The sequence below is a fragment of the Poromitra crassiceps genome (genome assembly GCF_964638095.1).
Source record: "Poromitra crassiceps genome assembly, chromosome: 22".
Taxonomy (NCBI): domain Eukaryota; kingdom Metazoa; phylum Chordata; class Actinopteri; order Beryciformes; family Melamphaidae; genus Poromitra; species Poromitra crassiceps.
In genome coordinates this window covers 24243503-24303502 of record NC_139647.1, presented here as the reverse complement: position 1 = coordinate 24303502, position 60000 = coordinate 24243503, and the positions used below count along the sequence as shown (strand labels likewise).

At 42.2% G+C, this 60000-nt stretch overlaps 1 protein-coding gene across 1 annotated transcript; it reads left to right on the top strand.

The window, feature by feature from the left end:
• The first annotated feature begins 2111 nt into the window (after window positions 1-2111).
• Window positions 2112-8787, top strand: LOC310796031 (ras association domain-containing protein 4-like). Its single transcript, XM_083658182.1, has 8 exons — window positions 2112-2222; window positions 2648-2727; window positions 3583-3752; window positions 4850-4951; window positions 5868-5919; window positions 6017-6138; window positions 7744-7841; window positions 8208-8787. The coding sequence occupies exons 1-8, from the start codon at window positions 2116-2118 to the stop codon at window positions 8269-8271; spliced, it is 795 nt and encodes a 264-aa protein (XP_083514308.1). The 5' UTR covers window positions 2112-2115; the 3' UTR covers window positions 8272-8787.
• Window positions 8788-60000: the final 51213 nt, after the last annotated feature.

Genomic DNA, 60000 nt, shown 5'->3' with positions numbered 1-60000 from the left:
ACATTTTATTAATTGTATTATATATACAGTGGGTTCGGAAAGTATTCAGACCCCCTTAAATTTTTCACTCTTTGTCATATTGCAGCCATTTGCTAAAAGCAATTAATTTCATTTTTTTCCTCGTTCATGCATACACAGCACCCAATATTGTCAGAAAAACACAGACTTGTAGACATTTTTGCAGATTTATTACAAAAAAACACTGAAATATCACATGGCCATAAGTATTCAGACCCTTTGCTCAGTATTGAGTAGAAGCACCTTTTTGAGCCAATACAGCCATGAGTCTTCTTGGGAATGATCCAACAAGTCTTTCACACCTGGATTTGGGAATTTTTTGCAAATCCTCCTTGCAGATCCTCTCCAGTTCAAGATTCAAGATTCAAGATTTTTATTGTCACTCCATGGTACAAGTACCACGTGTGAAATTCTTGTGCAGTGGACTCCGTTTACGACATAGTACAAATAGGCAACAAGCAATAAGTTTGTTCTTATCAGTTCTGTCAGGTTGGATGGTGAACGTTGGTGGACAGCCATCTTCAGGTCTCTCCAGAGATGCTCAATTGGATTTAAGTCAGGACTCTGGCTCGGCCATTCAAGAACATTCACAGAGTTGTTCTGAAACCACTCCTTCGTTATTTTAGCTGTGTGCTTGGGATCATTGTCTTGTTGGAAGGTGAACCTTCGGCCCATTCTGAGGTCGTGAACACCCTGGAAAAGGTTTTTGTCCAGGATATCAATGTACTTGGCTGCATTCATCTTTCCTTCAATTGCAACCAGTCGTCCTGTCCCTGCAGCTGAAAAACACCCCCACAGCATGATGCTGCCACCACCATGCTTCACTGTAGGGATGGTATTAGGCAGATGATAAGCAGTGCCAGGTGTTCTCCACAAATACCGCTTAGAATTAAGACCAAAAAGTTCGATTTTGGTCTCATCAGACCAGAGAATTTTATTTCTCAGAGTCTGGGAGTCCTTCAGGTGTTTTTTGGCAAACCCGATGCGGGCTTTCATGTGTTCTGCACTGAGGAGAGGCTTCCGTCTTTCTAGAACTTTGTCCCATCCCCCCGCTGCATCTCTGGAGCTCAGCCAGAGTGATCTTTGGGTTCTTCTTTACCTCTCTCACCAAGGCTCTTCTCCCCCAGATGCTCAGTTTGGCCGGACGGCCAGTTCGAGGAAGAGTCCTGGTCGTCCCAAACTTCTTCCATTTAAGGATTATGGAGGCCACTGTGCTCTTAGGAACCTTAAGTGCAACAGAATTTTTTTTGTAGCCTTGGCCAGATCTGTGCCTTACAATTCTGTCTCTCAGCTCTTCAGTCAGTTCCTTCGACCTCATGATTCTCATTTGCTCTGACTTTACACTGTGAGCTGTAAGGTCTTATATTGACAGGTGTGTGCTTTTCCCAATCAAGTCCAATCTATATAATTAAGCACAATGAAGGTGTAGGCCCATCTCAAGGATGATCAGAAGAATTGGACAGCACCTGAGTTAAATATACAAGTGTCACAGCAAAGGGTCTGAATACTTATGGCCATGTGATATTTCAGTGTTTTTTTGTAATAAATCTGCAAAAATGTCTACAAGTCTGTGTTTTTCTGACAATATTGGGTGCTGTGTGTGCATGAACGAGGAAAAAAATGAAATTAATTGCTTTTAGCAAATGGCTGCAATATGACAAAGAGTGAAAAATTTAAGGGCGTCTGAATACTTTCCGAACCCACTGTATATATATATATATATATATATATATATATATGCTACCCTGCTGTTTTCATAGTGTGGTGTGCAAAACAAAAATCTGAATTTATTCGTTTACTCAGTGTACATTTAAAAGTATTCAAGTAGAATATCTATTATTACAATTACTCTAGTAAGAGTAAAAGTATAGCAAAAAAAAGTACTACTCAAGTAGTACTTGTACTTGAGTACTTTCCACCTCTGCTGTGAGCGTCTGCTCTGGCACGTACACCTCACATCAGACACTATATGGCCGCCTGCCAGCAGGATGTCCACTCTGACCTGTGTGCTGATTATTATGACTGTGTGTGTGTGTGTGTGTGTGTGTGTGTGTGTGTGTTGTGTGTTGTGTGTGTGTGTAGGACGATGGAGAGCTCATGCTCGAGGGGTTGCTGAATATCTACTGGGGTCTGCGTCGACCAATCAGACTCCAGATGCACGACGACAACGCGAGATTGCGTTACTCTGCCACAGGACTCAACCGGTACATATGCCTTTGTACGCTTTACACACACACACACACGCACACACACACACACACACTCACACACACACACGCACACACGCACACACACACACACACGCACAGGGCACCACATGCACAAGCTAACATCGACGCTTTCCCACGCCGGCCATATGCTAGGTTTTGACCTAGCTTTGTTCCATAGAATCTGAGGTGGAAAAGACATTTCAATGTCTGCATTATGTCATGTTAAACTTGTTGTCAGCTGTTGCATGATGTTGTCATGTTAAACTTGTTGTCAGCTGTTGCATGATGTTGTCATGTTAAACTTGTTGTCAGCTGTTGCATGATGTTGTCATGTTAAACTTGTTGTCAGCTGTTGCATGATGTTGTCATGTTAAACTTGTTGTCAGCTGTTGCAGTCTAACCACTGTGTTTGTGTACAGGAACGACAGAGCTGATGTTGCAAATCAGGTAGCAGCAGAGTCTAACAATAACTCGCTGGGTCGAGAAACTGGACCAAGTAGTGAGTAAACATGCACACACATACACAAACCCACACACACACACAGAGACACACACACACACACACACACACACACACACACACACACACACACACACACACACACACACACACACACACACACACACACACACGTGTTGGATTATAGCAGATTAACACACACACACACAGACACCCAGACAGACACACACACACACACGCACACACGCACACACACACACACACACACACACACACACACACACACACATGCACGTGTTGGATTATAGCAGATTAACACACACACACACACACACACACACACACACAATGAAACAGATTATAGTTTGGTGCTGCACACTCAACATTTTCAATGGAAAGCTCGAGCTGCCACCCGGATCAGATTAGCAAACCAACTCTCTAATGCAGTGATTCTCAAAGTGGGGTCCGGGGACCCCCGAGAGTCCTTGAGGGGGTTCCAGGGGGTCCCCAGCAAAAAAGGGGAATCATCTATTTTCACTATAATAGAGTACCGCAGGGATGACGTATTTTTGTAGGCTTAACCAGAAATTGCCGCCATTTTGGTTCGTCAGGGGAAAAGTCTATGGGGTTTTAGAATGGGGATTTCACTTAAATGCATAAAATAAGGTCTGTGGTTAACAAAGGTTTATGGGAACGGATAATCTTCACCAATGTTAATCACTATACGTATTTACGTATTTATTTAAAAGTCGTAAAAGTTATTCACGTTTGTGAAGATTATCCTGCTGAACCCAAATTCACGTTCCCATCAAGTTGAAAAGGCAATATGAAAAGGCAGCATAGGACACTGACGCACCTGAGCAGGTGTGTTTGTGTTTGTTGTGTGCATCCCAGCAGGCGGTGACAGGGGCAGCCTGGAGGAGGAGGAGGAGGCTCCTCAGCTGCTGAGGACCAGGAGCGACGCCTCCTTCATGACAGTCCAGAGGAGGTCAAAGACACACAGAGACCTGCAGCGCCTCCACACACACAGGTTCTCCATCAACGGACACTTCTACAACCACAAGGTCAGAACTAGGGACGCACCATATTGGATTTTCTGCTGATAACGCTGATATTTTCCAACTGTTTTGGCAGATTGTCGATATATGCACAAATCCCACCTAATTTCAGAGAACATCAACTCTCTCCTGTAGAGGAATGAACAATGGCTACCGTAAAACTTCAAATAAACTATTTGGGACTCTGCGTTTATTTGAAGTTATAGCCTACGGTACTCTTATCATGATGGCCCACTGGCAGATGCAGACATAAATACAATGCTTTTCAAAATGTACACATTCACTGGGTAAAATAAGAAAACTACTTCAACTTTTCGTAAAGCATTTATGTAAGCGTCAAACATTTGTGCATAATTAAAAGCATAATTTTATCGGCCTGTCTGTCACATCGGCTGAAACGTTCTTTTTCAGCTTGAGACTGAGATTTCATTTTAAAACCTTTATTGGCCCGATACCGATGACGTGCCGATATCATCGTGCATCCGTAGTAATAAGCACACACACACACGCAGACACACACGCACATGCAGACACACACACACACACACACACACACACACACACACACACACACACACACACACACACACACACACACACATGCAGACACACACACACACACACACACACACACACACACACACACACACACACACATGCAGACACACACACACACACACACACACACACACACACACACGCACACACACACACATTATTGCATCCCTCTGTTGACCCATGTCCAGGTGCAGAGAGGCGGTCATTTCCCGTGCGGGTGTGTCCATGCTAGCGCTGAGTGCTTCACAATAGCCCGCTGTACGCTGGCTTCACGAAGGCGCCCCGGGAATGTGGGGTTACACGGAGGTCCTTCATCAACCTCTCCAGAAGTTTCACACACACCCTAAGCTGTGATTGAACACATTCCAGCTGCAGGCCCAGGGATTTCCTTTCTGTTTGAGATTTCCTGTTCAAAATGGTCAAGGTGTTCAAGCTGGAAAAGTCCAGGAATCGCCACTGTTGAGGAAGGAAATTTCCTCTGAACATGAACTGTTCCTTTCCTTAGAAGTTGTGGGTAATGGATTTCTCCACACTCGTCTCCTCAGACATCTGTGTTCACTCCGGCGTACGGCTCGGTGACCAACGTGCGGGTCAACAGCTCCATGACCACTGCACAAGTCCTCAACCTGCTGCTGCACAAGTTCAGGGTGAGCTATAACACTCATTCATCGTCTTTCTCTTATCAACGACCCTGATTTTTAGATGTGATTTTGTGGAGAATTCCACGACTATCTGTATTGTAGGTAGAGATGATAGCAGAGAAACTATGATCAAAACAGTCATTCTGCTACCTTCTCTAATTGCGTTCCGTTCACTTCAGTTTTCTTTTCGATGGCAGCCTTTCTTGCAGATTCCAGATCTCCTCTCCATTTTCCCATCTGTCTTTCTTCTCCCCCGTCCTATTTGGCGCACACGTCTCCCTCTATTGGTGCCAACACTAAGCTGTCGCCTCGTCTTCTCCACTGGTCCTATGTTCTCAGCTTCCTCTTCTTTACTTCCTCCAGCATTTGTGTCAACTTCTCATAAAGGAAATAATGGTGAAATTTAACAATTCATCAATTTGCTGGGGACTTCCTGGAACCCTCTCAGGGACTCCTGGTGGCCCCCGGACCCCACATTGAGAACCACTGAGCTATAGAGACACTATAGAGACAGTCGGTCTGTGTGGGAACGCCCACGAAATGTTACTAAGGCTGGCGCGCGAGTGGGGTAAAAAACAACAACATCTCAATGGGCTGACTCACCAAAGGACAGTGCTGCAGCTCTACACTACAGGATTGGGGATTCTAGAGCAGGTACATAGTCTGTTCAGATGTGTGTTTACTGCGGTGGTTGAATCACTGATCCTGTCTGCCTGGGCTGGGCTAGCAGCTAAATGCTAACTATGCTGAATGGGGAGGATTTATCCCACCCTGACCACACCCCCAGCCAGCTACCCCAGCGTCTATGACGAGACATTGACTGTATTTATAAGACACACAGCTCACAGACCCGAGCGGTGCTTCAGTAGCGCTGGTGAAACTTAAAACCCAAAATATAATCAGTATTTTGTGTCTTTTTAAGGTGGAGAATAAATCTGACGACTTTGTTCTGTACATGGTGCACGAGTCTGGTGGTAAGTCTGAACTTCCAGTCTGGTTTTTACACAGCATGTCCGTTTATGTGAGTGAGTGTGTGTCGTCAGTTTGGATTTTGTTTTTCTCGTCCTGCAGAGAGGGCCAGGCTGCGGGATGCTGAGTATCCTCTGGTGGCCCGTGTGCTTTATGGACCCTGTGAGAAGATCTCCAAGATCTTCATCACAGAGGCCGACCTGGGAGAGGAGGTCACGTATGATGTGAGTCTGGGCCTCCTGCCACCACTCCCTCTATCGCTATCCCCATCTCATTCACACCAAGTGACCTCGTTTTTTATTTTTGTCCTCTCTCCAACGCAGACACACAATGACACAATGGCCCAAGGATAGACACTTGGGTTAATTTTAGCAAGCAGGGGAAATAGGTCCTGTTTTTAGACTGATGTGACAATGGACTGAGATGCCTGTCTGTTAACGGTATGCAAGTCGGGGGAAAGTAAAACAGTATTGTTGATGAGGAAAGCATTCTTCTAGGTTTCTCACAGGGAGAATCTCACTGTATATAGAGATATTTCACACCAACTGTTTCGAGGTGGTGAAGTAGGAAGTAAAGCGGGTGTGACCAATACCATTCCATGTAGGTCTTCCAGGGCCAGGGCCCTCATTAATGTTATTGGTTACACCGGCTTTATTTCCTGCTTTACCACCTCAAAGTGGATGCTGTGAAAAGGGCCTATTACTGTAACACACTAATTAGAGTTCAGATATGGTAGCAGGTAGAGCTATTCCATTCTATATTTATACTCCACTGGGATGGTGTCATTCTTTTGTTGAAGGCTGTTTACGAGGGTTGGGTATCGTTTGGATTCTGATTCTGATTCCGCTTATCGATTGTGGTTCTCAACGATTCTCAATACCGATTCTTTGAGGGGCAGGGTCAAAACAGGTCACATGCTTATTTCACAGGCAGGGGGGGGGGATGTTTTTTTGATAAACTATTACCCAAGCCATATTCAGTCATATTCATATTATCATAACATTGCTTGTCATTTTTTTTTTTTTTAAACCAACAGTTTATATTTTTTTGTATACAACATACTAGGGCTGTGAATCTTCACTGGCCTCACGATTCGATTTGATTACGATTCAGAGGGCTACGATTCAATTCCATTATCGATGCATCTCGATGCATCTTAAATCGATGCATCACTTTTTTCCCCAATACATGATTTATTTTTTCTCACTTTCTTTTTTCTCACTGTGTGGCTTCTTTTAAAATAAAAAGTGCATTTAGAATTGCATTGTATTATGATCCATAATTAAAATAAACAACTGCATGTACTTCCATTATATTTTATTTTATTATTATTATTATTATTATTATTATTATTATTATTATTATTATTATTATTATTATTATTATTATTATTATTATTTTAAATAATCGATTTTTGACATTTGTGAATCGATGCAGAATCGTGCAGGTCCGCATCGCGATGCATCTTATAATCGATTATTTTTGACACCCCTACAACATACCGCTTGATATGTTTGGGTGGGAACTCAGTTTTCAAATATGTTCTGCACCCAGAATTTGTTTAGGAATCAATAAGCAGAATCGATTCCTTGGAACCGGTTCTCGATGCCCGACCCGTGTTGACTGTTTTGATTTTGTGCTTAGGGGGGAAAGCTGACAGTGACTGACTATTATAGACTAGTTTGATTTGGAGGCATTGATGTGCTTCCAGAAGTCATTAATAGAGGTCATTATAATAAAATAAATCATAATAATCATGTAATCAGGTATCATAATCAGTGCCAGTGTCGGCTTCTCATGCTCGTACGTTTCCGTCCTTTTCTCCTCAGGTTGCCCAGTACATCAAGTTTGAGATTCCTGTCTTGGACAGCTTCGTGGAGAAGCTCAAGGAGGAAGAGGAGCGTGAGATCACCAAACTGACCAAAAAGTAGTCTCACTCTGCTCTATAGACTGCAGATGCAGAAATCTCACAGACCTCCCAGCCGAACTTCTGTAACAACACATAGGATTTGTAGAATGTGAAGCCAGTGTCTTGCCTTTGGCCTTCAGCTGATCCAAACGGGGGAAGAGTTCACTGCAGGACACTGTTGTTGTTCAACTGTAATCGTCACTGTGTGCCAAGTTGTCTCGTTCTTTAACTCACATGACTGAGATTGCAACCCTCTAACCATGAGTTAGAGGGTTATTTTCTGTTATCTACTGTTTTTCCTTCATTTTGACTACACACATTTATTTGTGTCGTGTTAAATCGAGAGAGACTTAATAGCATTATTGTCGTTCTCTTTCTTCGCAGGTACAGCGCCCTGAAGTCCATGATTCGACATCAACTTCAGGGCATAACTCACACCAGTGACTGAGTCTGAGTGTGTGTGTGTCTCTGTGTATGTGTGTGTGTGCGTGTGTATGTGTGTGTGTGTGTGTGTCTGTCTCTGTGTATGTGTGTGTGTGTGTGTGTGCGTGTGTGCGTGCACGTTAGGGGTGGGAATCACCAGATGCCCACGATACGATACTAAAACGATACTTGAGTCACGATACGATAGTGTTGCGATATGCTAGTATTGCGATATATTGAATATTAAAACTTTGTCAACATCTGGTTTATATAAGATCAATTTTCCAGTCTGTTCATCTGACTTCAACCATTTTATTGCAGCAACATTGTCAAGTAGACGGAATCAATTGAAAAAGCAATTGATTCTATTAGTCTAGTACTGTAATAGCAAACAGTTTATTTGCACATTATATAATAAAATATCGATACTTGGCGTCCAAATATCGATACAATATCATCAGGCAAAATATCGCGATACTATGGTGTATCGATTGTTTCCCCTAGCGCGCGCGTGTGTGTGTGTGTCTGTGCGTGTGTATGTATGTGAGTGAGTGTGTGTGTGTGTGTGTGTGTGTGTGAGAGAGAGAGAGAGAGAGAGAGAGAGAGAGAGAGAGAGAGAGAGAGAGAGAGAGAGAGAGAGAGAGAGAGAGAGAGAGAGAGAGAGAGAGAGAGAGAGAGAGAGAGAAGGTTGAAGGACACTGGCAGCACGGCATGCTGACTGTTGATTGTACAGTTAGTGAATGTAGAGGTAGAATTAAAGGCTGCAATGGAACCATATCATAGATACACCAATGTGCTTCTACTTTTAGAATATCTCTTTACAATTTGTATAATGTTGCATTTAGTTGATGTTATTGCTTGTTTTTAGATCAATATATATTGATATACTGTATTCACATTTTTTTTACGAAAGATCTTTCATAACAGGTTGGACTCTGCAAATATGTATAACTACAAGATGATTTCGGCAATGTTTTTCTGACACGGATGTAATACGGACGACATGATGTAATAAATCAATTTGAGCCGTGCCTTTCTAAATGCTTTTGGATCTGACAGAAAAACACGATAACCTATTACAGCTCTGATTGATCCCACGAACAAACAGCCATCTTTATGATTTCCTCTACTTCCACAGAAACTAGTACAGCATGGTTTAGCATTGTTCCATCTAAGTGACCCTCTTTGCCAGCGAGTTCCCATGAGCTGTGTGTTTGTTTGTGTGTGTGTGTGTGTGTGCGTGTGTGTGTGTGTGTGTGTGTGTGTGTGTGTGTGTGTGTGTGTGTGCGCGAGCGTGTCTTTGTGTGTGTGTGTGCATGTCTGTGTGCATGTGTGTGCGCTTGTCAGTCCATCAAGACAACACAATAGAGGTATGCAGAGGGCTGGTCCTTTTTCCCACAGCAGCAGCAGCAACAACAACAGCTGATGTTGCATCAACCTTAAAGATTATTCTAGAATAATTTGCCATTATTGACGAATCAGATTAAGACTAATCAACACTAGCTATGCCCCCCTCCCTCCCCCTCTCTCCAGCTCCAGCAGTGGCTCCCAAACTGATGTCTGGGGGGCTCCAGGGGCCTCAAATCTCAAATCATTCATTCCCAAATTGTGTTTTATTAGATTCAGCAAATTGTCAACTGACAATTTTTTCTGAACAAATTCTCACTACAAAATAATCACAACTAACAAATGAGAGCTGCTGTAAAATGTTTATTCTGATCTGATCAATTTGGGTATTTTCAGTGCAGTCAATCAATACATAATAATATAGTAGACTAATAAAATATATGACTGGCTATATTTGGCACATTGGTATACATTGGTATGTAGCAATTTATTTCTTGATACTTTTGCAAATAGTTACAGGTAACTTGTCTATTTTCCTGCAATATCACTTGAGTACCTCAAATCCCCATTGTGGTGTTTCTCACAGTCTTCAAAAGTGTGGCTTGCCACCACAGGGCCAACCTGATGTTCTACCCAAGTGTATTAGATCAAATAGATTCATATTAGATCATATATATATATATTGATTGATTGATAGCTTTATTGCAGACTCATGGTCCATAAAAAAAACATACATAAATACATAGATACACACAAATAACATATAAAAAATATACATTTCGCTTTAAAAACTGGTCAAATAAAGAAACATTAAAATAAATTCATATAGCCTACAGGCTTTTATGCCAGTGTGCCCTGAGACTGGACGTGTAGCGAGTGCAGCTCTTCCCTGGGTTAGTGAGAGCCACAATGACGCTATAGGCCTATATATATATATATATATATATAGCCTATATATAGGCCTATAGCGTCATTGTTAGTGAGAGCCACAATGACGCTATAGGCCTATATATATATATATATAGGCCTATAGCGTCATTGTGGCTCTCACTAACCCAGGGAAGGCTACACGTCCAGTGTAGCCTATATATATATATATATATATATATAGCCTATATACTGTATATAGCCCATGGACATATTATTGGAGATAGGCCTCATAGGGTACCGTTGATTGATTCACTTGATAGCCTATTTTTCAATGCATCTTCACGTTTAAAGCTAATTAACAGAGCTTATCATTGAATTGAAATTGTTATAAGAAAATGAAGTAGGCATAGCTTAGTAGCCTATGTATTTTCCAATAAACATAATTAAAAAGCAGATGGGGGTGTGCAGTCGTGGGTGTCCAGCTGGTTGGTGATGCCTCGCCTCAGGCGAGTCGCCTGCTTGCTTCGCTGGAGCTCGGCACGGCTCTGGTCATCTTTGGTCATCTCCGTTTCAGACGAGGCATGCAAGCAGACGGACCCATTTATTGCAACGGGTCCTGCCCTGCACTACACAACCCCCCTCTACTGAAATACCAACGTCAACGTGACATATTTATAGCTAGACATATGGATATACATCTGTATCATGGTGCCACTTACGTGACATATTTCATTCATTCACCAAATAAATAACAATACAATGACATAAAACTAACCTGTTTTACGGACTCATATATCCATATTTCATTTTAAAATTCAGTTTTAATGAGGATTAATCGGCGATTCCATGTGCTAAAGTACGCCCCTGGAATTATGGGTAATGGCGGCGTCCACTAGACAGCCAATCACAGCAAGCAAAGTGGAGAGAAAGTGGATGACGTCAGCACGTCATAACGTGGATGGCAGGAGGAGGAGTATGAGCGTGAGCCGGGTCTGTGTTGAAGTTGTCGCCCAGTCTAATTCAACGAGACATTGCCAATTCAGTTAACAGGTAAAACATATTACATTATGACTTCAGTGGTTGATAATGTAAACATAATTATGACGGTAATAATAGGCGGTTGGTTTAGCCAATATGGAATAAAAGTTACGCAAAACAACTAGCGTTAGCGTTATGTTATGCTACCTAACGTTACCTGCGGCTTGATGTCAACAAGCTAACGCCTCGCCAGAAGTGTCTGCAGCATAACCGGAAGTGGCCGGAGGATTTCTCTCAACTTTTCTTCCTCTCTGCTGACCCGAACTACTGTAGGCGATACTTTATTTCCTAGGATGGCGAAGGCATGACCCACGCTTGACCCGCCCTTCTGTACCTCTTATTGGCCTAGTGTACGGCTCTGGCCTAGTGTCCAACGTTCATCCAATCACATTCGCTTGGCTATCCTGCGTCTCTCAGTCAGCCTACAGTCAGCCAATCAAAGGCAGATATGGGCGGGTCATATCTTCGCCATCCTGGGAAGAAATATCTTCTACTGTACCAGCAGCCAGGCAATCAGCTAGAAAGAAACAACTTAGCTAGCTATCATCCAGGTGCACTAGTCTGACACGGTTACAGCCACATTTTAATCAACGTATCTTCGTGCGTGCCAGGTAAGTGGTAAAAAAAAGTCCGCTATTTAACGACCTGTCAAGTTCACCATAGCTTTATTGACTTTAGCTTGCTAGCTGCTAACGCCGTTGTCATGCCGAGTTTTGCACCCCCTTCTCACGAGTCAACGTTAGCTACGTTCGCTTCTGATATATGTTCTAAAACACCCGAATAAGTTTCTAGTTTATATGCTCATATCACTAACTTGAATGTGGTTTGTTGAAAGAATGCAACTATTACTGGCTAGTTTTCGGTTTAGTTCACGTTAGCTATCAAGTTGCAACTGGTTGCAACGTTAGCCCAGCTTGTTTTGAGTGACTGGCGCGGCCATGTTACTTTGTTTACGTCAGATAATGAGTGGAATAGCGTTAGATTATTTAGCTATTACATAGATACTTTTCACTTAAATATTTATATTAATGAGTGTTTTTGTGGATTGACGTTTTACGTTAGCTGAAATTACAGGTGCTTACCCTCCCTACTGCTATAGCCACAGTTAAAAAGGGAAAGTCAAGTTTATTTGTATAGTTTAGCTCTAATTCACAAGCATGTCTCAGGGGACTTTACAGAGAATGTTTCTATTTTAGCACAATCAACAGGATCGATAGACTTATATAGCATATAAAACACAAGCATAGAAGAGAGGGATGGGAATAGACAAAGAGAGAGAGGTGAGAGTCAGAGGAGAGATACGTGATAGAGAGGAGAGAGATAAAGAAATAATGGAACAAGTCAACACAAACACTCTTAACTACTCTAACCTTAAATTGAACTACCTACTAGCCAGTAACAACCATAGAATCTAACTAATCTACAGCCTAACCTAAACCTGCCATATACTACCCTAACCTACTCTGATCTAATATAATCTAACCTTCACCTGAACTGCCTGCCTAACACAAGAATCTAGCAAATCTAACCTACACTATCCTAACCTAACCTGCAGCCCCCAGTTTTAACCCTTCATGCCTCACCCCAGGCTGGGGTGAGCCATTGTGTATCTTGGTTATGTATGGGCAAATGGGCAAAAGTTGGCGTGTCCCTAAGTATTAACATAAAATGCTTTTTGGCTCCTCAGAGGGGTGTACCACGAATGTTGTATAAGAAGATCCAGGATCTGTCCCTTGATCTGGTTTGTCTAAACCAGATAATTGGCATCTAGCTGGATTTTAGTTAACTCGTACCATGAAGGTAGACTCGTTAAGTGGAACCAGGTTTTTCTAATCAAGCTGAGAGCTCCTGCACATGAAAATGCCCGTGCACAGGAGCTCGTGCAAAAGAGGCGTTGTTTTATAACAACTGCCAATCACAATGCAATATGGACTGCTCCAACTTCTACAGCGCCAGACACACCTATTTCCTCATTCATTGAAACAGCAAATCGTGAAGCTTTACTACTGTGTGTCAGAATAAAAATCTGCGTGGGATATTATTAGTCTGTTCCAGAATGACTGTCTAAAGTTACCACTTTTATCCACATCAGTAATTTCTTTGAAGAGCGGTTTCTGCCTCCACGTAGGCTATCTACAGCAGCTCAATTCACCCTCTCAATAAACTCAATAAAACCGGCATGTCTTTTTTGTGAGTGGAAGCAATGTGTAATCTATCTCAGTATGTATAGACCATTTAGGCTCAATGAATAATAATGATCTCATGATGTGTTTAGTCACACTGATTGAATAATTCCTATAGGCTAATCAATAAAAAAAAGAATAATAGTAAAATTAAAAAAGGCTTCTGAACTGAATCGACACGGTACGTGCGGGCATAGATTTCATTTATAAAGAAATAGTCTATATTGTTGTCACATATATAGGCTATTGTCAGCAGAGTCGCATATCTCCATATTTCATATAATGATGCTGGAAATATGAAGTTCAATCACATCATACAGGCCAAAAGCAACACAGTTGCAGCTGCAAAATGCAGGAGTAGCCTAGATATGAATAATCTGTGTGCAGTCGATCCCATATTAAATTGCTTAGATGTAGTAGGCTATTCTAGCATACATGACCATTTCCAACCCAACATCAGCCTCAGCTCTGTTGCGTACACGGCACTGTGCGCTTTGGAGACGTTTATGTAACCTTTTTATGCTGGTTTAGTGATATTTCTCCATTCACTATTCAGCTGCAATCGATCGGCGGGGTCAAACAACATATCTAGGCTACTTGAGAGCACTAAAATGAATATATAAAAACATATTCCAAAGTGGTAAGTAGGGCTTACCGTAATTTAAATGTAGCCTGCAACAGGTGCAAGGCTTTAGTCCTTGATTAATTCAACAGGAGCCATATGTTTTTTTTTCTTTTCTTTTTCTTTTTCATTTGAATGCAATGTATTTTTCATATGGGGACCATATGAATAGTGACTCGCTGTTTCCAGAGAGCTGATTGGTAAGCAGGTGGGTCTTTCATGTTTTTTTTTTTTTTATACTTTATTTTTACATCCTTTTTTCAAGAGAAAATACACACAGGACAAACAATAACAAAAACAAAACAACAACAACAGGAGGTCAGGAGAGGTCACAAACTATGATGTGATGCAACAGTTACACAATACAATGTTACCGTGGGCCAACCAATGTAGTTGTATCAGCTAGGATATTTGCAAAAGTCACTCCCTATGGATCAGGAAAAGTGTCCATTTACTCCAAAGAGTTTCCCCTTTTTCTTTTTGTAGCCTCAGACTATAAGTCAGCTGCTCCATTCGATGTAACTGATTTACAATATTTATAAACATCTCCACCGGGGGGTCATGTTTCTGGAGCCAACATTTTGTGATGGCTTTCTTTCCAGCTGCCATAAAGATCTTCAGGAGGTATAAGTCACTTCTGGTCTTTCATGGGTTTTGATCTTATCCTCTGAACTTAACCTGCTACAAAGCAGGTTAGCCGTAGAGCATAAGTTGCTATGGTGATCTATCTCGATAAGAAGTTAACTAGCGTCGTGTTACGGCAAAACTAGGGTTAAACCTGAAGTTACTTTGCTAAGCCACTAATCTTGTTTCGTGGTACACCCCTCAGGTAACCACATCCACATCCACATGGCTCGACCCATTTCAATTTGCGTATAAAAGGGGCCGCAGTACTGGAGACGCAACGCTGACACTAAAGAACACTATCAGCAAGCATCTACAGCAGCCTAACAGTTTTGCCAGACTTTTATTTATAGATTTCAGTTCTGCATTCAGCTGTATGCAGAAACACATTTTGATTAGAAGGCTTTGTGACATCAACACAAACTGCCACATCACACAGTGGAGTAAAGAGTTCCTCTCAGATCGACCACAGAGAGTGAGGTTCAGTGGCATCACTTCTGAGACAGTTATCCTGAATACAGGAGCACCACAAGGCTGCGTCCTTTCTGCTATTTTATTTTCCTTGTACACAAATGCAATACAAATTATGAATGCAATCTGCCAATTGTATAAATATGCTGATGATATGGTGTTAGTTGGCATTATGAAGACAGGGGACACAGTTAATGAATCTACATACTTCCACCACATTGAATAACTTATTAAATGGTGTGAAGACAGTGCCCTTTATATTAATGGAGCTAAAACTAGGGAGCTGGTCATTGCAAGTCACCGCAACGCAGGTCAAGATTTGACATCTGTTTTGATTGATGACCAGCCTGTTGAAACATTAGAGGAGTTTAAATACTTAGGAACCTTTTTTGACTCCAATCTAAGTTTCACATCAGGAATCATATTCGGAATCAGCAAAGCTATTCTGGAGACTGTCTACAGGAGCCTTATTGAAAGTATTTTGACCTTTGACATGTGTACATGGTATGGGAATCTAGGAGCTAAGAACAGAAATAGACTGTCCCGAATTACAAACATGGCAAGTAAAATTATTGGGAAAGAACAAAAACAACTTGGATGTATGTAAAACACGGGCGGCACGAAAAGCCAGACAAATTGTGTGTGACCCTGTACATCCCCTTTTTAATGAGTTCACAAAACTGCCCTCGGGAAGACGCTATAGAGTTCCTGCAGCAACCAAGAACATCTACAAACAATCTTTCATACCAAACACAATAAATGTGCTAAATTCATAAACGTCAGACTCATCCACATCAGAACCATGTCCGTTATCACTGTCTGTAATGTGCTGTTGTCCTGTTGTCTTGTTATATGTTGTATTATGTACCCTATCATTTCCTGTGCTGTGTACTGTGTCTGTGTACTGTGTCTGTGTGCTGTACTTTTCATGTGTGCAGGCAAACCTGTGAAGCCAAAGACAAATTTCCACATTGTGGACAACAATACATTGAATTGAATTGAATCCATAGAGCCTACGTGGACGTGTGAAAGTCATAGGCAATATTGCCCCTCCCTTTCCCCATTCAAAACGTCCATGATGTTTCGTGATCACTGGGATCCCTCCCTGACATTGTGTTTGTGTTTTGTCCTCTCCTCTCTTAGAAGGAGGGATGTGGAAGTAGAGAAATAGTACGTCTAGGGTTCTATCTTTATACTGTCTGGAGGTTTAATCAAATTAACTACCGTAAATTCCGGACTATAAGCCGCGGCTTTTTCCCCGTTTTTTGGCCCCTGCGGCTTATATAACGGTGCGGCTTATCTATGGATTTTTTCAGCAAACGGCCACTCGGTGACCTCCAAAATCGATGGATTTTACAGGTTACACAGCTTCATCAGCACATTTTATGTGCATTGCTTTGCTGCTTGTTTTTTCGATTATTTTTTTGTAAAGCACCTTGAATTGCCTTTGTGTATGAAAGGTGCTATATAAATAAAATTTGACTTGACTTGACTTGACATCATTTGGCGGAAATCAACCGGCATCACGGTGAACATGGCGCTCAGCTAGACAGCTGCTACACCAGACCAAACAATATGTTTTAGCGATCTGATCTAAAATGAATAAGGTGACCAGAACCAACTGAATAACTTTAAAGAGTGGGGCGAATGTCTGCTGGAAGAAGCACAAGACTGAAAACCAGTAAGCAGAAAGAAAAGAGACGAAGCAATCACCGCCATGAATGAGGAAATGACTCACCTGCTGGAGGCTGGAGATACACGGCTTGGGCTTAACTTTTACTCCGTGAAACACTATCGATTAAGTCCGACATCGCTCAGAGGTTTTGAGCAGCTTGAAAACAAGTTTGAAAACGTGCAGAAGTCCATCCACTCACTCACTAAAGAAAATAAGGCAACCGTGAACAGAGTTTCTAATGCGGAAAAGCGCATCAGCGCACTGGAGGACAAAAACAACACAGTGAGTCCGAAAATGGATAAAATGCAAAAACAAATCGAAAGTCAATGGATATCGCTTTGGCGTACTGTACCCAGCGAGACTCGTCATAACCATTGATGGACAGCGGCGGAACAAGAGCTCAAAGTGAAACTGCCGAATATTTTTTGAGTTGGACTGGTCAATAGTACTGTGAGTAACTAAAATAAAAAAATAAAAAACGGAATTCTCTCTTCTTTAGCACTCTTTCTAACTATAAATCCACTTCTGTTTTAATTTCCTCTCTTGCCCTCTTTTCACCACACCGCGGACACTGTGTGCACTGTAAAAAAAAACACAGGTGGTGTTGTGTTATGTTGTTTTGTTGAAATGTTAATAAATGGGAGCTTCCTCAAACAGCCATCTCTTTCCCGACAATCCCCTCTGTGCACGAACCCTTACATATGGTAATTAAACATTAAAACACAATAAAAAAAACAAAAAAAAAACATTAAAACACCTGCGGCTTATAGTCCGGTGCGGCTTATATATGTAACAAACAGGCAATTTTGCTGCTGCGGCTTATACTCCGGTGCGGCTTATAGTGCGGAAATTACGGTAGTTATGGCTATGAACAGGCGACATTCTTATACCCCCCGCCCGGGTGAGTAGCATGGACATTACATTTTAAGTATTATGCTATTAAAAATGGAATCAACTGTCAAACACGGAATATTGCAGAATTTTCCATATTTTGGCTGAAATTCATAAAAGTAGGCCTAATTATCAAAATAAAAAGTAGATCTAATTATCGTAGTAACCTAAATGATTTCATAATTGTAAAATAGGCCTAGAGAAATGATTCAGTTTTAGATTGGGGTGTTTTGAGAGGGCGGTTGGTCTTGCGTGGGACCCTTACTGCACCTCACAACTTAGTTTTCACCTTGAGAAACATGTCTGAGAGAGCCAAGTCGTCAAAAAAAGAAAAAATATCGCTCCTAACCCCTAAATTAAAATTAAAATGGAAAAAACGGAATTTGTGAAAAAAGAAAATGGAATTTGAAAAAAAGAAAAACAGATTTCATATGGCTCTAGCAGCATCTAGCCATATGACAGTCTGTGTGAGTGTGTTTATGTGCTCTGTGTGTGGCTGTGGCCTGAGGGCTCATCCTACTATCATTTATTATCATTGACTCCTTTCTTGTTCCATGACAATAGATAGAGCGGGGGGATTATGGAACGTGCCATGTTCACTGATGTCATGTCACTCTGTGGTGTACACTCTGTTAAAACAAATCACAGGTCTCACAGGTTGTCATGTAAAACTCAACTGGGCCTGGTAGTCATTTCTGAAAATATTTTATAATCATAACACTTGATTAGTTAAGTCTAGTGAAATGTCTAGTGACCAAGATCAACATATCAAGCAGATACCAAGAATGAAGAATGTTTGCTGTCAAAACTGCATTTTCTTTGGCATTCCATGACCTATTTCTCTCTCTCTCTCACCCCATCTCTCTCCCCCGTTTCCCCACATCCTCATCACCTATCTCCTATCCCTTTTCACCCCCCCCTCTCTCTCTCTCTCACTCTCTCTCTCTCCATCTGTATCCTGTCCACCCCCACCCCTGACCAGCCCATTGATCAGCAAAATGAGCAGTGGAGGGGCAGTGGAGAGCATGAAGCCTGCCAAGGTAGGGCACCTTTTCAATACAGGTACAAGTTTTGATGCGTTGGATGGCTTAATTCCTGACAATCTCCCGTCCTCTCCTCTCCAAGGTTGGCTCTGTAGTGAAGGTGATAGGGAAGGGGCAGCGCGGCACCGTTGCCTTCGTTGGTGCCACCCTCTTTGCCACGGGCAAATGGGTGGGCATCATCCTGGACGAGGCCAAGGGCAAGAATGACGGCTCCATGCAGGGCCGACGCTACTTCACCTGCGAGGAGAACCACGGGATCTTTGTCAGACAGTCCCAGGCAAGTGAAGTGAATGTGTTGTGGCATAAAGAAAACGCTTTATATGGATACACACACACTATGGTTGGGCCACATAGTATACATCCCCCATCATATATATATATATCACTGATCCCCAGTGTTTCACATTAATGATAAGTTTGATGATTTCAATTGAAAAGTACCTAAATTAAATTAGTTTGCATTGTGTTTGAGAAGTGGCATATTTATAAGCTTATGTAGGTTATCAAACCACTAAGTACAGAGAAGAAGAAATCTCATTACTATAATAAGGCGAGGGCTCCACAATTGCGCATGCGGGGAGTGGGCGATGTGAGCGGGCGATGTGAGCGGGCGCGAGCGAGGCACGCTATAAGCGCTATAAGCTCAGGAGAGTGCGATATTTCTAGTAAGAATGACTTGTCCTGACTTACTTATTGGACTTAACAGAGCTAAACTATCAACATTTTAGAGCCCGGTGTGCTGATAATGTCTTTAACTCATTGAGTGCCAGCCACTTTTGGAGAACGGACGCTCCCAGTGCCAGAGTTTCAGAGCGTTTTCAGTGATTTCTCGAGGCCCACAGAATATTGTGTGATATTACTATGTAAACACTGAACACGCACAAAGAACGATGAGACTCTCTTCTATCATCTGCAAAAAAAAGTTTATTGATCCCATTTTCCGTTCTTTAGTTATGAGCCGGAGAAGATAGGCTGTTTTGAGCAAAACGACACTTTTCAAATTAGAAGCTGAGTTATTCCGCCTTTTGTGAAATGCAGCATTTCAAGCACATTCACTGAGTCTGAAGATAATATTTTCTGATGTAGTGACGTGGTGTAGTTGTGTGGTGCCTGCGTGCCCCACCCCCCTCAGCTGCAAACTCCTCCCCACACTAACACACAGCCTAAACCAGTCTATTTTCGGAGCGCTCCGTTTTTTTGCGCCGGCTCCCAGCGGGTCACGGAAATGCCAAACCGGACTGCAGGGAAAGGTTTGGCCCTTCGGCGTCGGGTGCTGCCTTTCTGGCGGCTAATCGTGTGAAGAAACTATGCAGACAGACAGACAGAGGCAGAGGGGCTCAGTTGTGTGCGCGGATTGACTGCTGTTCGCAGCCAACGTCAGCTGCAGTCAGAGCCATCTATATGGCTCTGGCTGCAGCATGAGCGGTTTCTCTTTGATCACGGGGGTTTTTCCTGCTGTTTTCCGGACCTTTCTGTAATCTGGAGAGCACTGTCGCCACCTAATGGGTCTGTAAAATAGGTTATACAGATTCAACATGCCCCAAAATTTTACAGGAGATGGATCTGGCTCTCCACGTCCCACCGTCAAAAAACGCAATTGACGAACATACTCGTCCTTGGCACTCTACGTTACTAAACCAATTGACGAACATACTCGTCCTTGGCACTCAATGAGTTAATGTTAGTTTAAGTTCTAACAGTTGGTTAACTTTTGTCGCATGATTTGGAGCTTACTCGCAAAATATTGTGATCCACATTGTTGGCAATGTTGCTTTGTAGATGATGCAGTTCCACCCTGTGATCAAAGCAGGACTTTTTAGGGCTTTATACAGTAGTGGGTGTTCTTTTACCAGGGCAGCTATCTATACTTGTCCTACACCACAGTAAAAACCCTTAGGCTACGTTCACACAGCCATCCTTAGTGCTTGAATCTAATCTTTTCCCCCCTAAGTGACTCGGATCAGTCTTTTTCATGACTGTGTGAACAGTACAAGTCACATTGAAAGTGACTTTTTTAAAGACGACCTGGGCTACTTTGGCTACGTTCACACAGCCATCCTTAGTGCTTGAATCTGACTTGTTACTCACATCTGATTTTTTGTGTGGCTGTTCACACAGACTTTTTAAAAGTGGCCCATATCAGACCCCAGTGTGAACAGGTCGCGGACCTGAAGTGACCGGCATACACAGAAGAACAACTATAACGTCACACGCAGCACACTGCTGTTCTACGTAAACCCGGAAGAAGACAGCAGTAAACATGGCGGTAGCTGACGATGTTGTTTCATCTGTTGTTTACGGTTTAATTTACAAGTTATCGTGCAGTAGAAGCCAGCGAATACGGGAGCAGATGATAGGAGGAGGAGGAGAAAGAGAGCCAACATTTTAATGATGGCTTTCTGTGGAGCAATAGCTGCTACTTCTTGCTAATACTTATAAGGTCTAAAACCTCACTGTCCCTCCACTGATTAGCTCCCTCACAGCTGTCCTCCATGTTTGTAATCACAATCTGCCTGCTTGGTCCTCCCTCCTCCCGCCAGCGCAGAATAGTGATGAATGTCACTCTGGAATGATGTAAAAGTCACATTGAAGCATTAAGTCAGATATGGGCCAGATGTCCGTTCACACCGGAGTCACATTCCAAAACATCAGATTCGAATCTGATGTTTTTCCACATTTGGAAGTAGCCCAGGTCGTCTTTAAAAAAGTCACTTTCAATGTGACTTGTACTGTTCACACAGTCATGAAAAAGACTGACCCGAGTCACTTAGGTGGGAAAAGATTAGATTCAAGCGCTAAGGATGGCTGTGTGAACGTAGCCTTTCAAACGTGGTAAAACATCAGATTCGAATCTGATGTTTTTGAAAGTGACTCCGGTGTGAACAGACATCTGGCCCATATCTGACTTAATGCGTCAATGTGACTTCTTCTTCTTCTGTTGAGTTTTATGGCAGTTGGCATCCTTACATGGTGCATTACCGCCACCTACTGTATTGCTAAAACTATAGTGCAAATACAATATCAATAAAAACTGTCCACCCAAAATGCGCCCATTCACACCAATATCCATACTGTGGCCCAGACCAGTCGTCTAGGCCGAAGCGAACGCTTCCTTCAGCGTTTTCGTCAAGTCATCTCCCGAAATGTCTTCAATATCCAAAGATTTCCTGGCAGCGTCCACCACTTCAATGTGACTTTTACGTCATTCCAGAGCGACATTCGTCACTATTCTGCACTGGCGGGAGGAGGGAGGGGGAGGACCAACACGCGGGCATTGAAATTAAACCGTGAACAACAGATGAAACAACATCGTCAGCTACCGCCATGTTTACTGCTGTCTTCTTCCGGGTTTATGTAGAACAGCAGTGCGCTGCGTGTGACGTTATTGTTGTTGTTCTGTGCATGCGGGTCACTTCATGTCCGTGATCTGTTCACACTGGAGTCTGATATGGGCCACTTTTAAAAAGTCTGTGTGAACAGCCACACATAAAAATCACATGTGAGCATCAAGTCAGATTCAAGCACTAAGGATGGCTGTAGCCATAGTGTCTTGCAGTAGCCTACATTTTAAATCACCCAATATCAAGGCAATTTAAATCTGCAAAAAAAATGGCAAGGGAATTTCCACCAGCAAAGGATGGAATGGTCACCTCCTTTCTGTTTGTCCAGTCACCAATAATCAAACATACATACTGTCATTCTTATGAAAAAAGTGAATGCTGTTGTAGCATGTCATGTCAGACCATGTTGTTTTCTGTCCCCTGACAGCACAGTCAGTTCAACTGCTCCAAACAAATAGAATCACATGATGAATATTTCCTTGTTCCTGCTAAGTTCCATGTTTTCTCCTCTTGTCTGTGTGTTGTCCTGACCACACCCTGCCTCTCTCTGTCTCTACACATCCAGGTGGTGGGAGAAGGCTCCAGTGCCACCTCACCAGACACTCCTGACTCCACCACATCCAAGATACCCAAGCAGAAAGGTGGGCAAAGAACACACAGCTGTGGGGCAGATTGGATCAAACAGATTGGATTTTGTTCTGATTGTCTGGAACTCCTGCTTTTGAACTAGGGGTGCACCGATCACGTTTTTTGCCACCGATCACCGATTGCCGATCGCCTATGGGAAATATCTGCCCAACCGATCATCGACCGATGACCGATTACCGATCACCGATATATAAACTCCTCAAAAAAAGTTTGGAAACGTTATTTTAGGTGGATTATTTCTCCCTTTTAATAATACCAATTGACATTGTATTTTATATCGTTGGAAAGCCTGATTAGTGATAGGGCTTTAAAAAAAAAAAAAAAGTAATGAAAAAATTGCCGATCGCATATTTGAGGTCAATATCGGCCGATACAGATTGCTTGCCGATCGATCGGTTCACCCCTATTTTGAACCATATATGCATAATGAATGATGAATGAATTAAAAGACTGATGTTTGAATGGTAACCTTACTCTGTGTGAACAATGAATAGGCTCTCAGATCAGATCTCACTCAAAAGAGATAATGTGATTTTCTAATAATAATAATAATAATAGTAATAATACTTAATTTCCCCTCAGACATTCACGAGACTCTAAAAACATCCAAACAGGTAAGCAAGCATAAATAGTTTTTGCTTTTAATTTTTCGTCCTCTGAGAATCTAGTAATCTCCTGTTCTTTGTATTTGAAGATGGTTGGATTTCTGTGGATCTGTGGATGTATAGATTTGTGATTTATGGTTTGCAGTGCACTACTTCACTGTTTGCATGTCCATATATTTAGACCTGTTAGGTAAATTACTGACACTCTTTAATTTAGTGAGTAATGGTAAATGTTTGCTCTTTCTAGGGCAGTTGAGGTGAGGCCAATCAATCCAACAGCAGTAACTAGGCTAAATCCATTTCAAATAGAAGTCATGTGACCCTGGACTTGTTTCCATCAATATTTCCCGTTGTTTCTCCTTCGCTCTGTGTTTCTGAGCCGAGGTGCTGGGTTTCAGATTTCTCATTATATCTCCACTTCTCAACTTTGTCCCTCTTTCTCCCCTCCAGTAGGTGGCAGACTGACATTATTTTTCTCTTTAGCTTCTCACCTGTTGATTTGTCTGCTCTTTTCTTCTGAACCTCTTTGCAGACACCTGTGAACATTAAGAAGGTAGAAGTACTCAAATTCAGCACATTTGCCTTTGTCAATGTTCATCGCACTTGAGTTTAAACATATCTTTTGTATTTTAAGCGGCAGATTGATGTGATTACTTTTGCACGGGACGTGAAGACATCACTCGTGTTTCACAGATAAATGTCATTTCACCATCGGGGGCCTGTGCTACGACGCCAGATTAGTGGCTTAGCATGGTAACTTCAGCTTTAACCCTGGGTTTTCCATCCTACGACGCTAGTTCACTTCTTACGGCTAACCTTCTCCGGAGCAGGTTAAGTTCAGCGGGTCGGATCAAAATGCATGAAAGACCCACCTTCTGACCAATTAGCTCTCTGGAAAGAGCGAGTCACCATTCATAATAAGATCCACATATGAAAAGTAGATTGCATTCAAATGAGAATCACAAAATATTTTTTTAAACCATTAACGACGACTCCTAAGAAGTGTTGTTCGCAGGGCAATGTTTACAGACCAGTAGTATCACATACCCCCTCCCCCCCATTATAAGCATGTAGGCTACTTATTGACCATAAGTGACAGTGGATCTGTCCATATTGCATTGTGATTGGCTAGTTGTTACAAACACCTCCTCTTTCGTGGGCACAAGCTCAGAGCTGGATAGGGAAGTCCTAAATTGACAGATAACCACCGTCGTGTGATCGTTTAGCGCGATTGCCATTGTCTGGTTAAGTCAATCCAGATCAAGGGAACACATCCTGGATCTGTTTCTCTCAATAGCTAGTACAGTACTAGAGTCACCAGGGATTGTTTAATACTATGAATTCAAATGGCTTCAAAGCTGTGATAGTGGCTGTAGAGAGTAGAGACTAACAATGAGGATGTTTCTTGTGTGCTGCTAACCTGTTCCCTTGCTTCTCCACTGGACGTGTGTGTGTGTGTGTGTGTGCGCGCATGTGCGTGCGTGCGCATGTGCGTGCGTGCCTGTGTGTGTGCGCCTGTCCTGTCCTTTCTGCAACTCATCCCCTCTCCTCCAGTCACTCTGGCAAGGTGAGCTCGTCTACAGCAGACAGACCTGCAGGGAGCTCAAAGAGCTACATGCCAACCAGACTCAAAACCCCAGTTAACATGAAATGTTTCCAATTATTATGACAGAAAATCAGCTTTACTTACCTGCAATACATTCTGTGTTACTCTCCTATTTTGAGGGTGTTGAAGTACTTGGCAAGTTAAATCAAGAGCACCTCTCCAAATATTACAAGTCTTTTCAAAGGTTGTATTATGTTTTCTCTCTCAGTAGGATAAGAAGCACATACTTGAAATGCTCGCCTGTCAACTCAGCAGATCGCCCTTCAATCATCTCTCAAACGTCTAACTCCAGTAGACAGGGCCAGGGAAGATAGATTATTGGATACTAGACATAACACGAGTATGACAGGACAAGAACCTAGTGTCGATACAGTCAATTTGTAGATTGTGGAATGTGTCAAGTTGGTGTAGTAAATTACCAAAAGTTGCCAACAACATGGCTTTCCAATGTACTATATTGTTTTCATATTAATTGCCTTGCTTTTAAGTTGATATATATATATTCATATGAACCATGCAGTCATGTTTCAAAGCTTTAAATCAGGGGTGCCCAAATTCTTTCCCATGAAGGGCCAAAACTCAATCTGGGTGGAGGGCCGAGGGCCAAAAATAAACGTTGTGGAATTACATTAAAATGTATTGTGTTTTATAGAAAATTAACATTCTAAATCTAAAATAACATTTCAATATAATAATCTACTTTTTATCTGTTTGGTAATTGTAATAATTTGCAATTGGTTATATATATTTAAAAAAACATCTGCATTTGTGGGGAGCTTAAACATTTAATCAGTAAACACCCAGTTAAAAACAGTTTTATTTTCCACCTTTTCTAATCAAGAGAGAAATTTGACTTAATTCACAACTTGGAAAATCCTCAAGGTACTTTGAAAATCAGCTTTATTGTCCATCTTTTGTTTTATTGTCCATCTTTTGTAAACAATTTGCCATGACAATTTGCAGGGATGCAATCTCAGGAGTGAACACAGTATCCGCAGCCACATTCAGACACTGTTTCACAAAGTCACCACATGAAAAAGCTCGTCCACCCTTTGCAATCAGTGCAGATATCTGATAACTTGCCCGAGTTGCATTCTGGATAAAAAATCGGGAGGGAACAAAAAAAAAAAAAAAAATCCAAATTCGTGGCGGGCCAAAACAGAGCCAAACTTGGCCCGCGGGCCCCAAATTGGTCAGCACTGCTTTAAATGATGCTAGCCCACACAATGCAAAGTCAAGAAAAAGTTGCAATAAATATGAAACCTTGTTTATTTACAGAATGCGAGTGATTAGGATGCATGAGCAGTATTTATATTAGTATGATGTCATTAGCAGCATACAACCTTTATTCATAAATCTCAGTGGTTGTAGCATTGTGGTGCACAAGCTCAGCGGCTGAGCTGAACTTTGAACATATTCATGAATATACCATGAATGTAATAACTGCGATGGGAGACACATTATTGCCATATTCTGAGATACATTCTCGTTGTTCTCCTTGAAAATCAACATGTGAGCAGGTGGTATTTTTTGTGTGCTTTTTATGAATTAATATGCAAATGATCAGTGGATGATGGCTGGTGAAACTGACCAGGCAGGGAATTCACATTTATGAGTATATGAAAACACTCAGTTCCATTCTGTAATGTCCAGCTAACCCTACTGTTAAATTGTATGAATATCTTCTTATGACGATAACAGTGGAACACGCCAGGTCGTCTCATCTCGGCCACCTCCCTCCCTCTTGCTACGTTCCTCCGGCCGCTCCCCCTCGCTGCTCATGGTACGCTCCGTCAGCTCACAGTACTTCACCTGTCCTGTCGTCACTGGGAGTGGTGAAACGTTTGCTCACTGAAAACCGGTCACTGGGGTGATGTTTGGTCCTGAAAGGCACATGAAGTTATGAGGATTATTGTATTTTTACCACATAAAAACTAGCACAAATTCACAAGATTTTAATCTGCCTAGAATGGGATCTTCACTCTTCTTCTGGTTTCATCACAGTTCTTCTTCTGGTGTTGGTTGTATGTTGGCATTGGCATTCACAATGTTTGGTAGTACTCCAGTCCATAATGAAAACGCCTGTCGGATTATCTATAGTAAGCTGTAGGCTGTTCACTTGTTTATTCCTCTTTTTTCTTTCCTCTCCATTCCCACACATTCCTGCCTCTGTCAGCAGACACTCCGGCTCAGCCTCTCCCCCTCTCTGTCCAGCGGTGATGTCAGCGAGGCGGGCTTGTCCTCCCAGGGTGCACTGGGGCCCCCCGTCGTGCCTCAGCCCGGCGGGTCACCTGCGCCGATGGCAACCCGAGCAAGGTGTCTTTATTATTATAGTGTTTTTGTGCACAGTGCATTTGAAAGTATGATTGGTGTCATTGAAAACAGGATATATCTTGTTTTTCGTTGAGTGTATGTTTTCTATGAACCAGTGAGATACCGTCAAAAGCTGAGCTACTGGGACAGTGTGTTTCTGATTTTCTGCTGCCTTTAATATGGTAACCATATTGCCCATCACCTTCTGATTACAGGTCTTTATTGGCCTATTTATTAAACCATTGGTTTAATAGGCCAATAAAGACCTGTTGATGTATGTCACAAGCCACTGTTGACTCTATGTTACACTTCATTTATTTTTTAATTTGTCATCACGTGCATTGTCTTAATGCACCTGTTGTCATTGTGTGACCAGGTGGAACCTGCCATGTCCAAGCAGGTAGTTATCATCTAATGGCTTCATGCATGCTGACGCTATCTGGCACCATTGTTGACTAACGAACTCTTCAATCATGGAGGCCCCAGCCAGCACTACTCCTCAGTACTTCATCATGTGCTTTTGTAATGTCTCCACACAGTGCTTGGTTTGACTCAATGTCATGGTCATGATGCATGCTTTTACATTTGGAGGCAATGGACTTGGGCAATGTTGACTGCCACCAGTGTGTGAGCAGGAAATAGCTTCTTCCTTCACTACTGCATTGCACTTCCCTGCTTCTTTTGACAGAGGGTGCTGTTGAGGCCCTCTCTTAAAAGGTTTTAAGCCACATAATGGAGGAAAATGGACAAAAATTCACAGTAATCACAATTCTGGGTTTTTGGGTCTCCATTAAATAAATGAAAACAAGTCATGGTAATCAGAGCCAGCCTTCTTTGTGACAAGATTGTCTCGTTCAATCATACAATCAGACTGATTGCATGTCTTCCTCGAAATGTCCGTAGGCTATTATTAAATGATGTATTAATTGTATTCCTGACAGGACAGGTGAAGTTCATATGCGTATCATCTGAAGTCTCTGTGATAGTAATAGCAAGTTGTGACGGTCTTTGATCTTCTATCTCCAAATTCCTGATAGATAGCCTAAATAAATAAATGAATAACATTCTCCTTCTCTCTCCTGATCCCTCCCTCTTACTTTCTCTCTCTCTCCTCGCACGGCGCACACCCGAGGTAGCCTACAATGTAGGTCTAACAAAACACATTCTTATAATCATATAGCACACCCGAGGTAGCCTACAATGTAGGTCTAACAAAACACATTCTTATAATCATATAGCCTATAAAACCTCTGGGAATTGTTTTCCATCCCAGGAGGCTATTAGCCTACCAGAGTGTCCAGGAGGCTTGGCAATACAATTTGAACCGTTTGATTTGGCAAACGACCCAGAGGTGTGAATACACCCTGGAAATGTCATAGGCTACTTCTGCAGTGTCTACTGTATATAGAGAGGACACAGTAAGCTAAGTCGTGTGTGTGTGTGTGTGTGTCTGTGTGGGTGGGGGGGGGGGGGTGTTGTTGGGACCTGTGCATGTGCCTGTGGGGGGGGAGGGCTCTCTCTCTCTCTTCAGTCAGTATGGGTCATGGTTACATAGCAGAAGATGCTGTGGAGGGCTATCTGTCCAAACTGTGCACCAGGAGTAGTTCCAGTCACAGGCCTGCTCATCGGTCAGGTATAAGGCTCCTTCATCAACACAGAGGCTAATCTAACATCCTTTTTTGTAAACTATCTTTTGCTCTCTTGGGCGTGTTCATTAGGCCATTCTGGATGAGATTCACAGCTATCAGACAAACAGTCAAACAGCAGCAGGTTGTAATTTATAACCAGGCTGCATCCTGGACACCTAACACACAAAATAACACAATACTGTTAACCTTCTTATGCTCTGCCCCCAAATTGGCTAAACATGTCTCTTGAGTTGTGTCTAGCCTTCATGTCATGTGATATCATGCACTGCTGAATCTGATATATCATGTCATCTGGTGGAGTCACATTATAATCTGATATATCATGTCATCTGGTGGAGTCACATTATAATCTCATATATCATGTCATCTGGTGGAGTCACATTATAATCTGATATATCATGTGATCTGGTGGAGTCACATTATAATCTGATATATCATGTCATCTGGTGGAGTCACATTATAATCTGATATATCATGTCATCTGGTGGAGTCACATTATAATCTGATATATCATGTCATCTGGTGGAGTCACATTATAATCTGATATATCATGTCATCTGGTGGAGTCACATTATAATCTGATATATCATGTGATCTGGTGGAGTCACATTATTTGATGCTAATCACTGCCACCCCCCCAAACTCTGTCTCCACAACAGAGCTCTGCCCAGAGGGATTTTGTTGTCATGGCAACCCGGACCCCCCAAATGGATGAGTCTACTGCAGCAGCTGGAAGCTCATTGGACAAGGACTGGGTCACTGAGCACGCCCGGCAGGTAGCCACATAGGGACAGGTCAATAATAACAAAGTCATTCTCCCAGCACGGTGTGATGATGAGTTGCTGTGTGCTTCTAGGTGTCCAGGATGCTGCCTGGAGGTCTGTGTGTACTAGGAGTCTTCATCATCACTGATACCGATGCCAAAGACACACTTCAGGTCACACTTGAAAATGAGACCTCGGTCTCAACGTGTTTTTTACCTGTTTAAATAAAGGTTAAAAAAAAAAAAAAAAAAACTGAACACACTCCGAAAGGTCAGATTCATACAAGGACACAAACGCTTGGAGGATACTTTCATCATATTGGTTAAAGTTTTGGACATTTATAGGCTACATGCAGGTCTAAGGGCTATGCTAAATTAATTGATTAATACAATAAACAAGACTACACCCCTAGACACATTCTCACATGTGTTTTTTCCCATTAGGGTCTTAAATCTAAAAAGAACAAAATCAGTAGAGCTTCTTCTAGTAACATAATTGTGAATATCTCTGAAACAATTAAAGTAATTAGAGAGGTATTTGGGAACCTTATTATGCACAATCTTATGAGTCAGACCCAATTTGATTTGAATGACTCTTTTCTCAACTGGCAGCCAATTTAGTTGCTGAAAGAAAGCTGGCACTAAGTGAGTGCGTGGAGGTATCTTTAACACCACCCTAATTCATTTGTTTTGGGCAGTCTGTAGTTTGTTTTTAAGGCGCTGCGGTGTACTATTATACCAGGAGGTGGCAGCGTAATCAGGAGGTGGCAGCGTGTGTGTGTGTGTGTGTGTGTGTGTGTGTAGTTATATTTACAGTCTATGGTCGTATCCCTGCCTCCATCCATCTATTGGGGGATATCTGATCCAATCAGATGGCTGTGGAGAAGGATACTTCCTGGTTTTGGGGTTGACGTGCAGCGTGATGCGATCTGTGACGTCGTCGTCCGCCGGGCTCCACAGGCGATCCCCGGAGATCAGTTGTTCCACTGCAAAAACCAGCTACACACCATAGACTGTAAATATCTACGACCGATATGCTCTAGCATCAAAGTATTATACATGGTACAGAATACACAGGAAATGATGAGTTTTTGTGGCTGTTCCTTAACTCACCATGTCAGAACCATCTGCAGAACCTTTGATGTCAGAGACCCCAAGGTTAGTTTACATAGCATGCTGTCAGAAAGTATTCAACCTCTTTTCAGTGACACTCCAAATCAGTTTAAGGTTTTGAATGTCCTTAAGATTTCTCCAATTAAGTGTAATTAAGTGGTTATGCCCACCTGTTGTTCCAATCTATACCTTTTAGATCACCTGTTTATTTCCAATGCATGATACACAAATAGCTGAATAAGATGTAATGTAATCATCTGGCTGTAAGTTAACGAGATTGTGATTGGCTGTTTCAGAGCACGGCCAAGCCTGCTGATTGGAAGTACCAGTCCGGTGTGTGTTCCTCCTGGATTATGGTGTCATGTTGTCTAGATTTGGACATGATGTTGGCACTGCCAGAGGACTGAACCAGCACAGAAAGCATGGAGAAATGTCTCATGGTTAGCACGCAGGCACGCACGCACACACACACACACACACACACACACACACACACACACACACACACACACACACACACACACACACACAGTATGATATTCCTACTCTGCTCCCTTTTACTTTTACATTGTGACCGTATAGTGTACCGTACATTGATTGGAGTTGGTCCCTGGTTGATGCTCCTAGTTCTAGGAAGCTTCCTATTAGAGGATGGGTCAAATGCAGAGGATGAATTTCCCCATGGGGATAAATAAAGGATAACTTAACTTATAACAATATCCACTACACTCTTATCATATACAAATATATTCTTGCATTTAAACAAAAGCATACATATCACTGACTCTAAATGCTTAGTTTTACACAACAATATTTTTGCTTTACTACCACCTTTTTGGTTCCCAAAAAATGCAAGCATGTACTGTAGATTCAAGATTCAAGATTTTTATTGTCACTCCGTAGTACAAGTATCACGTGTGAAATTCTTGTGCTGTAGACTCCTTTACAACATAGTGCAAAAAATAAAATAGAAGATATATAAATAAAAAACAAGAGGCAACGGGCAATAGAGCAGTAAGACACGCCACAGACAGTGGCGTATTCACTGCCCATAGTACTGTAACTAACACATGCAAGTCTTAGCAGTCTTCACAAAAGGATTTTCACCCAATTAACTGGTGATTTACATAGCATATAATACAGCACTTTTAACACATGTTAACATACCTGTAATAGTAGGACAAACACAACCACAATCGGTAGGCACTTTAATTAGAACATAAGAATTCAGATAAATTATCGTTGTTGGTCCCAAATTAAACAGAAATTGAAATGTATACATTAATTATTCATTAATCATTCATACTGTTACTCTTACACACATGCAAAGATGCACACAGTTACAAAACCCATACAGACATTCAATTCAGCAGCTTGACTGGAACTGTTCTCAGGTCAGGTCTTTTGTTTCAGGAGGGACTGAAAGCGTGGGCGCACCAGATTGAGGACGGAGTTTGTCTGATTGATGGCAAGAGGCTGCTGGTTGACAAAGAGATCACAGCAGGCCAGGTGAAGGACTCCTGTCACCTAATGATCTAAATCCATATGAAACTGAATCTAAACAATACAACTCGTTTTCTGATTGGAGGGAGGACAGGAGGGAGAATCTAACTCTGGCTTTTCTCTGCAGAGGAGGAACGTGAAACAGACTCTCACTGCTCAGCTGCTCGTCACACCGGTAAAACACACACACACACACACACACACACACACACACACACACACACATACACACGCACACACACACACACACACACACACACACACACACACACACACACACACACACACACACACACTAGTGTTTTATAAAGGCAACCTGGTCGATGTCACCTCAGCAAGGAAAGACATTGGCTCCAATGTGAATGCTGCAGTACATGTCACAGGGTTCCTACGCAGGTCTGGAAAGTCTGGAAAACTATTCAAGATGAATTTGATCATTTCCAACTATTGAATAGATTAGTGATTTGAAGAAAAAAAAAGTCTGCAAAAGCTTGTGGTTCACGTCTGATACTCAGATAATTATGGTAAAATCGGGCTTCTCTAGTCCAATGGTTCTCAACCTTTTTGAACCGTGACTCCCAAAAAACTTTAGGCTGGGGTTCGCGACCCCCCCTCCCGCCGCAACCCAACCCAATGACATTGCGCACGCTTTACACACTGATTTCACTCGCTCACTGAACTCGTTTTTATAGTTTATATAGCTTTATAATACATTAAACCATTGGTATGGGAGATTTCATCATCATGGGAGAAAAGTAATTTATTTTCTTTTTTCTCTTTTGACAATCATCCTGCAATCATCCTCCCGTGACCCCCTGGGAGGGGGGGGAGAACCACTGCTGTAGTCTACCAACCACTCAAAGCGCTTTAGTGCTGACATTCACACACACACCCATGACGGCAAGCTACGACGCAGGGTGCTGCGCAACCATCGGGAGCAATTTGGGGTTCAGTATCTTGCCTAAGGTCACTTTGACAAGTGGACTGGAGGAACCGGGAATCGAACCACCGATGATCGGCGGACCGACCTCCTCGTTAGTGGACGGCCCGCTCTCCCTCCTGAGCCACAGCCGCTCCACAGCGTTGAGGTTGTTGTAGAGCCACTTTGAGTCCACAGTTGATGTTGATGTGAAGAATAATGCTCAGAGGGATGCTCGTATTTACCCGGCCACTGCATTATATCAAATCAATTCACCAAAATCAAAACCAGTCAAGAACATGGTTAGAACACAGGGTCTGCCTGGAAAAATATGGAACTTTTAAAATGGAAAACCGCGTAGGAACTAGAGAGCTGCGCGGGCCTGAAATCTCGGCCTGAGCCCCCCCCGGCCCGTGACATGCAGGCCCGTGCCCGACCCGGCCTGGATGAGTCATGAAAGTAATTGGCCCGAGCCCGTTGCGAGGCCCGACATCAATATCACGATATGACGACACATCTCTCTCTCCCTCTCTGTGCATGCTGCCGTGCTGCTGAACTCGTTGGTCCAAAACGTTGCTAGACTGTGTTGCCTATAAAGACAACCACCGCAGCTTTCTCTCTGTCTCTCTCTCCCCCTCTCACACATGCTACCGTGGCCTATCAAAATCCAGACATATTGTCTCGAGAAAGAGAACGTTAGATCGTTTAATTGCCAACAGCAACAATGCCCACAAACTGAAACATTATGTCACTCAAGCATATCGAAATTAAAACAGCAGACTTAAGCTGTGTTCACACCAAGATATTTATTTTTCACTCTGTCGCTTGATTCAACCTTTGGAATCGCTCTGTCGCTCTGTTTAAATCGCTCATCAACAGGCACACGAAATGACGGACATCTGGGGGCTATAACGTTACGCAATGTCATGATATTTGTCCACTACGAGCCACCGTCATTGTTTACAAGCTAAGCCTATCAGCGTGCTCCTAATTAGGGATGGGCATCGAATTTCGAATTTTCGAATAATCGTTGTTATTATCAAGGTCGACTTTTATTATTGAAATTCGAAATTCGAAATTCGAATTTTTTTTTTTTTTTTTTTTTTTTTTTTTTTTTTTTGAGTGAAATGTTGCATTGTCTCCCCTGATTCTAAGTACCGGTATAGTCAAATCGCTATAAGCATTTTAAGCAAGGTTTATGGAAAAATGAATGGCGGATGAAATCCCATGAAGAGGGAGAGGGGGTGACTTTGGCACCCCTTTGGCACTCAGACCTGAGCCTACTAAATATTTAATGAACCACAACCACTCATGATTGTCAAAACTGTTTTTTATTTTCGAAAATGTCAATGTAAAAAAAATTAAAAATGTAATTTTTTTTTTTTTTTTTTTTTTTTTTTTTTTTTTTTTACATTTTTTTTATTTATTTTCGAAATTCGAATTAAATTCGAATTTGGCCAGCGAATTTCGAATAGTGTTTTTGCTAGAAATGCCCATCCCTACTCCTAATGCGAGCTCCATACCGGTAGGACAGACTTCACTTCATATCAGCTGTCAGCCTGTCAATGCGGTTTGTTGCCACAGAATAAACCAGCGGTTTGTTCCAAGCCAGAGTGATCCTTGACTCGCTCTCACACGGCAGCCAATCAGCGTTGAACAGCGAGCGACTGATGCCAGCGTATTTTCGCTCGAGTTGGGATATTTCATCTCGGGCGACGAGCGTATTTTCTCTCTATCGCTCTGTCTCTGCCGCTCGGACGCCCAGCGATTTTTCTCCCAGGCGAATATATGCTCAATTGCTCGTTTGCATTGACTTTGTATGTAAACTCGATGCCAGCGAAAAACTTTAATAGGTCGGTGTGAACGCAGCTTTACCATTTATAGCTGCATTGAATAACGTCACATTAGTGTCCTCACAATGTATGGTAGATGGGTTCATTTTGAACAGGTTGAAATGAGCTTTCCCTACTGCAGTGGGGACTGTTTAACTCTCCCCTCGCAAACTTTGTTTTATGTCCATCGATCTTATTTCTCTCTCACGACACGGACACGGACACGGACACACGCGCAGGGCCGCTGCTGGCCATTTGGGTGCCCTAAGCGTAATTGTTTTGTGGTGCCCCCCCCCCCGCAAAACTTTCAATAACTGTCAAACGAAAGACTGCAAAATCATTAATTATGAACGATACTAGTGTATCTCACATTACATTACATGTGGCAAACAAACAATTGTTAGAATTACTGTACATGTCAGCAAACAAGCGATTGTTAAACTGTACATGCAAGCAGGGGCGGACTGGGATCATAATTCAGGCCAGGCGTTAGATACCAAGCAGGCCAGGCCAATACGGGCTGACATGTGTGCAAATTTTTTGGGCTGTTTGAAGCCCAATTTGGGCCATTTGAAGCCAGATTTGGGCTGTTTGAAGCCAGATTTGGGCCGTTTGAAGCCCGATTTGGGCCGTTTGAAGCCAGATTTGGGCCAGTTGAAGCCAGATTTGGGCCGGTTGAAGCCAGATTTGGGCCGTTTGAAGCCCAATTTGGGCCGTTTGAAGCCCAATTTGGGCCGACTCCAATTTTACAATGAGATGCACCCACTTTAACCCTGAATAAAGTAATAAAACCACTAGTAAACCAGTAGGCAGCGCCTGGCCTGCTGTTCAGTGAGTGGCCTGACTGAGGGCACCAAAAAAATTTTTTTTTTTTTTTTTTGGTGCCCTCAGTCACATGATGCCCTACGCAGTCTGCGTACTCTGCGTAATGGGGTGCGGCGGGCCTGCACACGCGGCTTGTTTTGTTGTTGTTTTTTATGCTGACAGTGACAGCACACTGACTGAAACATGTCATGACGTGGATTGTGGACTGGAGTGGCAGACTAACGTCATGGTGAGGGTGTGTGTGTGGGGACGGTGTGTGCATGTCTGTGCGCTCCTCCTCCTCTTGGTCTCACTCTGCTGTGTAAAATAAAGCGAGTAATACATCTTCATTTAATTTTATTGTTGAAACGGGCCCGAACCCGGCGCGGCTCGGAGCAATTCATAAAAAAAAAGCCCGGCCCCAGCCCGTATTGGCCAGGCCCGAGGGGCCCGCGAGGGTACCCTCGGGTTTGCAGCTCTCTAGTAGGAACCCTGCCAATCATCTCACATATTCTGATTTGTCGCTTCATCTTCACCTCTGGCAGAAGGTACAGGTTGCTAGGAGGACAGAACGCCTTAACCACAGCTTTCCCCCCCAAAGCCATACAACTGTTAAATACTCAACAGTCTGATTCACTGCATATTAGGGGTGGGGGAAAAATCGATACATCATAGTATCGCGATATTTTGCCTGGCGATATTGTATCGATATTTGGACGCCAAGTATCGATATTGCAAAAAATAAAATAAAATAAAATTGCAGGCCATGCCATGCCAGGCCACCGGGCTGCTATAAACTTTAGTTCCAAGGCCAGCAGTAAACAAACGGTAGCATATTTTAATTTTGTTTTAACAGTAACAGTTTTGTCATAACAGTAATTTACAAATTCCCCAGTTACTGAATGGGCTGCACAAGATGTTTCGTGCAAGTGAAGTGAAGTTGCATTGTTCAAAAACTACCTAAGTACAGTAGTCCACACACACATCCAGTTAAGGTGGACTGTAAGTAGACTGTAACAAACAGTTCAGTTTGTCAGGTGCGTGCAACTATGACATGACTTTATCAAAGTTGTTGGTCTGTTTACTTGACAATGTTGCTGCGATAAAATGGTTGAAGTCAGATGTACAGACTGGAAAATCGTTCTTATATAAACCAGATGTTGACAAAGTTTTCCTTTGGGGACATAATTTGCAGTTGAAAAAGTAAGAAATCGCAATATATCGAAATATCGCAATATTAAATATATCGCAATATCGGCGATATCGCAATACTATCGTATCGTGACTCAAGTATCGTTTTAGTATCGTATCGTGGGCATCTGGTGATTCCCACCCCTACTGCATATGGGGATTGTTTACATGTTTGTTTGTGTGTGTGTGTGTGTGTGTGTGTGTGTGTGTGTGTGCGCACGTGCGCGTGCGTTTTCTTCTTCTTATGGCGATTTTAAGGCCCTATGGGTTGCACTGATATTGTATGGTGTATCTTGTTGTATGTGGTGTATTGCTACTGCTATTTGACCTGTACTGTGAAGGTACCACGGGTGAATAGTGTAGCAGCTCGAAGCTCTTTTTTTTAATACTGTGAGTACTGTCTGTGGAACAGCCAGAGATGGGAAAAGTACACACATTCTTTACAGAAGTACAGTTACTTATGTAAAGAAATACTCTGGTAAAAGTAGAAGTACTGATTAAACGTGTTTACTCAAGTAAAAGTAAAAGTAAAAAATTACAGGCACTGAAATGTAATAAAGTATCAAAGTAAAAAGTATTTCTACCGGCTGTTTCTGTGCAAAGCTAACTGAACCTCATATTAAGACAACAAGAATTTTTGCACACTACGTGCAGTGCGCACAATTCTAGGCTTGGGACTCTGGAGACAATGAGCCAAGCACACATGGACACACAGCTCTCCAATTATAGCAGCAGGATTACATGTGGTGTATGCTGATGGTATTTCATCTCTGATCCTGGATTTGTTTGAAACACAGTCACTGAAGAACTAAATCTAGGAAATGAAAATAAATAATCTGGCAGTCCTTCATGTCAGGTTTGGTGCAACACGAAGTCCTTCATCACTTGTGTTAGTGGTAGGGAGTGGACTTGGTTCAGACGATGTGTGCCCAGCGCTTCGCGGATGTGGATCCGACACACGTGAGCCAGACTGTGAGGAGATCTCTTGGCCTCCTGAAAGACCCTGAACACATCGCGATCCGCCCTCTTCTTCAGCTGTGCCTTCCCCCTCACCAGTGCCGGGTCGGCACCATGGTCCAGCAGCAGTGCGGAGGCAGTGTGTCCGTCAGAGGGGCGATCCACAGCAGAGCCTACCTACACAGCAACAAGCCCAATGCCAGCCTGGCTGAGAAGGTAAGGCTTTAAGACCCTGGAGAGTGTTTAATGAGGGCAAAAGATGCATACATGACTGGCTTTAAGACCCTGGAGAGTGTTTAATGAGGGCAAAAGATGCATACATGACTGGCTTTAAGACCCTGGAGAGTGTTTAATGAGGGCAAAAGATGCATACATGACTGGCTTTAAGACCCTGGTGAGTGTTCAATGAAGGCAAAAGAAGCATACATGACTGAAGCTGGCAAACTCCACAGCTGCTGAAGCGGAACGTGGTTTCTACGGTGGCTGTCGGGGTCCAGATGCTCCTGGAAGAGCTGGCAGCAGAGCAGGAGAGCAAAGGGGACTCCAGAGACACACCGGACAGGTAACACAGACACAGATCAGTTTCTTTCTTTCTTTCTTTCTTTCTTTCTTTCTTTCTTCCTCTCTTCCTCCCTCCCTTCCTTCAGACTAAAACTGCCTTCCCATAAACAAAAGTGCACAGCAGTCTGGTCCCAAAAGGCATATTATTTTGTGCTAATTCTCCCCATGGTGGCGCTGTAGCAACCGTCTGAAGTTCAAAGCTTATAAAATGACCGTGTGATACGGCTTTGCAACTTTTACCAAAATGTTGACCCAAGTGCGAAGAAACTTTTGCTGTCTTGTTCTTTATTATTTTTCAGTGTTTTTCCTCAAATCCAGACCCAAAGAAAAAACAATCCCCAACTTTTCTTTAAAGGTATAAAGTACACTTTTTACATCTTTTTTTCCCCTAGTAGACTAAAGAGTTTTTGCCGTTGTTTTAGATTTGATAGAGGTTCAGACACAAAGCATTCTGAATTGAATACTAAAACCCTTTCTCTCTGTGTCTCTGTGTGTCTCTGTCTCTCTGTGTCTGTGTCTCTGTGTCTCTGTGTCTGTGTGTCTCTGTGTCTCTGTGTCTCTGTGTCTGTGTGTCTCTGTGTGTCTGTCTCTCTGTGTCTCTGTGTCTCTGTGTCTCTGTGTCTGTGTGTCTCTGTGTCTCTGTGTCTGTGTGTCTGTGTGTCTCTGTGTCTCTGTCCCAGAGCGATTGGGCCTCCCTCGGCGGCTGTTCTGCGCGGTGCGAGGCGCGGCCGGGCCTGTGTGTGTGTGTGTGTGCGACTACCAGTTCAGTGACGAGGGTCTATCTGAGGTCAGGGACAGGCTGCAGGAGATGCTGGACATGGAGACGACAGACCAGGATTTAGACACAAGGCAGGAAATGACTGCTACTGAGAGCAACCAGCGCACAGCAGGTGGGGATAGATAGATAGATAGACTGACAGATATATTTTTGTCGTTTGTCTAGTAGAAAGGCACTATATAAACCCAATCAATTATTATTCAAACCAGGAAAGGACAACACATAATATCCCAAATCTAAGATGATATCGAATCTCATATCACAATAAAGATATATGGTTATACTGCCCAGCCCTACTGGACAGCAGAATCTCATATCACAATAAAGATATATGGTTATACTGCCCAGCCCTACTGGACAGCAGAATCTCATATCACAATAAAGATATATGGTTATACTGCCCAGCCCTACTGGGCAGCAGAATCTCATATCACAATAAAGATATATGGTTATACTGCCCAGCCCTACTGGACAGCAGAATCTCATATCACAATAAAGATATATGGTTATACTGCCCAGCCCTACTGGACAGCAGAATCTCATATCACAATAAAGATATATGGTTATACTGCCCAGCCCTACTGGACAGCAGAATCTCATATCACAATAAAGATATATGGTTATACTGCCCAGCCCTACTGGACAGCAGAATCTCATATCACAATAAAGATATATGGTTATACTGCCCAGCCCTACTGGACAGCAGAATCTCATATCACAATAAAGATATATGGTTATACTGCCCAGCCCTACTGGACAGCAGAATCTCATATCACAATAAAGATATATGGTTATACTGCCCAGCCCTACTGGACAGCAGAATCTCATATCACAATAAAGATATATGGTTATACTGCCCAGCCCTACTGGACAGCAGAATCTCATATCACAATAAAGATATATGGTTATACTGCCCAGCCCTACTGGACAGCAGAATCTCATATCACAATAAAGATATATCGTTATACTGCCCAGCCCTACTGGACAGCAGAATCTCATATCACAATAAAGATATATGGTTATACTGCCCAGCCCTACTGGACAGCAGAATCTCATATCACAATAAAGATATATGGTTATACTGCCCAGCCCTACTGGACAGCAGAATCTCATATCACAATAAAGATATATGGTTATACTGCCCAGCCCTACTGGACAGCAGAATCTCATATCACAATAAAGATATATGGTTATACTGCCCAGCCCTACTGGACAGCAGAATCTCATATCACAATAAAGATATATGGTTATACTGCCCAGCCCTACTGGACAGCAGAATCTCATATCACAATAAAGATATATGGTTATACTGCCCAGCCCTACTGGACAGCAGAATCTCATATCACAATAAAGATATATGGTTATACTGCCCAGCCCTACTGGACAGCAGAATCTCATATCACAATAAAGATATATGGTTATACTGCCCAGCCCTACTGGACAGCAGAATCTCATATCACAATAAAGATATATGGTTATACTGCCCAGCCCTACTGGACAGCAGAATCTCATATCACAATAAAGATATATGGTTATACTGCCCAGCCCTACTGGACAGCAGAATCTCATATCACAATAAAGATATATGGTTATACTGCCCAGCCCTACTGGACAGCAGAATCTCATATCACAATAAAGATATATGGTTATACTGCCCAGCCCTACTGGACAGCAGGGAAATTCTTCCAGTTTGCACATTTAGACCATCGAAAGTGACACATGCAAAAACCTTGCACATGCTCAGTGAAGTACCTGAAGTGAAAAAGAAGCCACTGTCTAGATATGAGTAGATGTGCCGTGGGCCAGGAGCTGAAAGAGGGAACTGACCCAGCTTGACCTCACACCATCGCATCAGAGTAGCTTCAAACCAGAGAGTGAGCCTGCACACTGAAAACCACCTAGAACACAAACACAAATGCATCCGAGGTTTCTAGAGATTGGTAAAGTGCAGTAAAGCCATGACAAAATGTTCTCAACCCGACTGGCACAAATAAAGTAGTCATCATAACTGTAATAATAATAATCAGAATAAATCTTAGTTCGTTTATTTGCACAGTATAAAACAAGAAAAAAACACAATGACAACTATACAGTAAGGAAAATAATACAGTGCAGGAAGAGAGAAAAAGCCCAGAAGGCTTCTAAGAAGCCTCCACCTATTAAAAAAACACATGAAATATAACATAGCATAACATTTGTGTGGTAGACAAAGAAGGTTGGAAACAAAATCATGTGGGGAGGGTTAATACAGCTGCAATTCCCCTAATGACTTTGAAACTGTTCATGTGATGACTTAATGAAGTGCTGTGCTCACCTAAACGTTTATCTTTTAATTAGTCAAATAAAGCATTGTATATTCTTGTACTTTACTACTTGTTGTTGTTCTTTGGGGTCCAGATTTTAAACTGGTTTAGTCGCTTAGGCGACACGTACTCTCACTGCCAGAAGTGCCAGTTCACAAAGTTTACATTCTCTCTCTCTCTCTCTCTCTCTCTCCCTGTGTGTTTTGCAGAACATGGCCGCCAGTGGATGATCTGTGAAGGTTTCCAGTTCATCCTCAGAAAGCAGGCCGACACTCCGACTCTGAGAGTCTGTCCGGCCTTCAAGGTCTGAGCTTTCATTTGATTTCACCTTCATTCAACAAAACCAGACCGCTCACATCACTGCACCGTTCAAATCCCCCCGAAAACATTTGTCCATTTTTGTAGACGTTTTAACTAGAGCCCGACCGATACTGGATTTTGGAGGCTGATGCCAATACCGATATTAGGGAGTAAAAAAATTCCGATATCGATATATCGGCCTATATTCTTACATTACCGGTATATAATACACATTATATTACACAATACTTTTGCAATGATCCCTCAAATATCAAACACTTGACAAATATATGACTTGACATGACTTGAGATATGTAATGTAGGGAGGATATTTTACAGCTTATCAATCAACTTTATTGTCCAAAATTACATCAGTGCAATGAAACAGTAAACTGAACTGGGAATTTAATAATTATAAATAACTAGTAGAAATACAAAAACACAAATAGAACAAATATAAAATATAACTTGAGTTAAGAAAAAAGATCAAATATATACAACATGCTGTCTATAACTTAAAAAATACAAAATAAAAAAATATCGGCATATCGGCCAACATATCGGGCGATACCGATATATCGGTTGGGCCCTAGTTTTAACACGCGCGCACGCACACACACACACACACACACACACACACACACACACACACACGCACACGTACACGCACCATACCTGCCAACATTAGGCTGTGAAAGAGAGGACCCCTTTGAAAATGCTGTTTCCTTAGGCTAAATTTAGAGCATTAATTAGCCATCTTCCTGACAAGCTAGCATGATGGTTGCTACCACTCTATGCCTTATGTCTTCTAGTTTCATATGCTACGAGAAACTTCACTCTGGCTTTCAAATTGAGCCCGCTATCGCCTCTCAAAGTAAAATGTCAAAATCGTGATATTCAGGAAATATCGCAATATTCAATATAATTGAAAATGGGCCCAAGCCTAGTGGTTACTTGTGCTGTTTCAGGACGAGGTGTTGTGTCAGATGTGGAGGCTATACCTGCAGAAGGCGTTCACCAACACCCCTGTCTGCAGCGTCAAGTTCAATGTGGTGAGTGTTCACTAACCATAATCGGTTAAAGGAGAATTTCGTTTTTTTTTAACCTGGAGCCCTCTCCTCACATTAATTATTATCTGACGACTCACACACACACAGTGTTCTCCGCAGCGTTTTTGTGCCTCCTACGCGTTGTTTGGAGATCAATAGTGTCCAAGCCAGTCCTAGAATTGAGCTCCGTCGGGGCCACATGGCAGCGTGCTGTTCCTCCATGTAAATAGACAGTTTTATTCCCGTTTTCGACCCATATCGTGATTATATGATCCCTAAAGAAACAGACTGCCAATCTCCCCCGGCTATTTCCAGCAGTCTTTACATCTTACAGTCTTTTCATTTCGGGTCAGTGTCACCAACTCTCGCCAAGTCAGTCCACAGCATAGACTGTATGGTCCACAGGCCAGCCGGCAGGAAAGTCTTGCGGGACTTGGCGAGAGTTGGTGACACTGACCAACTCTGGGACAACTTCTTTCTTTCAATATGACATTTTGTCTGTGCGATCGGGGCTGGAATTTTCACTTTTCTTGTAGAATAAACAACTCCCATCACCAAACTTTTTATGCTGTTCATTTTCTGTAACTCACTCTGTGTGAGTTCGCTTTCATAATGATCAAGCCATTTTTCTCTACATACCGGTCTGATCCCATAGCCCCTCCACCATGAAGACTTCTGTGTCAGTCAAAGATTCTTTTGAAAACAAAGTAATGTTGCACTCTTCAATAACAGCTCCCTCATCTTCTGTTAGCTTTGCATGCTCTTTTTTCACAATCCTTTGCCCAGTGATATGTGCTTTGGCAGACTGCACACCTTGATCTTCTCCCGTATCTGTCAAGTGGATTCGTGCCCTGAGCAGCCGTTTGATTTTGGGAGCTTGACCTACTTTCTCTCCTGCCTGTAAAGCATGTCACCATCTCCACTTATTTGCAGCTCACCAGCGCCCCTCTGTGGCGAGGTGGCGTTATCACCAAAGATTATTTTCAAGGCTGACTTCATGTTTACAAACGAGAGGCTTGGACAAGCGGTAAGCGCCAATTGTTTGTCCTTAACCTTCAGTCCCGCAGTATCGAGTAGCTTGAAAGCTAACACAGCATCTGGAAGCTCCATTTTGAACTTATGGATTCTGTTGTACCTATGTTCAAATTCAATGATATAATCCACCGTCGAAACGCCATCTCCTCTTGTGATCCGGTCAAACTCTGTGTACGCCTCGTATTGGAGATTATTCTCCTCTTTCAAAAACACAGTCCAATTTTTTCAGAAGTGTAGTCATTCCCGCATGGCCGTTTAAATCGGCTGCGGGGATCTCCAGTGTACACACACCGCTCTTCCTGCACATGCACAGTACACAGTATCTTAAAGGAACATACACCATTAACAAATACTGGGGGGCCAGTTGCTGTGTGATGTCATCAGTGATGATGTCATCAGTGTGAGGCTATAAGTGATGGGAGTATAAGTAGGTAGAATCGGGAGGAACCAGACGGAGACGATGGGTGACGTGACGGAGCCAGATTTTTTTAATTAGGTGATTGCCCTAATTACGATGTCATAGAGCAGGCAAGGCTGCGACATGCAGTAGTCATCCGTGATGTCATAGGAGCGAGTGAGCCTGCAGGGCGGGCGAAGGAGCAAGTGAGCCCACAGCCTGCACAGCAGTCGAGCTGGAGGGCGGGCTGGTTTCTTTGATAATTAGGTGTTGAGGGGCTGACCAAACAGGCCATGGGTCCAAAATAATCAAACCAATCAGAGAAAGGAATAGTAGCAAGGCTATTTGCAAGAGGCCTATCATGATCAAGATACATGGCAGAGTTAAGCCCAATTCATGCTTTGTCTGCCGACACTTTTGAGGACTTGAGACGCAAGTCTGATTGGCTATATAGACGGCACGCGCTTGACTTCCTTGTTTTGGTTTTCGCTCGATTGAAAATTAATGAATGAACGTGTCCCCGCTATTTTTATCAGCCTGTCCTTGATGTATGACTTCGTGAAAATCACAAAGAACATCGTGACCAATTTCCCAGAGAGAGAGGAGGTGAGTTGTGTGGTTGTGTGTCGTTTATATGCGGCTGCAGCCAAGTAAGTTACATCTTGCCTCCGAGGTAGTTTCACTGTGCGTTCCCTCTCTTCTCTTGGGTGTCTGCACTTATAGCGTTCGAGTGTCACGTGACTGTTGAACCGAGGCGAACGTTCAATGAAGTATAAATGCAACACCATGAGCGACACTTTCTTTTTCGTCTGCGACCATGTGCTCAGCGACACTTTCTAATACGTATAAATTAAGCTTTAATCATGGTAGCTGTCTGGCTGCAGATCATGAGACAAGTTAAATATCAAAACCCCTCACTCACCTCAACACAGAGCCTGTGAAGAGATCAAACCCACCATTTTCCTCTCATAGTTCATTTCAAGAGTAATCTTGAGTATTCACAAATACACAGCACGTTTTTATGAAGTAGAGCAGGTAGGCTAATATACTCCAGTAAAGAGTAGAAGTATAGTTTTAATAAAGGAACATGTAAAGTACTCATTCTTTTAAAAAACTGCCTTTTTGCACTACTTTTAACTCGTTACTAGCCGCACACTTCCTTCCACGGTCCCTCTCTCCCTGTGTTTCAGAGGATGGCCACCCCGAGCAAGAACCCGCCCGGCGCCGATCCCAAGCAGCTTGAGCGGACCGGGACAGTCCGCCAAAAGACAACATCATCCTGCAATGAAATCTGTTTGAAAAGTTTGATAGCATCTAGGTTTTTGACGAAAGAACAAAACATTTCCCTTCACTTTCCATAACAACTGGGCTCTGGCAGAGCCGTAGTAAGCCCATGGTGACGCTATTTCATGATGCTCTTATGATTGAAGTGGGAGAGATGTCATTACAACAATACAAGTTGAAGAAAAGGCACCATGAGGCTATAGAGAGGGGTGGGATTCTTTTCATGTGACAAATACACATCTTTTACATCATTAGAATACACACACCTCTCACAAAGTTATTGTGTATGAATGTGAGTATTCTAATCAAATGTTTTATTACATTAAAGTCCATAATTACACAATTATTTGTAGGACTGACATGTTAAGACTGTACCAGCGTGTCAGGGTGGATCACCCTGTTAGGTTACCTCGCAAATGATTTGACTTCTAGGTTTCAGAAGAGGCTTTTATCATGTTTCACTGTCACAGAAAAAATATTCTGAGGGTTGGACACACACAAAACTCATTTTTATTATGCATCACCAAGTATTTTTTCCCCGAATGATATGATTGGTTAGTTTGATTTCAATCCAGAATGTAATGCCTCTGAATGACGTTAACTGTATATGAGAAACATTGAGAGTGAGGTGAACCTTTCACTTTAAACACCAACTTGACAAATTGACCCATCATTGATATTCACTCAATTTGAACCAAAGAGTCTTGAATCTTGATTTGAAAATGAGATAAAAAAAATAAAAATAAAAGTAGAAATGCTCCCCTCTACATACTGGCTTTACTTTGAGTTTTCAGAGACGGCCTGGAAATGTTCTCAGAATATGTTTCTACTTGTTGAATAAAAGGTTTTATGGCATTATTGTGGATGTCTTAGCGATGCAATGTGAAACAGATTTTTTCTTTTCTTTTTTGAAACATTTAGCAAAGTTTCAGATCAGGAGAACAGTAGCCGTCTGACTATAAAAAAAATTTTTTTAATTCAGCATAATGACTAATATAAATGTGACATTAAATTTATCTGCATTCCTTTCAGAGGGTTGAAGTCATTTTCAGAGGAAGATATTTTTGATTTGTTTCCTCTTGCCTGGTGATAACTGATCCTGAGTTGAAGTCATTTTTAGTCTGCCAGTAGATTACTTATTATTTTCGAGTGCTGATGACCCAATGTGAGACAAACACTTTGAAAATAAGAACAGTTATATCAACAGACCGACTGTATTTGGGTCACTATTACATTTTAATCATTTAGATTGAACTATATAGCTGAGTTTATCACATTTAAACTAATTGCTTTTGACAAAAGTCAAATCTGTGTCTGTGACAGTCAAACAACAGGATATGAACCGATTGGTTGGGCCACTATTACATTTCCTAATTCTGACTTTAATCCATTGACAGTAAATATACCTTTAATCTCACAATTCTGACCCCCCCCCCCCCCCCCCCCGTCAAAATTCTGACTAGCTCGGAATTCTGAGTTATAATCTCCGTGATTTTCATCTAAATACAAACAAAAGTCATCTATCTGACTGACAACGCCCTGCCGCCATTTGGTAGGCTATAAATATTACCAGTTAAATTCAAATAATCTGACAAAACTAGACTGTTCTCTGTCACGTGATTATGTGACTTTGAGCAGTTTGTGAACTCCTCCCCCAAAACAGGAAGTGACGTCCAAACCCGCACGCAGTATAAAGGAAGTGTCCCGATCCTACTTCCTGGATTTGTGTAGCAGAATGACCAGACCAGACGACGACTGCTGACCTGACACTGACCCGACCGTGACTTTGCACATTTCATTTGTTTTTTCTGTCCTTAATAAAAAAAAAAAGCACAGGTAAAAGCACGCTACAGTACTCCCGAGACGCTGCAGGACACATTACCAATAGTAAGTTGGTTTTGAAGCGAAATTGGACCAGCATTCATCAAATGAAATGAGTTAGCTTCTTGGCTAGCGTTAGCTTGTCGCTAGCTAGCAAGTCTGGCGGTGCCAGTAGATAATGGTATCTCCGTAGCTGGATGCTTGATGATGGTGGATCTGGCTACCTGGGAGCTTCCACGGGAGGAGGGCGGGTGTAGTGACGTCCTAGCGTGTAGGGCTCGCTGGCACCGGCAGACGGCGAGACTGCTCCAATTCGAGGCGGACGGACGAGTCTGTTTAGGCCTAATAAATTGTAGGTTACGTTAACTACGTTAACTCGTGTGTGACGCTAGCTCCGTCATGGAGGCACCTGACGCAAATAGTGTTGTGGTTCGATCAACAAACAAGTTACCACAACATCCAAATCGCAATAATATTTTAAGGACCATAATCTGGCCAACAATGTCGCCCCAACAGTGAGGAAGTGAACAGCAGTATTTATTCCAGCATCCAGCCACCATCACCCAGATTCTACTTTCAACTCTTTTCTACCAAGGAACATTTGACAGGAAACGGTCTTGTGTCATATATCATAACATTTCTAGCCAAAGCTCATTTGCAATGTTTTTCCGTATATGTTGTAGGGCAAATATTAAAAACAAAACAATAAATCATCATCCTCCACCCCCCCCCCCCCCCCCTTAATATAGTATCAGGTGAAAAGATGAATGAGTTGAATTCAGATCATATGGACCAAGGAAAATTACTAGGTTATTCTATGAAAAATGTGAAATGCTTGTTTATCAGTAGGATGTAAGGTTCTAGTTGTGTTTTTAGAAATTACATCTTAAAGTGTATTAATTTCAGGTGAATGTCAGACTCAAAGTATGTCTTCTGTCTACTGTTGTTGATGGCAACTGTTTTGTAACAGCCAGAGGAAATGACTTAAGGACATTTACTGCCACCTGCAGGGCAGTTGATCTGTAGGCCTACACAATAATCATATTCTCCATGTCTGCATTCACACAATAGAGCAGTGACCTACAAATTAATACATTTGTTAGTGCAAAATCACATGGCAAATAGTCCGTCTTTACAAATAGGCCTACCGTATTAAATCGCCTGATTATAAAGCAAGCCAGTGACTCAAAAGGTGTTGAATATTTGGCATGTCTATAAGGTCTTTGAAAACATTTAATCTGAACAATAAGCCCACATAATGTCCATTGCCTTTACGTCTCTGGATTTCTTACAATTATTATATCCAAAGGTTTTATGAATAATCTCCACATGGTTTGTGGTCTTAACCACATGCATTTATGTTTAAGCTATGTATGTGTATGAACTTGATAAGATATGAACTTGTTTCTATTGCCAATTGATCAATTTATTTATAAGACCTGCACTATTGGCGGATATTAATTAATCTCAAGTGTCATGATGTGAGGAATCAGTTTGGTCTTACCCGTATAACTGTTGTAGTACACGTTTTATATAGTCTTAGACCTCCACAACACTGCAAATTAACCAATCCCTGTAAATATCACAATTGTTCCACATGTAGCCTACCATGCTCAATGTTAAACATGGCCCAGGCTGCTAGTTCAGTGGGGAAGATGATTTGTGCCTGCAGTGAGGCAAAGGTTATGGTGTTATTACATAATAGCCTATGTAAGGACAAACATGGCAAATTAGCTTAGGCTATACTGTAAAATGTTATGTGACATCAGACTGTTTCTTGTTTACCCAACTGTCGCCATGAGTAGAGCTCGTCTGCCCCAGTGTTGTCCTTAAGAAGCATCCTTTACTGCAAAAGTACTAATGCAGTATTTAAGAAAAATAATAATTTCAAGTAAAAGAAAAAAAAACTTAAACTCTGATTTTCAACCCGTTGAGGCTACAAAATCAGTAATGTAAACAGTTTTGAAGTCATTCATTTCGTTTTGACCGTTCGTGAGAGTTGATTTGAGTTAAGTTGTGGAGCATGACCAGTGCTGCTGTTCATGCACAAACCCTGTCAACCAAATGAAAAACTGTTGACAGTTTTCTGATATAGGCTACTACTGATTTTGTAATGATACAAAGCTGGTTGAAAATCTGAGTGCAAGTAAGCAGCATGTTTACTGTTGTAGCTGCTGAAGCTGGAGCTTTGAACTACTTTATTTAGAGCTGGGAAATATATCACTATGATATCAATATGATAGATGGTCTTAGATCTTGGATAGTATGGTGATATGAGAATGGTCTTAGATGTTGGATATGTTAACATGGTGATATAAGACTAGATGGTCTTAGATGTTGGATATGTTAACATGGTGATATAAGACTAGATGGTCTTAGATGTTGGATATGTTAACATGGTGATATAAGACTAGATGGTCTTAGATGTTGGATATGTTAACATGGTGATATAAGACTAGATGGTCTTAGATGTTGGATGTGGTAATATGGTGATATGAGACTAGATGGTCTTAGATGTTGGATATGTTAACATGGTGATATAAGACTAGATGGTCTTAGATGTTGGATATGTTAACATGGTGATATAAGACTAGATGGTCTTAGATGTTGGATATGTTAACATGGTGATATAAGACTAGATGGTCTTAGATGTTGGATATGTTAACATGGTGATATAAGACTAGATGGTCTTAGATGTTGGATATGTTAACATGGTGATATAAGACTAGATGGTCTTAGATGTTGGATATGTTAACATGGTGATATAAGACTAGATGGTCTTAGATGTTGGATATGTTAACATGGTGATATAAGACTAGATGGTCTTAGATGTTGGATATGTTAACATGGTGATATAAGACTAGATGGTCTTAGATGTTGGATATGTTAACATGGTGATATAAGACTAGATGGTCTTAGATGTTGGATATGTTAACATGGTGATATAAGACTAGATGGTCTTAGATGTTGGATATGTTAACATGGTGATATGAGACGATATGGTCTTAGATGTTGGATATGTTAACATGGTGATATGAGACTAGATGGTCTTAGATGTTGGATATGTTAACATGGTGATATAAGACTAGATGGTCTTAGATGTTGGATATGTTAACATGGTGATATAAGACTAGATGGTCTTAGATGTTGGATATGTTAACATGGTGATATGAGACGATATGGTCTTAGATGTTGGATATGTTAACATGGTGATATAAGACTAGATGGTCTTAGATGTTGGATATGTTAACATGGTGATATAAGACTAGATGGTCTTAGATGTTGGATCTGGTAATACTGTATGGTGAAAACACCAATAGTCAATATTGTAACAATATCGATATATGATTGTTAGGTAGGCCTATATTTGGTCAAAAATAGTTTTTCTTCTGTGGTGTTTTATGGCAGTTTGCATCCTTTATGTTGCATTGCCACCTCCTTCTGGATTTATCCATCCAGTTTCCCTACATTCTTGCAATCTTTAAAAATAGTTATTTGATGATGTCCATATCGCCCAGCGCTAGGAGCTGTATATTTTAAAGCTGTCTTTGCCTGCTATTTTGCTCACAGTCTTGTTTTGTGTGTTTCTTCCAGCAGTCAGTGTGAACTCACTTCATATCACCATGATGATGAACAACAGCACAAAGAGACGAAAGACCTGGTGAGTTTGACACACAACTATGGATGGTATGGTATCGTATTTTTCTGAAACCGGTGCTAAAACGATACTTTTAAAATGATACAGATGCCCCCCCCCCCCCCCCTAATTAAAAAAATCTGGCTCCATCAGGTCACCTACACGGGTGCTCTTTACACTTCCTGAAAGTTTCAGCCCGATCGCATGTGAAACGGCATAGCTGTGGCCGGATAGAATTCCGCTCTCACACACACACACCACTATTCAACTATCCTAAATCCTAATCCAACTAGCTACAAATAATTCAGTGGATTTCTTAGTGAGAACTAGATTGAGCTAACAAGGGACAGGCTCGTGTTTATATGTGTGGTGTGTGTGGAGTTTTGAGAGCTCACGATCTCTAGCTCAAGTTAGCTTGCTAGGTCAGCACCACACTTCAAGGGGAGAGCTGACCACGCACATTTAGGAGACCAGAACAGTACCATTTCTTGCTATTGGCAGAGCCTGGAATAAGCGCTGTCTATAGTCCATTATGTGTGTTTGTGTCTCCCTCAGTATAAAGGGCTGTCTTGTCTTGGTGGAGCGATCGAGCCCATACTGCAGACCCAATGCAGGGCAAACATCTGAATGGAGCCTAAAGGAGGTAAGCTTACAGCAAAATCTCTCTTGACTTGTGGGAAATCAGAAAAAAACAATATTATACACAAATTATGGATATGCCTCAACCTCCACTCATTCATTCTGGGGTCTACAAATGACGCTGCTCTGAAATCAATAAAACCAGTGGGTCATGATAGCTACGTCCATATATTTATACCTTCTATGCTTCCTGCTTCCTGTTAGGATCCTGTGAGGTCAGAGGCGGAGACTCAGCGCAAGTGTCTTCAGACACTTGATCCTAATGTTGTGTTGAAACATCCCTGGACCAAGCAGGAAGACCAGATGGTAAAAGCACACCTCACCTCACCTCAGGCCGTTAAATGCTCACATCACTGTTGTGCAAACTTTGACATTAATGAAGCTATAATCTAAGGCTGGGCAATATATCAATATGATATTGTAATATGCTGATATGGCATAAGTGTTGTCTTTTCCTGCTTTTAAAGGCTGCATTACAGTGAACTTATCAGACTGTTAAAAATGTGCTGTGCTGTGATGCAGGTGATGGAGCTGGTGGGTCAATACGGGACGACAGCGTGGGCGCGCATAGCCGTGCAGATGGGCAGCCGGACGGGGAAGCAGTGCCGCGAGCGGTGGAACAACATCCTCAACCCTGCTATTATAAAGACCGGCTGGACCAGCGTGGAGGACAGCATCATATGCCAGGCCCATCAAACCCTGGGCAACCGCTGGAGCGAAATCTCTAAGCTGCTGCCTGGCAGGTAAAGGAGGAGGAGAGAGGAGTTAGTTTATTTCTCGTTTTGGAAAATCGTTTTGCGTCTGTAGCAGTCAGACAAGATACAGTACAGTACAATACAAAACAGTTATGACAGATACAACAAATGTTTTATCACAAAGTGCTTCACACCAACCCTCGTGAAAAATGATTAGAATATTACTATGTTTTCAGAGTTTATTTAGCAGAAGGTATAAAAGATCTCTGGGCACAGGAAGTCTGCAGAGACGGTGCCCTGTACCTCTGTCTTGGTGGTAACAAACTCATATTCAGTATTGAGAGGGTGTGATGTGTCAGTGAGGATTGCCCTCTCAGTTCATCTCAGTTACTCTTGGCTCTTTGCATGAAGGTTTTGTTATGAATGGATGAGATTTTGTTATGAATGGATGATGTTTTGTTCCCAGGACGGACAATGCGATCAAAAACCGCTGGAATGGGAGTTTAAAAAAGAAGTTGGAGGACGGCTATCCCCAAGCATACTCCAAGCCCATCAAGGTCAGCTCACACTACCTAAACACCCAGGCCTCTGTCTGTCGGGCTGAGTGTGTGTGTGTGTGTGTGTGTGTGTGTGTGTGTTTGTCAGTCTGTGTCTGTCTGTCAGTCAGTCTGTCTGCCTGTCTGTGTGTCTGTCAGTCTGTTTGTCTGCCTGTGTGTGTGTCTGTCTGTCTGTCTGTCTGTCTGCTTGTCTGTCTGTCTGTCTGCCTGTCTGTGTGTTTGTCTGTCTGTGTGTCTGCCTGTCTGTCTGTCTGCCTGTCTGTCTGTCTGCCTGTCTGTGTGTCTGTCTGTCTGCGTGTCTGCCTGTCTGTCTGTCTGCCTGTCTGTCTGTCTGAGGTCGCCTGGTTGTTGCTACTTGATGCACGTGGTCCTGGGCTGAAGTTGCCCTTGTTACAGATGGAGCCTTCTGTCCATACTGCCGTACTGTGTGTTCATTTCTTGCAGAATTCTGCACGTTTTCTGAAAGCTTACGGATACGGCTGAAACGGAAGAGTACCCCCCCCCCCCCCCCCCCCCCCCCCCCACACACACACACACACACACACACACACACACGCTGGCTCTCTACTGTCCACTAGTGGATGTATCGCTTAACATGATACCAACGTGAAAGACGCATAGAAGTAGGGATGCACGATATATCGGCAATCATATCGGTGTCGGCCGATGTTGGTCATTTTTTAACATATCGGTCATATCGGTATCGGTCAGATGTTGCAATGTTAATATCGGTTATCATTATCAGCCAAATTCTTCACATTGATATGAAATAATGCAGTAAATCTATGATTTATGGGCTTTTCCAAAGGCTTTGCAAATAAAGAAATGCATAACTTTTTCAAATTCAGTGTTAACATGTGTTTTTCAGTATGTACAAAATGTGATGATCATAAAAATGTGGTTTTATACAGATCATATCGACATCGGTAAATATCGGTTATCGGCCATAACAGCAATGTTAATATCGGTTATCGGCATCGGCCAAAATTTTCATATCGGTGCATCCCTACATAGAAGTATGTGGGCAGTGACAGTTGCATCGTTTGAAACGGACATGTTTATTTTCGTACGAAAAGGGAGCATAAATGAGCCATTAGTGTGCCTTCTTGTTATATAGCGCCACCATCTGGTCTGATAGTTCTCCTATGCTGTGCCCCTCCATTAGGTGGAACACTCCAGCAGTCCCCCCTGCCCCCCCACTGACTGTCACCTCTCTCCGGCCGGCAGCGAGCTGACAGCTGATCCACAGTGGATGGAGGTGGGTTACCAGCAACGCTCCACTAGACTAGCAGTGATGTAGTGCTCAATAAATGTGTGATAATCGCAGTTATCAAACCTACATGGTTTTAATCATAATTTAAATTTTTAAACGGTAATACTGTCAGGAATTTTATTAGGGTTTATCATTAAACTGGTAAATGTTTCATGTAATGTGAGTACTCAAGTATTGAAATGACTAAAACCATCCGTAGTTTGGTTGTGTTTGTCCAGCTGTGACCTCTGACCTTTCTGTATGACAGGACCCGACGGCTTCATTCCAAGTGACTCCGATGCAGGAACAGGAAATGCTCTCATTGCTGGGACCGGAAGTAAGTGCTCTCACAGAAATCTCTGATTCGGGTCATCTTAAGCCATTTTTAATATTTTACGATACACGAAAGTTCGACTGAAATAAAAACTACATTCAATTTAATAAAATTCCCTGCATTTAAAAAAAAGTGAGCTGCCCCCTAACATCCCTCTGTGTTCAGGTTGAGGCGGAGAGCTTGAGGATGGGAGCCCCGCTGGGCTGTGAGGAGCTGAACTGCTCACCCCAGCCCACCCACCCTGCACACACACTCAGCCAGCGGGAGGTGGGTATTCTCTTAACACTCAGCTTTTTCTTCTACACTCAATTCTGACTTCCATCTTTCCTTTATTTGGGGATTTAGTTTTTCTTCTATTTTTGGACATGTACATTGTTTTGTTTGCAGTGTTTGTTTGTCACGATGTTTCTGCAGAAACATGTGGGAGAACCTGATTGAATCGATTAAGGGAACACGCCAACATTTTTGGGAGATTGGCCTATTCCCCGTTTTCACCTCAGCCATTTTGTGTCTAAAAGGCAGGAAGCAACACAGGCCCCAGCACTGGAACACCTAAATGGATTGGAAGTTGGAAACCCTTGTTAATGTTTTGCTTGCACCCGTGTTACTTCCTGCCTTTTAGACATAAAATGGCTGCTGTGAAAAAGGCCTACTTGCCATATTCCCGATAGTAAGAGGAGATGATATATGCCCTATCTATCTTCTCGTTTCACTATTGAGAATATGGCAAATAGGTCAATCTCCCAAAATATTGGTGTGTTGCTTTAAGGATGGATGTTCATGGCTGGGTACACTGTCACTGCTGACTCAAGTGTGCTTATTATGAGGTTGATACCTGATTGGATTGGATTGCACCTTCCCACAGTGGGAATTGAAGCTGTAATCCTGGCACTGTGTGTTGAATTGCAGATGGTGATGTTTGGCCAGACTCCAGACCAGGTCAGCATGACTGAGCTGGCCAGGCAGTTCCTGCAGTCAGAGCAGATGTTGTTCGAGCTGTTCTTTGCTGATCCTGTTAACTCGGAGACTGTAAACCAGCTGGAGAACATTTATTCACAGAGGTATGTGTTGTCATATTATTGATTGAACATGATTGATGTTGAACACGTGAAGCAATTGTTGACAGCATTTGATTTAAAATGGCCTGTATTTATTGGTTGTCACTGCTGTCAGGTGATATAACTTATAACTGCAATGTCTTTTTATTAGTTGATTTGAAACATTTGTTTTTAGTGAAGCTGAAAACATACTTGTTTGGTACAGAGCCCAGTAAAAATCACATCACATTACAAAGACAACCTCATCCTGCAATGAAATATGTTTGAAAAGTTTTAAACCATCTAGGTCAGTGGTTCTCAACCTTTTTACACCAAGTACCCCCTGAGAAATGAGTTGGCTCTCCAAGTATCCCCATGACCGACAACGTTAAAATACAGTCTATTCTGAACAGTTTACGCAGGAGGCACACTTATTCCTAATAACATGATTTATTGTTAACTTTTGTCAGCCATAGCCACAATGTACAAAGGGGTAGCACTAGAACTAGCAAACTCTTCCACACAATTATCATACAATGCACCTCAGTAAATGAGAACATAACCGTATCATTCTCACACAGCAAGTGAGAAAATTGAGAACTTTATTTCAGCAAATGTACTTCAAACACTCTCTCTCTCTCTCTCTCTCTCACACACACACACACACACACACACACACACACAGCAAACAATTGTAGCCTACTTCAAACATTCAAACACACACATAGAGGCAGAGCATGTTGATGTCCATTGACAACTCACATAAGCCTAACGTGAAGGTTGTGCCTGTCTGTCTTTGTGAATTTTGATTGATTGATTCCAGCCTGCTTCTGTAGCTATTTGGTGTTGATGGCAGCAAGTGAACAGAAGCCTTTCTTGCACAGATATGTTGTCGCAAAAGGAAGGAGAAAGTGCACAGCTTTGTCAGACAGGGCAGGGTATTCTCTGTGTTGTTTTATCCAAAAGTCCAACAACCTTCTGAAAGCAGGCTTCCAGTGTTTCATCACAAGACAACTCTATTAAACTCTCCTGCTCAGCCCGCACTGTTGGCTGGGCTCTTCCTCCGTCTCACCACAGCTGAATCCAAACCTAATTGCGTTGTTTGTTTGTGGATTCCCCACTTATGCTGGTGACGGAGCCACTAGCAGCACATGTGACACTCGGTTCAGCGCTGCTAACGCTATTAGCGTGTTAACACTGGAAGGCGTCGTGGCTGCAAGCCGCTCTTGCGCTTCTGGCTTGTGCTCGTTTCACTGACCTGTCCTCCTCGTTCACTTGTTGAACTTCATTGCTGCGGGACTCCTCCACACGTCTCTTTCCAGTTCGTTTTCAGCCAATTTTGCAACATGCCTGCTTTCTTGTAATCAATAGCTCTAACGTTAGTGTAGGCCTACGCGCAACAGGTAGTAGTGTCCGTCAGAAACGTCAGGAACAATTTTTTATTTTGTTCCTAAATCTAAAAACAACAATGTGGAAGTTATTTTAAACCCCATTTACATTCTCAAGCTTATTTTCATTAATAGTAGCCTAGTATTTTGATAGTATTACTGTACAACATGTTTTAACGTTGGTTTTATTTCACATAAAATAACATTGAGATTCCAGGGATCCCTCCGAGTACCCCCAGCAGGGGGGCGCAAGTACCCCCGGGGGTACGCGTACCCCAGGTTGAGAATGACTGATCTAGGTGATTGAGTAAAGAAAATATCTACTAGAAAACATTCCCCTTCACTCTGCAGAGCCGGAGCAATATATATATATATATATGTATATATATATATGTATATACCGGTATTCATATATTGATCTTTGCCTTTGCCTTTTCTGCCTCTCTTCTAGGATGAGGTTGCACCTAGCTGAGGAGGTACGAGCCAGTGTGCCCGTCCAGACCATCAGAGCTGGCCCTGACACCTCAAGCCCCAGGTGGGCGGTACTTGCTGCCAGACCACAGCTATGTTAGCTCCTCCTCTTCTGTGTCCTTCCTCGAAGGCAAAGATGTTCTTCAATCTCCAGCGCCTCCTCCAGCCATCAGCTGCAACGGCGCACCCCCGTCATCCCAGGCACGGTTCAACTCACCCCGGGCGTCCGCTCCCAGTCTCCAGCCTCAGGGCGAGCGCACGCGGCCCCTCCCCTGTGAAAGAGAGGAAGAGAAAGCTCAGTCCTCACAGCTTTATCAAAGCCAAACTGAGGAGACCAGAGAGGCAGAGCCTCTAGCCAGCTGCTCAACTGAACAGATGAAAACAGAAGCTGATGAAGAGGACTGTGGAGTATCAGAACCAGCCAGGAACTTATATCTTATATATCCAGCTAGTAATTCACAACCAACTAGTCATGACAAGACTTCAGACTCTTCTGAGACTGAAGACAATGATGACGAATGGATGGAAACTAGTGAACCAGAAACATGTTTATACTTATTATTATTTATAGGTATTGGGAAGAAACCGTTCAGCTGCTCAGTTTGTGATAAGACAGCACACTTGAAGACACATGATAGTCCACACAGGTGAGAAACAATGTAATTGCTCAGTCTGTGGTAAAGGTTTTGTTCAAAAAGGAAACTTGAAGAGACACATGATAGTCCACACAGGTGAGAAACAATTTAATTGCTCAGTCTGTGGTAAAGGTTTTGGTCGCAAAGCACACTTGAAGATGCACTTGATAGTCCCCACAGGAGATAAAAAATGTAATTTCTCAGTCTGTGGTAAAGGTTTTGGTCAAAAAGAATCCTTGAAGAGACACATGATAATCCACACAGGAGATACACATGAATGTAATTGCTCCGTCTGTGGTAAAGGTTTTGCTTGTAAAGAAAGCTTGAAGACACACTTGATAGTCCACACAGGAGATTCAAAAAAAAAATCTCAGTCTGTGGTAAAGGTTTTGGTCAAAAAGGATGCTTGAAGACACACTTGATAGTCCACACAGGTGAGAAACAATTTAATTGCTCAGTCTGTGGTAAAGGTTTTGGTTGTAAAGCACACTTGAAGACACACTTCATAGTCCACACAGGAGATACAAAATTTAATTTCTCAGTCTGTGGTAAAGGTTTTGGTCAAAAAGGATCCTTGAAGACACACTTGATAGTCCACATAGGTGAGAAACAATTTAATTGCTCAGTCTGTGGTAAAGGTTTTGGTCATAAAGCAAACTTGAAGACACACTTGATAGTCCACACAGGAGATACAAAAATGTATTTCTCAGTCTGTTGTAAAGGTTTTGGTCAAAAAGGATCCTTGAAGACACACATGAAAATCCATACAGGAGATAAACATGAATGTAATTTCTCAGTCTGTGGTAAAGGTTTTGCTTGTAAAGAAAGCGTGAAGACACACTTGATAGTCCACACAGGTGAGAAACAATTTAATTGCTCAGTCTGTGGTAAAGGTTTTGGTCATAAAGCAAACTTGAAGACACACTTGATAGTCCACACAGGCGATACAAAAATGTATTTCTCAAGTCTGTTGTAAAGGTTTTGGTCAAAAAGGATCCTTGAAGACACACATGAAAATCCATACAGGAGATAAACATGAATGTAATTTCTCAGTCTGTGGTAAAGGTTTTGCTTGTAAAGAAAGTGTGAAGACACACTTGATAGTCCACACAGGAGATAAAAAATTTAATTTCTCAGTCTGTGGTAAAGGTTTTGGTCAAAAAGAATCCTTGAAGAGACACATGATAATCCACACAGGAGATAGACATGAATGTAATTGCTCAGTCTGTGGTAAAGGTTTTGCTCGTAAAGAAAGCTTGAAGACACACTTGATAGGCCACACAGGAGATAAAACATTTAATTTCTCAGTCTGTGGTAAAGGTTTTGGTCAAAAAGGATCCTTGAAGACGCACTTGATAGTCCACACAGGTGAGAAACAATCTAATTGCTCAGTCTGTGGTAAAGGTTTTGGTCGTAAAGCACACCTGAAGACACACTTGATAGTCCACACAGGAGATAAAAAATGCAATTGCTCAGTTTGTGGTAAAGGTTTTGGTCAAAAAGGATCCTTGAAGACACACTTGATAGTCCACACAGGTGAGAAATAATTTAATTGCTCAGTCTGTGGTAAAGG

Bases quoted from the DNA above. Each gene is read 5' to 3' on its own strand.
- LOC310796031 (XM_083658182.1), top strand. From the start codon at position 2,116: ATGCTCGAGGGGTTGCTGAATATCTACTGGGGTCTGCGTCGACCAATC. The intron at 2,728-3,582 runs GTGAGTAAACAT...TGTGCATCCCAG, and splicing joins TCGAGAAACTGGACCAAGTA to CAGGCGGTGACAGGGGCAGC. The intron at 4,952-5,867 runs GTGAGCTATAAC...TGTCTTTTTAAG, and splicing joins TGCTGCTGCACAAGTTCAGG to GTGGAGAATAAATCTGACGA.